General features: G+C 37.9%; 2 protein-coding genes and 1 long non-coding RNA gene across 5 annotated transcripts in view; all 3 read left to right on the top strand.

The window, feature by feature from the left end:
- Positions 1–2,261: 2,261 nt before the first annotated feature.
- On the top strand, positions 2,262–27,050 carry LOC126603213 (MADS-box protein SVP-like). 2 transcript variants are annotated; one of them, XM_050269982.1, is made up of 9 exons: positions 2,266–2,493; positions 2,794–2,996; positions 13,192–13,270; positions 13,927–13,988; positions 14,088–14,187; positions 19,097–19,138; positions 19,306–19,347; positions 19,504–19,679; positions 26,781–27,050. In XM_050269982.1, the coding sequence occupies exons 2-9, from the start codon at positions 2,815–2,817 to the stop codon at positions 26,788–26,790; spliced, it is 693 nt and encodes a 230-aa protein (XP_050125939.1). In that variant the 5' UTR covers positions 2,266–2,493; positions 2,794–2,814; the 3' UTR covers positions 26,791–27,050. The 2 variants fall into 2 exon arrangements, with proteins under 2 accessions (XP_050125940.1, XP_050125939.1); XM_050269983.1 differs by lacking the exon at positions 19,097–19,138 and having other exon boundaries at positions 2,262–2,493.
- On the top strand, positions 3,007–4,414 carry LOC126603214 (uncharacterized). The gene is made up of 2 exons (XR_007616195.1): positions 3,007–3,125; positions 3,949–4,414. It is a non-coding gene; the product is annotated as an uncharacterized LOC126603214 (long non-coding RNA).
- Positions 27,051–45,237: 18,187 nt separating the features above from the next.
- The window catches only part of LOC126603212 (MADS-box protein AGL24-like), a 16,478-nt gene continuing 767 nt past the window's right edge, over positions 45,238–60,948 (top strand). Inside the window, exons 1-9 of one of the 2 annotated variants that reach the window (XM_050269978.1) lie at positions 45,240–45,429; positions 45,725–45,919; positions 53,168–53,246; positions 53,721–53,782; positions 53,882–53,981; positions 55,012–55,053; positions 55,225–55,266; positions 55,390–55,565; positions 60,162–60,295. In XM_050269978.1, the coding sequence (XP_050125935.1) occupies positions 45,747–45,919; positions 53,168–53,246; positions 53,721–53,782; positions 53,882–53,981; positions 55,012–55,053; positions 55,225–55,266; positions 55,390–55,565; positions 60,162–60,213 (726 nt within the window). In that variant the 5' untranslated portion in view covers positions 45,240–45,429; positions 45,725–45,746 and the 3' untranslated portion in view covers positions 60,214–60,295. Of the gene's footprint in view, positions 45,430–45,724; positions 45,920–53,167; positions 53,247–53,720; positions 53,783–53,881; positions 53,982–55,011; positions 55,054–55,224; positions 55,267–55,389; positions 55,566–60,161; positions 60,296–60,948 lie in introns of both variants that reach the window. The other variant, XM_050269981.1, reaches the window with a different exon arrangement.

Below are 60,948 nucleotides of genomic sequence, written 5' to 3'. Positions count from 1 at the left end.
TTCTTTGAATTTGCCCCACCAGCCACTCACCCCATTCCTCTCGCCTCCCATCCTATGCTTAAACCCAGAAGGAAATTTAAACAAAGTTCAATAGCCAATTAAATATCTATACTTTTCCAGTTAATTACATGCTACCTATCTCTTTCTACCATCTCTCCCTTCCCTCCACAGCCGCATTTCCTTCCTTTTTGTCAGGTTGCCCGCTTCCCTCAACCGCTCATATTCGCAGCGATTGCTTGCTGCTACCGAGAGAGAGACGGAGTGGGTAAGGCGAATCAACGATTGGCAAATGGGTAATTACACTGAAAACGCATGGCAAAAGGGCATCTACGTCTTAGGTGTCAACTGCACAACTGAGGAAGAGGCTCTTATAGGGGAGATTTTTCAATGTGACCGGTACACGGGATGATACACCATATGTCACTATATAAATGATGGAATATGTGCGCGCGCTAAAAAGTTAATAATTTAAAAAATAAAATTTTTCACCACTTCTATTAAAACAAGTAATGTACCACTTGTGTTCATGTTATAACTAAATTTTTTTCCCCTTCTAGCAATGTGATGCTAGCATCCCTTAAAAAAGTGTCCATAAAAGAAGAATCCGGAGAGATCCGGATTCTCTTTGCTCCGAAATTTATAAATTGTGTCTGACATCGTGCATCATATCATACAATAAAAATTTGGGATACTTTGGATGCGGTCCTTAATCCTTAACATTTTTTTATTAAAATCTTAATAATATTTAAAGTTTGATCAATGCCCCTTGACTTTGTACACCTCATTATATTACTATTCATTTTTATAGTTTTATAGTTTTGACATTAATTGTTTGATATTTTATGAGATTTATAATCCTATAAATTTAAAATCCCTCATTATAATACTATTAGAAATGGTTACAATAAAAAAATTCAAACATTTTGATTGAATAAATGGATAAAAACTATGTAAAAATAATAAATAATAAATGGCAAAAGAATGTATCCATAGTGTTAAAAAAATTGGTACATTTTACAAACAAATTGGTACATTTCATTTCACATATAACAAAATGGTACATTAATAAAGAAGAATGGGTACATTAGAAATAAATTAGGGTACATATAAAAGATTAAAAATTATGAATACAAATGAATTTTAAAAATATAGGTGCTAAAAGAAATTAATACATGGGTACAAAATATAACTAAAAAGAAAATACTACAAATTAAAAAAAAATGTTGCAAATTAAAAGTGGGTACAAACTAAAAATATAAATATATGATACAAAGTTTAGGCATAAAACATAAATATACCATATGTAATTTTTCTATCATTGATTAAATGTCACGTGACAGTATACACGTGGGTACAAACACAAATAAAACTTTAAAAAATATGGGCTCAAAAAGAAACTAATAAATAGGTACAAATTAAAAATGAAAAGAAAATTGGTACAAATTAAAAAATATTTGCAAATTCAAAATAGTTACAAACTAAAAATAAAAATATTATACTAATTGTAACATTTTTAACATTAAAGGAGTATATTTAAAAATAAAAATATTTTATTATTCAAATAATTAATGATGTTATTAATACCCAATGACCTTGATCAAAAATTGAAAATGAATAGGATTTTAATCAATAGAATAACAAAAATAAGGATGTGAGCCTAATTTTTCCTAAAAAATTATTTTAAAATTAAATAAAAAAAATCCGGAAAAGAATGGATAAAACAATGGGCTAAACTGACAGTGCTCGGGTAGGACTTCTACTACCGTCTTCTTTTTGGACAAGGATTATCTGTCCTCCTTGTTTCTATCCTCTTTCATGTCGTCCTGTTTGTGTGGTTACGGCTAAGTCATGTTAACATTTTATATTACTTTTCATTTTTGTCTTATTATCTCTATAAAAAAATAATATAAAATGTTGATGTGACTTAACCATAACCACACAAAACAAGAGAGCATGAGAACAGGGAAGGCAGACAATCCTTGTCCCTCCTTTCTTTTTCTCTCCCTCTTTTTTTTTTTTCAGTTTTTCACACTTTTATTCTAGGTATTTTTTTTAATAAGATATTAACGTGATTTAATTTTATTTGTTTAAATACGGGTAGAGAAAATGAGAGGGAGATTAAAAGGGAAGAGTCTTATTCCGTAACTAAGAGATTCCACATTTTTACTATCGTCTCGTCCACATAGAAACGATGGCGATAGCATTCATCACACCAACTGCATCGGTTACCATTGATTTACGTTCCATGTTTCTTATCTTATTTCCTCCGAAAAATATCTATAAAGAAAAAAGAAACGAACAGCGGAAAGATACAACCAGGTTTTTCCATAAATGGGAAATTTCCTTTAGGAACCTTTCCTTTCCTGAACGACCAGCAGCACGAACGCGCTGTCTCTCCTCTGTCTTCTTCTCTTTCCAAAATTGCTGGCTTTCACTACTCTGGAAATTTCTAGGTCAGACCAAAAACTTCAGACCTGAAAGGCCCCAACGAAGGTAAACAAAAAAACAGAGGTAAACCCAGTAATTAATTTATGTATGGTTTTCCTTTTTATTCCCTTCTATTAATGGTAAATACTAAATATTCTAGGCTTGTTGGACAATTGATTGTGGTTGGTAGGTTGATCTGGCTTTTGTTTTACTTATTTAGATCTGAGATATGCTAGGGTTTGAGGTCAATAGTCCTTAAGAAACCCAGAAAAGATAAGGTAGTTTTGAGCTTCTGAACATTTATATATATATTGAAATTTAAAGTGATTGGTTAATTTTATTTTATTTCAATTATTGTTTCTGAAGGGGTAGGAAGAAATAGTGAAAATGATGAGGGAGAAGATACAGATCAAGAAGATCGACTACTTGCCGGCAAGGCAGGTGACCTTCTCAAAGAGGAGAAGGGGGATTTTCAAGAAAGCTGGAGAGCTGTCGGTTCTGTGCGACTCTGAAGTAGCTGTTATCATCTTTTCTCAAACTGGCAAGCTCTTTGATTTCTCAAGCTCCAGGTACTAATACAATATCCCACTTCATAAATTCTTTCAAATTTTCTAACTTGAACAAATATATATACCAAGTACATGACTTGACTTCTCTCTCTGTGTGTGAGAGAGAGATTCAGTCATTTGGGTCAAAAAGTTATATATAGGCTTAATCGGATAAATGGTCTCCGTGGTCATAAGGTATTCGGATGATAGCCCATGTGGTAAAAAAATTCGGATTTAAACCCCTGTGATCTAAGTTTGTTAGGATTTAAACCCCTGTGGTCTAAGTCTGTTAGGATTTATGCTCTTCTGTTAAATAATGTTGACGTGGCTGCCACATATATGCCACGTGGCTGCCAAATGTCTGCCACGTGGCAAAAATAGTAATTTTTAATTTTTTTTAAAACCTGAATTTTTACAAAAAAAAAAAAAAAAAAAAAAACCAGAAGCTCCCCCCGCCCCTCGCCGGACTTCTTCTTCTTCTTCTTCTTCCCGCCGGAGACCAGCTCCCCCCCCCCCCCGCCGGAGCCCTCTCCTCGCGCGACCCTCCTCCCTCTCCTTCTTCCCTCTTCTTCTTCTTCTCGCCGGTCTCCCCGCGCGACTCCTCCCTCTCCCTCTTCCTTCTTCTTCTTCTTCTTCTTCCTGCCGGAGACCAGCTCCCCCCCTCGCCGGAGCCCTCTCCCCGCGCGACCCTCCTCCCTCTCCCTTTTCCTTCTTCTTCTTGCAGATATGGGGTTTTTTTTTTTGTTTGTAAAAATTCAGGTTTTTTTAAAAAAAAATTAAAAATTATTATTTTTGCCACGTGGCAGACATTTAGCAGCCACGTGGCATATATGTGGCAGCCACGTCAGCATTATTTAACAGAAGGGCATAAATCCTAACAGATTTAGACCACAAGGGTTTAAATCCGAATTTTTTTACCATAGGGGCTATCATCCGAATACCTTATGACCACGGGGACCATTTATCCGATTAGGCCATATATATATATACACACACACATATTAAGAGGAGAGAGTGCTAACTAGCATAATCCATGCATGTACACAATGACACATTAGAAAAGACACAGAAGAAAGGCTATAGAATCCAAAAGCTTTAACACAGAGAGAGAGAGAGAGAGATGAGAGAGAGAGAGAGAGAGAGAGAGAAAGAGAGTCTTAACTAGAGGAATGCTATCCAAAAATCCGGTGCAGGAGAGTGAGGTGTACTTTTGATTGAGACAACTTCTTGCTAGGTGTCCAAGTTTGAGAAACATTTTATTAGTTTACATGCTTTCAATCTGTGAAGTATTATTTGTACGTGACTTGGTGATGCTGCTCTCTTTGCTTTTCATTCTACATGCAATTAGTCGTGTATGCCATGCAGAACTCTTTGCATATGAGAGCCCCTTGTCTAGTGAATTATGTAATCTTTTTGCAATTTTACAGTTTCATAGTTTATCTTGCCGCTTTGATCTGATCTTCTCCACCTATCACAAATTGATTGTAGATAATAATATATAAAATGAGGAATATATATCACAAATTGGTTGTACACCGTTTCACTTGTTAGATACACGGTATATTATTTTCTTAGACCATCATTCTTACCAAAATTTAGATAATGAATTCTAAATAAATAATCTAACAACATAAAGTGATAGATAAAATACTCTAGCTATAGGCAGGATGAAATTCTTTATAGTCTTTTTGGGTCCCGAAATGGTGAATAATTGTGGCTTGCTACTAGTTGTTTCCCTTTTAAAAAATAGAAAGAAAAAAAAAAAAAAAAAACTCTAGCTAGTAAAAGAGTGTATCACTCTCTGCAAACCCCATATATAATATATGCAATATGTGTATGTATATCCATGCCAACTTCAACTCATGATGTTGGGTTATGTTCCAAAAGTCGTCCTTTATTCTCCCACCTAAACTAAAATGCATGTAGATGAATACGGTGAACTTGTTAAGGACTTAAAATACGAACATTCAATTATATATGCGTTGCATTTTTCTTACAAGGAATAAAGTGATATGATGAGAACTTGGGAATTCATCATACAAGCCTTGAAGATCCTTTCAGAAGGAATACGCATGCATGCGTCAAGTAGGGCAATGAATGGTGCACCTATGGCATAACCTGTTTTTTCATAAGCATGCATGAAATTACGAACGAACTTAGGTATACTTGCGAAGATTAAGTGGAAATGTAACTGTGGAATAAGAACTTAGATAAATTTGTGCTTTGTTTTAGTTAAAAAAATAAAAGTCGATCCATATAGTGAGTGATGACCTCATTTTTATTAATAAAACTAGAAACACCACATTTAAAGTGGTTCTTTTAACCTGAAATGTGCTATAAGTACTAGTTTGGTACTGATGTGTTTTTATAAAAAACGGCTATTAAAAAAAGTTGAGCTCAAAAAGGTGTTTGGTAAACACTTAAAAACAGCTTATTTTCACAGTTTTGAGTGAAAAAAAGTTGAAAACGTGAAGTAGCAAAAATGAGTTTATTCTCACAGCACAACATAATCAATTTTTTTTTCAAAGCATAGTAATACCAAACCAGCCATAAGAATTAGTATATCATTATGTGATCCCAAATCAGTGTGCATAGAAAAGATGCTCTTATTGTATGGTGGTGTCCTTTAACTTGTCTATTGCGTAAGAAGAAAAGTTTTCTGAAGCTAGCTTCTTAGAGGTTAATACGTTTATGTGCTATAGAATGAATAAGCTTGTTGTCATCTAAAGCTTCCTATTTTTACTATTCGACATTCTTTACCTATATATTTCTGAATCGAATCATCACCTAGTTGCTCCTTTGAATTCACTAATAGCAGAAACACAATCTTCCTTTTGAGATTCTCCTTTATAGTGTCTATCAACCTACACATGTTTCTATCATGTTGTACTGAATTATAGACTATTTCCCTTGCAGACTTATTGCCACAATATAATTTCATATCATAGCTTATTTTGGTTTGAAACCCATACATCCTAACAGTTTACGTAATTAAAGAAGCTCGCCATATTCCTTGTGCCATACCTTTATATTCCGCTTAGAAGACTTTGACAACACTTTATTTTTTTGCGACGCCATGTAACCAAGTTACCTCCAACAAATATACAATACCCTGATGTAGAGCGTTTGTTAGTAATATTACTAGTCCAATTTACATCCGTAAAACCTTCAACCCCAACGTGCCCATGTTAGCTATATAATATCTTTATACCTATTGTAGACTTCAAATACGCCAAAATTACTAACTCAAAACTCACAACAAATGTATATCAGGACGAGTGTAAGCTAGATAAAGTAGTCTCCCCACAAGCCTTTGATACATACCCTTATCAACAAGAACCTGATTAGGATAAATACCCAAGTGATGCTTTTCTTCAATGAGAGTATCCACATATTTATGTCCTAACATGCTAGTTTATTTCAGCAAATTCAACACATATTTTTGCTGAGGCAAGAATATACCTTTAGTAGAGTTGGCAACCTCAACTTCGAGAAAGTACTTTAACTCATCCAAATCTTTCATCTCAAATTCAAATGCAAGATTTTTCTGTAACCTCTGAATCTCTTTCGAATCATCATCGGTAATAATTATATCCCTTCCACATAAATAATTAAAGCTGTCATTTTACCACCTGTATGCTTCAGGAACAAAGTGTGATATGGATGACTTTGGCATTCTTATATTTCTTCATTGGTTGAATAAACCTATTGAACCACGCCATGGATGATTGCTTAAGTCCAAAGACAAATGCAATCTGCACATTCCAATATTACCACTCACACCATAACCTGGTGGGAACACATAATACACTTCCTTTTTCAGGCTCCCATGAAGGAATGCATTTTTCACATCAAACTATTTAAGAGGCAAATCCATATTTGCAACTAAAGAAATCAAAGTACATGCCGTATTCATTTTCGCTACTGGAGAAAAAGTTTCTTAGTGTATCCACTTGAGGTCTTGTAAAGCTTCTTCCACCTGGATTGGAACCTTAATGGGACTCCATAGGATTTACCGGTACTTTCTGTTAAGGTGAAATGTGCTCACAAGATAGATAATTTGCAATTGAATACCTCACCTTTCCTTTTGGAGAGAACCTATCAAGTGGCACACCTCGATTCTGTCTTGGAGGCAATTTATATGTACTCACAACAATATTATGCTTAGTTGAATTATCATTTAAAACACTTACCTCTAGGATATTCAATGGAGATGGATCATGCACTAAAGGATTAGATAGAGAGAGGTTATTATTGAAGATGAGACGGGGCTTGCCTTTGCTGTACCTTGATTGTTATGTTAGAAAATGGTGGGCTATTTGGTATAGTCCTACTGAAATGGGCACGGTTGTTCGATATGGTCATGTCAAAATCAGCTGGTATTTTCAGTAGAGTTCTGTCGAACTATGCTGTTATTTTCGGTATAGTCCTGCTAAACTAGGCTGGTACTTTTTATAGAGTTCTATCGCATTGCGCTAGTATTCTTGGCACAGTCAAGCCGAAGTAGGGTAGTATTTTCGGTAGGATCCTACTGAACTAGGCATTGCTGTTTGGTATAGTCCTGCCAAACTGGACCGTCCTATTTGTTGAGCTGTTGGACTATTACATTCTCCATTTCTCTCCCTGAAGTACAATCTAACCAATGTAGATCATCCAAATCATCACTCTCCCTCGAAAAACGTTTGAACTCGAAAAACGTAACATCCATTGTAACATATGAATCCCTGCTGCTGACTTCCAAAACCCAAAAAAACACATTGAAGTGTACACAGATCAAGTTCTCTGTGATGAAGTTTTTGGATGTGAACATAAACCACACAACCAAACATCTGAGATGACAAAGTATGTGTAGAAACCACTGGAGCATGTTGAGTAAACTTTTGAAGTGGTGTTCGAAAATTCAAGACCCGAGAGGGCATACAGTTCATAACATAAACTGCATATATAACCGATGCAAGCCAAAAGCGTTTGGGAGCAGATGCACCAAAGAAAACAACATGTTGTCTCCAGGATATGATGATTCTTCTTTTCTGTCACCCCATTTTGTTGTGGGGTATGATGACAAATAGTTTTATGAACAATCTCATGATCTTGTAGGAATCAGGATAACTCAGAATTTATGTTATCTCTACCATTTTCAGAACCCAAAATTTTAATATTACAAGAATACTGAGTTTTAACCATCTGGTGAAACATACAAAACACATCACTAACATCACTTTTATTTTTCAATACATACGGGTGCAATCATCACGAAAGTAACAAGCTACTTGATTCCAAAAATTAGTACTAATAGGGGAAGGCCCCAAACATCAGAGTGTACTAGCGCAAACGGAAATAACTTTTTATTCATATTTTATGAGAATGAAGTACACAGACTTTTAGCTAAAACACATACTTTACACTTTAATTTGAAGTCTTTAATACCATTAAACAAACTAGGTAACATATGCTTCAACTAACCAAAAGATGCATGCCGCAAACAACGATGCAATAACCATAAATTCTATAGGTTACCATCACACGATGCACGAACCAAATTAGCTCTCTCAAGAATCACACCATCCACATAATATAGTCCCTCTCTTTTAGTGCCACGCCCAATGATCTTCTTTGTTTGAATATCCTGAAGCAAGCAAAATAAAGGATAAATTAATACATTGCAATCCAATTGTTTAGTGACTTGTGGTACATAGACAATAAAGATTAGGACAATTATAGATGCAATAAACAATGGTGCAAGGAAAGACAGGGTGTAAGGCACACGGTTCCCACTCCAACAACAAGAGCAGTAGTATCATTGGCAATTGCCACACACTTTCTATGAGGACATATCATAGATTAAAACAAGTGTTTATCATAGTGCATATGATTCGTTGCATCGAATTCTAAAATCCAACAAGTATTCGCTATTATACTAACACACAAGACAGTAGGGTATGACAACAACAAAGGATACGGTGATGGGAAAGGGATACAGCCGCAATAGAGGATACACATGCCTTATTCCATAAGTAAACGAATCACAAAAGATTAGAATTAATTATAAATTGTAATCCGACCGAATATAGGACTCTTAAAATACTTACAATAAAAACTCACGTCAACAAAAGCCCTCACACCCCAGCACCTTTTGAGATGGCAAAAGTGGATCAGATTTGGTGCCTAAAGGTTAGCAAAACTATGTGTAGTTTAGACGTGGTGTATCTGTACTCCATTGTCTGTGCCAACTGAGTGCAAAGCTATGTTTTACCCAACCACTTTTTTTTTTTCTCAAACACCTACTGGTCCCTTCTGCCTAACAAGAAACCCAAAACCAAAGCTCCCTTTTTAGTCGGCCCTAACTTTGGTTGGGGTTGACCGCAACCCCTTCAATCTGCCTTTTGAGCTCTTGTCTTAGTTTTCTGAGTTTTTGTCTCTATTGTTCTGTGAGTGTCTCAGATTTGAGTGCTATGACCATTTTGTGGTTTTTTTTCTTGTATATGTTCTTCCTCCACTTCTTTCTTTCATCCTTGCCATACCCACTCCATCACTTTGTTCTCTGACCCCACCACATATTTTCCCTCTTTCCCTTCTTTAACCCCTTAGATATCATGCCCTAGATTTTTCAGTTTATTATTCCTCTTTGCCCTGGATTGATGTTGGTGCACATCCCACCCTTATTTATGGACTTCATATCTACGCTGGTCGTTTAGGTGGATTGAAGGTCATTTTGACCCTTTTTTTGATCGATTGAGAATGACACAGATTGGCTCAAGTACGAAACTCCCAACACATCCTCTACATATTTCTTGTTGATGCTTGTTATTGGCCTCTGCCTTGGTTGTTGACGGCGATGGTGGCGGTTTGGTATAGAAGGAGTAGTTAGAGTTCTTAGGGTTTGTTCTTTTGTTTTGGGCTTGGACCCTTTATTTTGTTACTTGGTTGGTTCATATTTTGTATTTGTGCTTAACTTTGTATTAGGACCTTTTATGTACCTTTATTTATGATAATGAATTATCGTTTCCATAAAAATAAAATTAAAAAAAAGCTATGTGTTGACCCGTTGTGTTTTCACTCTCCATCACCTGTATTGAGCCACATGTTAACCATCTGTGCCCTCTCCCATGAGTACTTAAGACAGTCATCTCCAACAAACAGGTTAGACTCACTTCCACTGGAGTTACTCGCCATTTCTCTCACCTCTCCCATTCCTCTTGTAAGAGTCTCCTAAATCTAAGAGATTTTCATGTAAGCAATATACATATCAGATAATTAAATATAACTCGAAGTTGATGTAGCCCATCTAAGGTTAACACTCAAATCTCTTCGTCTTGTGCTGCCTGCTAAAGCTCACGTCAGCTCGGTCTGCTACCATTCTTTTCTTTAACTTTGACCCAAAGTTCTGTGTTAACCTCCCCAAGACACCCGTCTAGAAACATTATCTACATTACTGAAGGAACAAATTGAAAATCCTGTAAATTAAGAAACAAAAAACTACTTTGGAGGCTTTCCCATAATGGGTAATATTTCGTTCCCTTTTTTTTACCCATTGAAAGTAAGCCATTTGCAGTGTCTTTTTTCATCAATAAGATATAAAGATTCCAACATCCAAGCAAGTAGTTTCCAACACCTCTTTTTACACACCATAAATGAGAACTTCTAAACCTCCATATATGTTTGTTGTTTTTTTCTTTCTTTCTAGCGCCTCATTTTTACTCACCAGAAACAAGACAGCCTTTAAATCTATATACTTGGTGTCTATTAACAAAACAAGAGGAGAGGATTCTGGTGCTGCAAGCATAAGCATCAAGTGTTTTCTGTTAAGAGTGTCAAACAAAATAGACTAATAAACCAAAAAAATATGAAACTACTATATACTCGGTATGAATCACAACCAGATAAACTACAATAATAACTGTGTACACGTTAACTATAAACAACGAAGTAAAACTTACTTTGCCTTAAAAAAAATAAAGTAAGAAAGATGTGGTGATTGAGGCTTGGATGCATGCAATCTTCTTAAGAAGAATTTCACACCTACTATTATGCTTGTAGCTCTATAGGCATCCATCTCTCATGACACAACAATCAATATCAAAAATTAAAGCACACAGTGTGTCAAAACATTCTACATGTGTACTCTCACTACACTTGAAAGAACTGTGGCAATTAACAAGATGAGCTTTGTGGATAAACTCAATAATTTGTTATGGGAGTGAATTCTTTGTTCTATATAGACTTCAAGCCACCCCTTTAAACCAAATGTATCTTTTGCATGAAGTCTTTATGTAAGGATGCAACTCATGCATCATGATATCAGATGCGTCCTCGGCAAACCACACAACTTTTCATTGATAGCATGTCATTGGTCTTAAAACACATAGACATGATTTGAACAATCCAACTTCTTAAAACTCAATTGACTTAACCGACATTTTTCATTCAAATATATATTACCTTATGAAACAAATATCAATATTAAAATTTCAACACGAATGCTTTGTGCTGCATCCCTTTTAACGAATGTGAAAGAAGATTTCTCATTCGACAATCTTGTGTAGCAAGAGTTGAGCATGATACATCAATGAAGTATATCCGTGGTTAAGTGCATATTATGTAATACCCAAGTAATTGCGTGTTAAGTTATATATGCTATATAATGGATAGTTCATAAACACTAGTTTGGAGGGGAGTTAAGCATATGTGATGTCCGTACCTAATGAAATATTTTCTGAACAGGTGTAACGTTGTTCAACGTTTATAAGAGTGATGTCAAATGTTCAACGTTTACTTAGAATAGGGGAGTTAAAACTCTGCAAGACTGCAAGGTTGTTTTGGTCGTTTAGCAATTGTGATTCTTTAATCTTTTCTTAACAATTTGCTAGCATAAAAAAATATTTTTAAAACTTTGGCCATTTTTATAATTTAATTATTTTGTATATGTATAGAATATGTGAATTTTATATGTATTATTAAAAATATGTGCAAGTGATGCGTATTAAATGTGTAAAGTATGTCGTACGTGAGGTGTTTCAAGAAATTCATGAGACTTGTGGTCAGGAGGAGGTTAAAATGTTTCTGTGAGTTTTTTTGGCCTTCGCGTGGTTTGCCATCAGTTGTCTCCATTTAAAAAAAAAAATCTAGTTATGACGTGTACATAAAACAAAAATATTTTACAAAATACATATATAATACACGTATTAAGCGAATTTTGCTAACTTGTAAGCATTGACAAATTCAATGTAGTCAAGCCACCCAAAAAGTGGCCATGACAAATATAATAACTAAAGCATATTTGCAATGATGTCCGAGTTGATGTAAGAGGAAATTTTGGACTTTTTAGGCCAACTTTTGTGAGAATTTTGGGAATCTTTAAATTGTGTTTGTTTATTGTAAATCGTGCGATCAATTTTTATTAGGTACTGTTTATATTTAATTTTAAATAAAAATATTAAAAATTATTTTATACCGCATAATATACGATGAATGTACACGATTTGAGGATCCCTAAGATATTCACAAAGAGAATTCAAGGAAAATCCTCACAAAGAAAATCCAGAAATGATTCTCGGTTAACTTGGTAGTCCCCAACGTTGGTTTTGCCTTCTTGATGATCTCATAATATTCCGACGTGACATTTTGATCTGGGTAACCAGACCAAGCAATAAGGCATCCAAAAAGCTTTGCCCTAATGTTTTGGGCCTTTTGGCTGGTTGGTTTGCAACAGACTATCTCCACAGTGATAGTTGTTGTGGCTGGTTAATCTAGATGAATTATCTCCAAACCTGTATTAATTGGTATTTCTGAATTTTGTCTTCTGATTGGTAAATTAGATCTGCATTTCACTGTGGATGATTTTTCTGGGGGTATTTTATTTTAGAAGTTATTCTGTTTGCATGTATGTTTAAAGGTGGTTGATTTCAGTCTCAGTTTTTAAAGTTATATTTAAAAAGAAATTAAACCAGAAAAGAATAGAGTAAATGACAATCTCGTACAAAACGAAATACAGCATGCATGTACTAATTTATTGGGCTTATTGCAAAAGTATTCGCAAACCAGAAGTATGGAAATTGGGCTACATTGTCCTTCTATTGTTTTTTGTTATCTATGCTTAGTCACATGTATTAATTTAACTTTCTGCATCTTTTTTTTTTTGTTGGATTAAATTTTCTGTCTAAAAATTTATAAATAATAATGAAAATGCTAAGTATATTTATCCTTTTATGTTGTGAAGTACCAAGGATGTGATTGCAAGGTACAACTCACGTACTGGTAGGGAAAACTCGGATCAGCCCACGCTTGATCAGTTGCAGGTAATTAAGTTCAATATTGGTTTTCTTTTTCCCATCCTAGTTGCTCTTTAATTTCCATTTTAATGGTATGACAAGTAATTGTGTCAAGTGAATGTAACATATTCTGTGATCTGCACTAGAAACTTCAGAATGTATTTTTACACCATCTTAAAGGTTTAATTATTTAACATTAATAAAAATAAATAGATGTTAGACTTCTATATATGCATGCAGCAGGGTTGGCCTCTTGGGCTTAATATGTGCAAGTGCTTGGGGTTGAGTAATGACTCCAAGTTATAATTTTAACTTTTATTGAACGTTCTAAGCTGTATTATTAGTTGATATTAATTAGAATCATTGAGGTTTTCTCTCGGAAAGAAGTTTCATATTTCGGCTGAAGAATCAATCATCCCAAAATATGGTTGCTTGATAGTGACCTGGAGATTGCTACATGTTGTAAATCCGTGCATGCTCTAGTATGTTTCAGTAATCCATCTTTTGCCCTTTTTTCGCTCTTTCCTCCACTTTGAAGGAAATGTATGAAGGAAACATCTTTTGCCACAAGTTTTTGTTTCTTTCTTATTTATTTTTGGCCTGATGTTTATAAGCTTTTACATGTGACAAATTAGATTTATCTAAATGACAGTTCGGTATAAATATGTTTCTCATTTAATTAGTTGGAGAAAAAAAACAAGATCAGGCTGAGTAAGGAACTCGAGGATAAAAGCCACAAGCTGAGGTAATTATAATTTATTGATTTGCTTGTAAGATATATGGTGGTTATTTAAGCTGATATGATCGTTTACGAGAGTGCTGAAATTGGTTTGGCATTCAACAGGCAGATGAAGGGCGAGGACCTTGAAGACTTGGATCTCGATGAACTGCAGAAGTTAGAAAAATTGGTGAAAGTAAGCCTTGGCCGTGTGATTCAAACTAAGGTCAGTGCTAGCTAGCTAATTTATTCTGTTACAGGTGAATACAGGTGCCCATGGCTTCTAAAAACTAGGTACCCCTCAGATAGAGGAGCACATTGTGAGGCTTAATGTGTATTATTTTGCTATTGTTCGGAAGATCTATTGTTTAATTAGTCTGTGTTCAAATATCGCTCTGCAATGAATTTAAGACATGTCTTAATTCGGTTTAAATAGAAAATTTATTATTAGCACTCCATAAAAGTAATACCGCACTTCCTCTAATTTTTTTTTTCTTTCACTATGCATAAGTGAACTACCGGCCTGGCTTAATCAAATAAATAGATCGACACATTGTGCTCGTAGACACCGTACTTAACACCGTACAACAACAACAACAACAACAACAACAACAAAGCCTTTTCCCACTAAGTGGGGTCGGCTATATGAATCCTAGAACGCCATTGCGCTCGGTTTTGTGTCATGTCCTCCGTTAGATCCAAGTACTCAAGTATTTTCCTAGGGTCTATTCCAAAGTTTTCCTAGGTCTTCCTCTACCCCTTCGGCCCTGAACCTCTGTCCCGTAGTCACATTTTCGAACCGGAGCGTCAGTAGGCCTTCTTTGCACATGTCCAAACCACCGGAACCGATTTTCTCTCATATTTCCTTCAATTTTGGCTACTCCTACTTTACCTCGGGTATCCTCATTCTCAATCTTATCCTTTCTCGTGTGCCCATACCTCCCACGAAGCATCCTCATCTCCGCTACACCCATTTTGTGTACGTGTTGATGCTTCACCGCCCAACATTCTGTGCCATACAACATCGCGGCCTTATTGTCGTCCTATAAAATTTTCCCTTGAGCTTCAGTGGCCTACGACGGTCACACAAACACGCCGGATGCACTCTTACACTTCATCCATCCAGCTTGTATTCTATGGTTGAGATCTCCATCTAAGTCTCCGTTCTCTTGCAAGATAGATCCTAGTTAGCGAAAACGGTCACTTTTTGTGATCTTCGCTAGATTGCTCCGGTCATTAGTGTGGATAAGTATATAAATGGATAGAGATAGGAAAGCAAACACAAGATGTACATGGTTCACCCAGATTGGCTACGTCCACGGAATAGATGAGTTCTCATTAATTGTGAAGGGTTTACACAAGTACATAGGTTCAAGCTCTCCTTTAGTGAGTACAAGTGAATGATTTAGTACAAATGACATTAGGAAATATTGTGGGAGAATGATCTCGTAACCACGAAACTTCTAAGTACCGGAGTGTGGTATCGTCTTGACTTGCCTTATCTGTCTCATAGGTAGATGTGGCATCTTCTCTGGAAGTACTCTTCCTCCATCCAGGGGTGGTATCTGTAACTGGTGGAGATGCACAAGGTAATGTATCAATTTCACTTGAAGCTTACTTGTAGTTTCAGGCTTGGTCAAGCGCGATACAAACCATGTAGTAAGAGTCCCCCAAGTCGCCGAGCTAGAGGATCTGCTGGAAGAGGTGACAGACAAGGTAAGCAATCAGAGCTCCGGCTGATTGTTCACATTCTCCCTATCTTGCAGGCAGCATGAAGGATAAAGAGAAGAAAAATGAGAAGAGATGATATGGGATACTTTTGCTTTTGAAGAAGTAACTTTCCACAGGCTTATTCTTGAACTGGGCTGGAGGGTTTTCTGGTTTCCTCCAGAGTATAAGGCCGACTGAAGAATTTGAGGGTCAAAACAAGTCCATCAAATCTAGAGTACGTTCGACCCTGCTGATATGGGATACTTTTGATTTTGACAGAGTAGTGGATGTATCGGCACGTGTGCTGTTACGCTTGTCTCCACATGCTTCCTTGTATCCTTCTCACTTGCCCTATCTGTTCCTCAGGCAGATGCGGTATCTTCCTTGGAAGCATAAGATGTTGAAGATGAGTACTCGAGAGCAATGCCAGGTAAGTAATCAAGTAAGGGGTTCCAGGCAGTCAGTTCCTGGCTGGAAGCTTGATTCCAAGTGCTGACTGATTGCTCTCATTCTCCTTGTCTTGCAGGTAAGAACAAGGCCAAAGGAAAAGACAGGGAAAAAGCATGATATGGGATACTCTTGCTTTTAACCCTGATGATATGAGATATTCTTGCTCTAGTATAGCTTGTTTACAGAGGTGTTATCGGGGGGAAAGAAAGCTGAATATTTCGAAAGGCTTCGTTGGGAGTGCCCTCTCAGATAAAAGGAAGGGTTGAGCATGTTTGCAGGTCTGCCTGTCCGTTGGGGATGGAGGTCAACATATATAGGAGTCTCCCTAACATCAAGTAATAATGCTATTCCTTTACCCTGCTTGGTCATAGCACGGTAGTGGGAGCTGCCAGCTTCACATGTTTTAACTCTGTCAGAGCACTTTGAAAAAGTGGTCTGTGGTATCTGGAAAGCTGATGTTACGTGTGAAGATTACAGACAAGCTTTATCCAAGGAGATCCAGCTCTTAAAGTTGGGAAAGTGGTGCCTCTTCGGTTTTTGAACAAGCAATCCTGTCGGGGATCTGGCTCTCGAGATTCGGAGAACGATGCCTCTTCGATTTTTGAGAAAGCAATCTTGCTGGGGGTCTGGCTCTCGAGATTCAGAGAGCGGTGTCTCTTCGATTTTTGAGAAAGTAATCATGTTGGGAGTCTGGCTCTCGAGATTCGGAGGGCGGTGCCTCTTCGATTTTGGAGCAAGCAATCTTGTTGGGAGTGTTTTCTCGAATGTGAGTAAAGGTTGGGCATGTTTGCTAGTCTACCTTGCCACGAAGCACAGAGGTTGACACACAGGGACTTTCTAATTATCCAGCAGTGGTACTGTTCCTTTACCCTCTCTTCGATTTTTTTTAGAAAGTAATCATGTTGGGAGTCTGGCTCTCGAGATTCGGAGGGCTGTGCCTCTTCGATTTTGGAGCAAGCAATCTTGTTGGGAGTGTTTTCTCGAATGTGAGTAAAGGTTGGGCATGTTTGCTAGTCTACCTTGCCACGAAGCACAGAGGTTGACACACCGGAACTTTCCAATTATCCAGCAGTGGTACTGTTCCTTTACCCTTGTGGGTAATAATATGGTAGCTAGACCTTCAAAATTTATGTGTCTAAACTTTGTTAGTGTTGTTTCTTTACTATTCTTTTACCCTTCTTGGTCAGAGCGATGTAGTGAGAGCTGCAAGGTTCACGTGTCTCAACTTTGTCAGAGAATTTGGCAAAGTTATCTGTGGTACCCATGAGATACTGTTGCGTGTGGGAAGTGGGTGATTGAACAGTACAATTCATGTGCTTTCTACTTCGCCAGAAATCTTCGACATAATGCCCATAATTTCCGCAAAGCTGAGTGTGCGTGTGACAGGTGCTGACAAGGCTGGAAAAGTAGGTGCCTCTTCGATTTCTGAGATTGGCCCTCGTGGTCTCTGAGCAGCCCAGCTTTTGAGAAAGTAAGCCTCTTCGATTTCTGAGATCAGCCTTCGTGGTCTTTGAGCAGCCCAGCTTTTGAGAAAGCAAACGCCTCTTCGATTTCTGAGATCGACCCTCGTGGTATCTGAGCAGCCCAGCTTTTGAGAAAGCAAACGCCTCTTCGATTTCTGAGCAGGCGTCTCTTCGATTTCTGAAGCTTCGTCGAGTGCAGATTTTTATAGGGGCTGACATATGTACATATTTGTAACTTATCGGGGATATCAATAAATAAGCTTTCCTTCATTTCAACGTATTGTGTTAAATACACCAAAGCCTTCTTCGCTAAGTTCTTTGAATTTTCTTTTGTTGAAGCTTGTATGTTGAAGCTTTGTGAGTGGAGCATGTAGGTTGAGGTAGTGTTCCCTTAATTTCCCGAGTGAGGAAAACTTCTCGGTTGGAGACTTGGAAAATCCAAGTCACTGAGTGGGATCGGCTATATGAATCTTAGAACGCCATTGTGTTATGTCCTATGTCATGTCCTCCGTTAGATCCAAGTACTCTAAGTCTTTTCTTAGGGTCTCTTCCAAAGTTTTCCTAGGTCTTCCTCTACCCCTTCGGCCCTGAACCTCTGTCCCATAGTCGTATCTTCTAATCGGAGCGTCAGTAGGCCTTCTTTGCACATGTCCAAACCACCGTAACCGATTTTCTCTCATCTTTCCTTCAATTTCGGCTACTCCTACTTTACCCCGGATATCCTCATTCCTAATCTTATCCTTTCTCGTGTGCCCACACATCCAACGAAGCATCCTCATCTCCGCTACACCCATTTTGTGTACGTGTTGATGCTTCACCGCCCAACATTCTGTGCCATACAGCATCGCCGGCCTTATTGCCGTCCTATAAAATTTTCCCTTGAGCTTTAGTGGCATACGGCGGTCACACAACACGCCTGATGCACTCTTCCACTTCATCCATCCAGCTTGTATTCTATGGTTGAGATCTCCATCTAATTCTCCGTTCTTTTGCAAGATAGATCCTAGGTAACGAAAACGGTCACTCTTTGTTATTTCTTGATCTCCGATCCTCACCCCTAACTCGTTTTGGCCTCCATTTGCACTGAACTTGCACTCCATATATTATGTCTTTGATCGGCTTAGGCGAAGACCTTTAGATTCCAACACTTCTCTCCAAAGGTTAAGCTTTGCATTTACCCCTTCCTGAGTTTCATCTATCAACACTATATCGTCTGCGAAAAGCATACACCAAGGAATATCATCTTGAATATGTCCTATTAACTCATCCATTACCAACGCAAAAAGGTAAGGACTTAAGGATGAACCTTGATGTAATCCTACAGTTATGGGAAATAAAATTGGCTATTCTTTTGCAGGCATATCTTTGATTTTAGACTTTGTTCAATTTGAATGAAGGCTTGACCTTTTTTTTTTTTGGTTGTAAGGACTTGACGTAAGTATTTTCTGTACTTTAACTAGGTTATTTTACAATAGACATACAGCAACATCTAATTTTTTCCATTCATTTCAGAGAAACAAGATTATGAGTGAGATTATGGCACTTGAGAAAAAGGTTTGTAGTTAAATAGATGATTGTTGTCTGTGTCTATATATGAAATAACCACAAATATAAACAATAGTCAAGAATTTCCAAAAAAGAAAATAATAAACATTAAATTTAATTATCAATAATGAATTTTTGATTTATTGTCCTCTTCCTTGCACTGACTATACATGCAGGGAGCTGAGTTGATAGAAGCTAATAACCAGCAAAGGCAGAGGGTAAGCAGCTACCACCATCAACGAGTATTTTTCTTCTATTTTTTTAAATGAAAACCAAATAACTCTAAATTAGTAAATCACATCTCGGGTTTTTTTTTATTTTTTATTTTATCGCATCTCGGGTATTTTTATCTTTGTTGTGTTTGCATATGGCAGATGGTGATGTTATCCGGAGGAGATATCGGACCTGCGGCCATCATGGAGTTGGAAAACCTGAATAATATTGGAGAAGAAGGCGTGACATCTGAATCAGCCACAAATGCCACCACCTGCTCCACAAATGCTCTTTCTCTTGAAGATGACTGCTCCGACATCTTGTCTCTCAAACTCGGGTAAGGCGCTTTAACTTGCTAGCTAATATATATGCTATTTGCTTTTGGCTTCTGCTTCCGACTTTTGGCTTCTGCTTTTTTGGCTTTTTCTTTTTTCTTATTTGATGGTACGACTGCGAAGAATAAAGTTTAGGGAGGGATATTTTGTTGTCCCAATGCGAAGGTTTTGCTTACTTAAATCATGTGTTGTTCTCTCAAGCTAATTCATTTCAGCATGATCAGGTCGATTTTTACACATTACCAATTTTAAGAATAATTTTCGTTTCTTTTAAGAAAAAAAGCCATTTAGGGAAGGTCTTAATAAAATCTCTGATTGGGCATAGTTCTTATCCTTTGTGGTTTAAGCTTGTGTTCAATGATACTAAGGGTGCGTTTGGTACGCGGGATGGGATGAGGCGTTCCGTCTCACATTTGGTGTGCCTAAAATGAGTGGAACGCGCTGTTCCACGGAACAAGTTTTTGATGATTTTTCGTTCCGCCTCCCCCTGGAACGAACTCGTTCCCCATCCGTGGAACACAAAATTATAACGTTTTTGTCTCCTTCTTCCATCTCACTTCCATCTGAGGGCATGGGGAGCTAATAGAAACTGCGGCCGTGGCGGGGACCAAAGCGGCATCAGCAATGGCGGCGCCCCGGTGGACAAAGGCGTCGACTTTGCCAACTACTTATGCACCTACACCTTCCTCTACCACCAAAAGGAGAAGCTCTCCGATCAACTTTGCCAACTACTTCTGCACCTACGACTTCGCCAATTTACTGAAAAAATTTCGAAATCGAGAGGTACCCACTTGGCCGATCAGGGGTTGTGATAGGACGGATGAGAAGTCAAAGTCGACGATCTGGGTTTTGTTTATTGATCAATATTTGCGATAAGATATGTTGGTTTTTATTGAAATGGCCTGTGGATTCGTGGGTTTTAGGGGGTTTTCGTTTTTGATGAAAATGTTCGAGGATTTATGAACTGGGTTCTTGAATTTACATGCAGACACTTTAGATTCTTGAATCAGATGCAAGAAGATCCAATCTGAATTGGGTTTTGCAATTAAGTTTATTATGCTTCATTATCTGGTTTGTGGATTTATCAGTTCCAAGTGACTCGTTCTCACAGTCTCTGCACCTCTGGTTGTGGCTCTGCAGTCATTTGCGTTCCGTCCAACGCGTATCAAACGCAAAACGGAACAACCAACATGTTCCGTCCTGCGCGTACCAAACATACACGGAACCTTCATCTCATCCCGTTCTGTCCCATCCTGTCATGTCCTGTTTGCGTACCAAACGCACCCTAATGGATTGCCATGCTTTCTTTGACGTTGAATTTTGGTGTAGGTTTTTTGTTTTTATTCTAGCCCGTGATTACTTAAGAAGCGAAAATTAATGTTTAGAAAAAGAATAGTGCTACACTTACCATCTATTTGTACTATTTCTCTAATAGAGCTAGAATCTACCAACGCATGTGGGTCCCATCTTTATTACATAGATGTACAAATGATGGAATCTGGATCCTCACTAGATCCTCTTTATGAGGATCCCAGGAATCCATGAATTATATTCGTTCATCGTACATCGTGCGGTCAAAAATCATTTTAAATATTTTAATTTAAAATTAAACACAAATAGTAGCTGACAAAAACTGACCGCACATACAATGATCGGACAGGATTTACGAATCCTTTGGATCATCATCAAAAGGATCCGGAGAGGATTGTGTTGGCAAATGATGGTACAACTAGATGGTAAGATTTTTGTTAGAAAAATCGACTAGTTTGTATCAAGACAAAAAAAAAAAAAATCCCAACAACAACAACAACTGATTGCAAAACTGATGATTTAATTCCTATTTTTTCTATATTATATTATTACATGAATAAATGTCTTTTACCATGCACTTCAGTAAAAAAGCCCTTGCCAATTTAAAAATAGTTTCAATATAAAAATTTATTCTTCCTATCATTACTCTTTCAGTAATATAAGTATATGGTATTAAGTAATTTAATATGGGCCTAATCTGATAAATGGTATCCATGCTCATAAGGTATTCGGAAAATAGCTCATATGGTCAAAAAATTCAGATTTAAACCCATATGGTCTAGGTCTATTAGGATTTATGCCCGTAATTATAACTTATGTCATTCCTCCGCTAGTAGCTTGCAGGTGAGTCTTACGGGTAAGACTAAGATGGTCATTTCATCCTTTCCATTGTTGATCTCCTTTCAAAACAATGAAAGGATGACATGGTCATTCCATTTCATCCCTTCAAAAAAAAAAAGTACAACAAAAATTCAAGGGATCAATATATAACAACACTTACACTTGGCACGATGCTTGCTTCTGGTTGGTTTTCTAGCACCTGACAGCAAAATTTCTGGGTGAACCGAAATACTAATACCACTACCTTCTAGTTTAGCTACATTGATCAAAACCCACATTCATAATTAATGTAGTATTAATACCAAGATTTAAAATTCAAGTAATCAAACTAACAAAAGTTAAGTTTTTGCTATAAATTTGCACATACCAGGAGGATGCATTTTGAAGCCGACGAGCAGCAAGTAAATAAAAATAAATAAATAAATAAAAGGCTGCAAAGAGAAAAGCCCAGAACCATAATTTGTTCCTGGCGATTCGACCGAGCCTTTTTCCTTTGCGAACAAGGCGAGTGCCGTGCTCACTTAGATACTTCAATGACGCTCCGATTATACCTTCCCTCATCTCCTCCGGCAACATCGATTCGTCGTCATTGTTTATGTAATTGTTTTAATGGCGAGTTTGGAAAGGATGAAATGGAATGACCGTTTCATCGTTCTGAAAGGAGATCAATGGAAGGGATGAAATGGAAATAATGAAATGACCATCTTAGTCTTATCTGTGGGACCCACCTACAAGTTACTAATGGAAAGTTTTAATTTCAAGCATAAATTCTAACAAACTTTGACTATATGAGTTTAAATCCGAATTTTTTTTACTATATGGACTATCGTCCAAATATCTTATGACCACGGAGACCATTTATCCGATTTGATCTTAAATATGAGAGGAGGGATTGCTTTTGGTTCGGTAATCGAACAGAAACACATGTATCGACTACCGAACCGAAGTTTTTGGAATGGCCATTTTCAAAACAGATAACGATACCAACGAAGTAGATTACCGATTTTCGATAAACCAATTTCGTCGTTTCAGTTTGGTCGGTGGCGACAGAACCGATGGCATTTGAAGGCAATGGACAAGCAAATCATGGGGCTGTGGTGGCTTGGAGGTCGTGGTGTGAGAGAGATGGAGATGGAGGCCGGGGCGGTGGCTTGGACTCGACCTGCAAGTGGGTTGTTTGATGAGAATTGCAAGGTAGATGAGAATGCAATGAGATGTTTACATATTAAGATGGGCGGACGGAATAATTGTTGGTGACTGAAATGCAGTGGTGGTAGTGGCTAAATTGCGTGGTGATTGGGATAACGAGGAATCTTGGTCAAGGTGGCTGATTTGTGGTGGATGGGGTCGACAGAGAAGAGTAAAGACCTTAAGGGTGTGTTTGTTGCACCGGATTATTTCGGACTGGACTAGCTTCAGGGACTAAGTTGGACTGGCTTAGATTAGATTAAGCTGGACTGACTTGGTGAAGCGTTTAATACAATGTAGGACTAAAAAATAGAATAACTATTAAATTTAAATACTATATTATTTAATCTCTATTTATTAAATATAAATAATATATTATTTAATCTCTATTTTTCCAAGCATATCACTGTTACCCATTCCACTTTCCTCTGCTACTCTCTCCCTCCCCTCTCCCTCTTTTTATCTGGTTCACCATTTTTTAGATTTCTCTTCCACTCTCTATATACATCTCTCTATTTTACTCTGCCCATCTCCCTCCCATCTCCTCTTTTCCACCATCCACTCTCTCCCCAACCTCTCCCTTTTTTCCTTATGTAGAGGATTCACCAGAGTTCACCACCCAACGCCTCCTTTGATTCTCTCGAAAAATCTCGGGATTTTCTGGTGATTTTGCATTTTTGTTTTGAATTTGTCCGGGAGATTTGTTTGCATGTGCTTTTGGGGGAATTTTAGATGTTGGATTTTGAGGTTTTTGTTTTGAATTTGTTCTGGAGATTCGTTTGCATGTGTTTTTGGGGAAATTTTAGATGTTGAATTTTGAGATTTAAGCAGTGGTTGGTGGTGGGTTTCAGATCTGGACAATTGTAAGTGAGTAGGAGTTACAGACAACAATGTGCAAACGATGTTGGAGACGGGATTAGCAATCCCGTTGTTTTTGGGGGGTCTCACTAGGGCGACTTAGTGAAGCTCTCAGTCGGACCGAGTCTGACTTAATCCCATTAAAGTTTAGTCCAGCTTGCACCAAACACATGATTAGTAGTCTTAGCAAAGTAGTCCAATCCAGTGAACTTTAACGAGGGCAAACAAACACACCCTAAGAGAGAAAGACGATTTTAAATGGGGGTTAAGATTCAATCTCAACGAAATCTAACGGTTGATATTTAGTTTTTAATAAATAAGAAAGGCATTTTTGGTTCTACTTTACCCAACAAACCAACCCTTCATGGAAGCCAAATACCATATCGAAATTTACGTCAAGTTTTAGTTTCGGTTACAGAAGGCTTTAGGATTATGGACCTGGATTGTCTGCCCTCCCCATCCCATATCATTTCCATTCTTTTCTATGATCACGGTTAAACCACGTCAACATTTTATATTCCCATAACTTTTTGTCTTATTATTTCTATAAAAAAATCAATATAAAATGTTGACGTGACTTAATCGTGACCACATAACTATCTCATATCCTTCACATCCCCTCGTATTTCTGTGGTCACGGTTAAGCCACGTCAACATTTTATATTCCCATTGCTTTTTATCTTATTATTTCTATAAAAAAATCAATATAAAATGTTGATGTGGCTTAATCGTGACCACAGAAATACAAGGGGATGTGAAGGGAATGAGATGGGGGAGGGCAGACAATCCAGGTCCTTGGTTTATTGGGTCCGATATAGGTCTGGTTCAAATTTTTAGGGTTTAGGATTATTGGGTCCTATATAAGAGAGACTGAGGTTTTTTGGTGTGTATGATTAGCTCCAAGGCTGGCCTTGGCCTAGTGCGAGCAGGGTGATCGTTCAGAGCCTATGAGAATCGGGGACACCAAATATGTTAAGCTATTTAGATGAGTTAATGTTATATTCTTATAAATAGTAAATAGTTTGATTCATCGTTAAAGTGTATTTTTAGCAACAACTATTTGCTGCATTTAGTATATATGGGTTTTCGTGTTTGATCCTTTATAATGTCTCTCCTTTCTTTATTTTCTTAAATTATTTATCACACATGATCATTTTTCCTTTTTTTTTTAACAGGCACCAAATTATTTCTCAATTATTTTGTCCATATGTATATATTAAAACGAAAAACAAATATTAGCAAATGAACAGTCTTCCTTTTTTTTAAGAAAATCAGTAAATGAACAATACCTACTTTCTAAAAAAATTTGAATTTAAATTTTTCTTTCATCTAATTAGTAATTCAATGGCAAATTTTTTATTGTTTTATTTTTATTTTTTATGAATCATCAAATTGACATCCAAATTCAAAACTTTGTCATCTTGATTTTTGCAACCATGCTGCTGCCAAAAAGTTTGAGTGTTTTGTATTTGAATTAAGCTTTGATTTTATAAATTGAAAAGAGACGATAGAGTACATTTCTCCTCTTGGATTTGATTACTCAACAAATAAGAATGAGCAAGATGACTGTTACCACCCCACTTAGGCGTACAACATAACTCATGTACACAGCACATGTACAACTTAAGATATACAGTTGCCATAACAATTGTCATTCCTATGAGCTAGTTTTAATCTTAGCCATTCATTACAAACAATAACATATGAACAAATAAACTCATAAATTCAATATTTATGCAAAGTGTAATATGCACAAATGCTTACATCTTTTCTACAATTGTAGGGTTTTGATTGTTAGAAAATATTCATCTTGGTGTATTCAATTGAGAATTTCCGTGATTTTAATAGATTTATAAATCTATGGATTTTTATGGAGTTTAATTGATTTGTAGAGATTCCATATAAAATTTTGATTCAATTCCCTCGAAATCTCATGGGAAGATGTGAGATTTGTGGATATTTAAAATACACTACAAAATCTCTCCAATTCCCTCCAATTTCTCAACTTTCTCAAATTCTTTAAAATCAATTTCTAATTGAATACACCTGAAATGTTATAAATTTCTTTAAAATCCTAATTGAATACACTGAGATTTCTAAGGATTTTAATAAACTATCATAAAATTCTAATTGAATACAACTTGAATTTCAGATAGTCACTTAAAATCCTGATTGAATACCCCTAGATTCATTAAAAGAATTAAAATCCCTTAAAATCTCAATTGAATGCACCCCTCTCAATCTATAGTTGTCCAATTTATTTTATTTTGACTTTTAATATTAGCATCGTTATGTATTTAGTTGTGTGCTCTAGATCGCATAGGTATCCTCCCTGATTAGCACAAAGTGCTCATCTGGGCTTTGCTGTGTTTTCCTTTTTCTTGTGCCTCATGTTTCTTTGGCCCGTTTGGCTCCTTTCCTCACCAAAAGAAAATTTTGGAGAAAACCTAAGGGAAATAGTAGAGGATAGCACAGATTATGTGCTATTTATCATTGAAAGTTGAACTAAAATTGTTTATTTTTCTAAAAATATTGTTGTCTGAATGGTCCAACCTACTGGGTTAGCATGATGGTCTAAAAGGTTATCATATTGCAAAAGATTACCTGCATGTCTTTGTTTTATCTAACGTAAATCATCTGCATGACTTCATGTCAACTAGTGGTCTAGCAGAATTTTTACAGTGATAATCACCGTTATTCAATAAAAAATATGGGATAAAATCCACTCCACACTCTCGAATTCGCAATACTATGACATCATACGGCATAAAATCACTTGCATGATTTCGTACGAGATCGCAAATTCTTGATGTTCCGTAAGTATAATTGTACTGCTAGTATATATGCTTTTATTCTTCAACATCTTCAATGAAATTGCTAATCAGTTTTGTGTTCTGTATTTTCAGGCTTCCTTAGTTTCCCTGGTTACGAAGTGGAGACAGATGGAAAGTTGCACTTCCTTATAATTACTAAATAAAGTCGAGTTATTGTAAGATTCGAGTGATCCGTGTGTCCTTAATCTCGAAAACAAATTGGAACACATTTATGGTGAAGTGTGACTGTGTATTATATGTAAAACTCTATTTATATTCCTAGTAGCCTGACATTGCTCTAGAATAACTTGTAGGGTGCATTTGTTTGCACTTGCTAGTGTTTACTGGATTGGATTGGACTAAGTTGCAGTGCAGTCCTGTGTTTGTTCCACGCCAGGACAAGTTTTAACGAAACTCGCCCCGACTAAACAAGACTAAGGGCTTCACTAAAGGGTCTTAGCGAGGCCCCCCGAAATTGGCTAGATTGCTAAGACCAACTCCCTACTTTGCCCCTCTCGAAACTAAGATCCCCTCTAGTAACTCTGCCCTACTTCTCCACTCGCATCTACCATTTACAAACCTAAATCCCACAAAAATCGAAACAAAAATGGCAAAGAATTCTACAATCTTTCCATTTTCATAACCAGATCCAAACCCAAAATTTGAAACAAAAAAGCACAAAGAAAATTACAAAATCACTGTGTGTTTCATTACACACAGCAATTGTCCAATCACACATGCACAACAGTTGTTCTAATCACACATGTCCAGACTCTTTGATCGTAGACCTTCGTCGTTGATGTCGGAGAAGCAGGCCGATGAATACGCAGATGACCTAGACGTTGATCTGGGTTCTGATTTGCCAATTGTTTTCTAGAAAAATTAGAAAAAACAAAAAAAGGGATTAGGACGAAGAAAAATTAGGAAGAAACAGAGGGAGAGGAGAGTAAAAGAGGGCGAGGAAGGTTTCTCAAATGGAAAAAACAGGATAAAAGTAAGAATACAATAATAATAAATATGAATTAAATAATAAATAATAATAATAATAATAATTAATTAATTAAATAATATAATATTAGATTTTGTTATTGTTCTGTTCTTTAGTCCGACGCTACATCAAACGCTTTACTAAGTCAATCCAACTTAATCTAGTTTAAGTCAGTCTAACTTAGTTTCTAAAATTAGTATAGGCTGAGATAATCTTGTGCAAGAAAAACACCCGTATTGTATCTAAAGCTTTATATTAAATGCAAGCCTACTAATTTGGATTGTAGTTCAGTTTTGTGTTGGGTTCTACGTAATTGGAATTAACCAATTAGGTTTATGACATAATCTAGAAATTGATCATTGGTCCAATTTGAGTTGGGCTGGGGATGACAAGCCGAAGTTATGAAGCTTTCTAATTAGGTTTCGTTAACCCTCAAGATTACAGCCTACTAACAACTCGGCCGAAAATGAATTTAATCTTCTTTTAATTTAACGACTCCAAATATATGGGAACATAAAGCAAAATTCGGTATCTACAGGCTTAAATAATCATTTGTCCCCTAAAACAAACCTTGAGCTTCATTGTGCACCTAAAAAGTTGGTATTTAACCTCCAAAACTTACATTTGTGTTTCATTTTGCCTTTTACAATATATAGGTACATATGCGTTATTATATAAGGAATATAATTATAAAAAAACAAGGAAACTAAATTCCCATGATTACAAATCCTAATCCTACCTAAAATAGGACTCCAAGAATATTTACAATTAAGACTCAAATCAACTTCCCCTCAAGTTGGTGCATAGATATCATACATACCCAACTTGATAATTGAGTCTTGGAAAACTTTACTAGATACTGCATGAGTAAGAATATCAGCCAACTGCTCTTCTATACTTACAAACGGTATAGACACAATCTTCCTTTCAAGATTTTCCTTGACAAAATGTCGATCAACCTCCACATGCTTTGTTCAATCATGTTGTATTGGATTATTAGTTATCCCCCTTTCAAATTTATTGTCACAATATAACTCAATAGCCTTCTTTGGTTCAAAACCAAGAAATCTCAAAAGTTTACAAAACCAAGGAAGTTCACATATTATGTGTGTCATACCTCTATACTCAGCTTATGAATATGACATTGACACAACTTTCTGCTTCTTACTAGCCACATAACCAAATTACCTCCAACAAAAGTAAAATACTCAGATGTAGACTGTCTGTCAGTAACATTGCTAGCCCGATCTGCATATGTAAACCCGTCAACTTTTAGATGCCCATGTTTTCCATAAAGTATTCTTGTACCAGGTGTACACTTCAGATATACCAAAATTTGCATTACCGCCGCCATGTGATCTTCACTGGGTGAGTGCATAAACTGACTTACAACATTCACATCATGTGTAATGTCAGGACGAATATGAGGTAAATAAATTAATCTCCCTACAAGTCTTTGATATCTACCTCTATCAATAGGAACATGATATGGATAAATACCCAAGTCATGCTTTTCTACCATAGGAGTATCCACATGTTTACACCTCAACATACCAGTCTCTTGAAGCAAATCCAACACATATTTTCGCTGCAATAAGAAAATACCTTTAGTTGAATGGGCGACCTTAACTCCAAGGAAGTACTTCAATTCTCCCAAATCTTTCATCTCAAATTTAGATGCAAGATTTACTTGTAACTTTTAAATTTCTTTTGAATCATCTACTGTAATAATCACATCATCCACATAAATAATTAAAGCAGTCAATTTGCCATGACTACACTTTAGAAACAGAGTGTGAACTGAATGACTCCGGCGATACCCATATTTCTTCATTGCTTGAGTAAATCTATTAAACCAAGCACGGGGTGATTGCTTGAGCCCATAAAGAGATTTACGCAACCTGTACACTCTTGTATTATCACCCGCACCATATCCTGGTGGAAATACCATATACATTTCCTCTTCCAAGTTCCCATAAAGAAATGCATTCTTCACATCAAACTGTTTAAGAAGCCAATCTATATTTGTAGCTAAGGAAATCAAAACACGTATTGTATTCATCTTTGATACGGGTGAAAAGGTTTCTTGGTAATCTGCACCATACATCTAAGTACCCCTTAGCCACTAACCTTGCTTTGTGCCTATCTTGATCCATCAGCCTTGTACTTGATTGTAAACACCTAATGATAACCAACATGTTTCTCTTCTTTTGGTAACTAAATTGTCTCCCATGTTTTATTTTTTTGCAAAGTTGACATCTTTTCATCCATCGCGTATATCCACTTAGGGTCTCGTATGGCTTATTTTACCTGAGTTGGAATTTTGAGCGATTATGTATGATTTACCAACGTCTTACGTTCTGGAGAACATCGCTCACATGATACATAGTTAGCAATTGGATATTTGACCTTTCCTTCCTAAGAAAACTTGTTAGGTGGCACATCATGATTCTGTTTTGCTTGCAATTTATAAGTACTCATACCAATATTAGGATTAGTTGTATTATCATTTACAATACTTACCTCTTTGATATATTCAGAGGTGATGGAACGAGCACTATTGGAGAGAGAGGGTACTACAGACATACTAGGTAATTAGGTAGGTTCATGTTGAACTGAGCTGTACTGTTTGCTAGGGCATATCCCATCTATGTGGTACTCTTTGGTAAGACTCTATCGATCTGGGCTGGGATCTTTGGTAAGGCTATGCCGAACATCTTTATTTTCTTCGGCTGCAGGCTGCTAAAATAGGCTGTTTGGTTTAGTGAGAGTGTATTGAACTGAGTTACTAGGTTCGATAGGTTCCTGCAAAACAACTGGGCCTATTTCCACAACTTCAGTTTCTTCCCCCCTGAAGTATACTCCAACCAACTTAGATCACCAATATCACTAATCAACCCTTGGTGATCTAAATTGGATACTGATGAATAATAAAAATATTTAGACTCCAATAAGGTCACATCCATGGTTATAAATGTACGTTGACTAGCAGGATGATAACATTTGAATCTTTTTTTATATGAGGCAAATCCAAGAAAGGCACAACGGAGTGTACATGGATCAAGCTTACTACGATGAGCTTCTAAATGTGAACATAGACCACAAAACAAAAAATCCGAGGTGACAACGTCGTTTTGTAGAAACCACTGGAACATGTTAAGTAAGCTCCTGAAGTGGTGTTCGATAATTCAAGACTCGAGAAAGCATATGATTCATAACATAAATTTCATATACAACTACTTCAAGCCATAAACATTTGGGAGCAGATTCATCAATAAGCAAAGCACAAGCTGTCTTTAGGATATGACGATTCTTTCTTTTTACCACCTTATTTTGTTGTGGGGTATGCAAACAGGTAGTTTCATGAACAATCCTACAGTCTTGTAGAAACCGGGATAACTTAGAATTTTTGTACTCTTCACCATTGTTAGAACGCAAAACTTTAATATCAGAGGAATATTAAGTTTTAACCATCTGATGAAACAGACGAAATACATTACAAACCTCACTTTTATTTTTCAACACATACAACCACATTATACGAGTGCAATCATCCATGAAAGTAACAAACTACTTAATTCTTGAAGTAGTACTAACATGGGAAAGCCCTCACACATCAGAGTGTACTAGCGCAAACGGAAAAGACCTTTTATTCGTGGAATAAAGCATGATGACTTTTGGCTAAATACATACCTCACACTTCAATTCTGAGTCTTTAATACCACTAAACAAATCAGGTAACACATGTTTCAAATAACCAAATGACGATGCAACACAATACCTTATATAGACTACTATTATGTGATGCACGAACCAAATTAGCTCTTTCTGGAACCACGTCATCCATACAATATAGCCCATCTCTCTTAGTGGCACGCCAATGATCTCCTTTGTTTAAATATCTTGAAGTATGTAAAATGAAGGATATATTTCTACAACACAATCCAATTGTTTAATGACTAGTGGTACATACAATAAGTGATAGGACAATGACAGAACCAATAAACAATTATGTAAAGGGAGAGAGGGTGTAAGCACATTGTTCCCGCTCCAACAACAGGTGTAGTAATATCAGTGGCGGTTGCCACACTCTTTCTATGAGGATGTTTCATAGATTGAAACAAGTAGAAATACATTAAATTTACTTCATTACGTTATTCATCTTCTAGGGTTTACAATATATAGGTACATAGGCCTTATTCTTTAAGGAATATAATCATAAAAATAAGGAAACTAAATCCCCAAGATTACAAATCCTAATCCTACCTAAAATAGGACTCCAAGAATATTTACAATTAAGACTCAAATCAAAATTTTTCCTCAACATCTTTTTGGCCACACATGAAATAGTGGGTCCCCGTTATTCCTATTGCGAATAGAATTATTCTAAGAATGTGAATACATCAACCTAAAGTAGAATTCAATAGGATCGAGAAGTTCTTATCATATTATGATGGGGGTGAAGTAAAATTCTTCTTGTATTAATATGGATAAAGACACAAGGTCAAGGGAAAAATACGCATATCATAAACAGCCTAGGCCATTACCAAGTATATACCTTGTTAAGTCTAGAACTTACAATAGGTTTGGCTTTCCTTGTACAAGCATTAATCTTTATACTTCTATTATCACACCAAGCTCAATGTTAGGATTAATGTGGAGCCAAAAATAATCAAGAGGTGACACGTGAATTTTTGGGTTAAAAAGACAAAATTACCCTCAAGGCACACCGGAATTCCTATGTGCGAGCAGTGAACAATCATCCCTTAATCAAGTCAAAAGTGCCCGAATAGGTATTTATTTATAACCTATTTCATCCATCCTTCATCATATCTTTTGCACAAGGTAACCCCCCTAAATCATTCCTTTTTTTATTATATTAATTAGCTAATTAATTGATTAATTATTCAATTAACTTACTAATTAAACACAAACCATGAACTTAACCCACAAATCCATCCAAGTGGCCGGTCCATCTCCTCCCAAGGTGGCCGGCCACACCCTTATATAAACAACTTCATCCAATCCAAAATGGAATTCCAATTCTCTTGCTAAATTCTCTAAATTCTCCAAACATTTTCCCCTCAAAATTCTAACTTTGGCATCAGAGGTTCTTCGGCCAAAACCCCTCCGTTCATCGTGGGCGTGTGAGGCTCTTAGCCTTGACCTAAGGTGTTATTTGTTTTGTAGGTGCAATTTTGTCCAAGAACAAGGAGGAAGAAATTTGCATCCACAAATTAGTGATTTCATTGAGAGTTGAGTCACACGCTCGTAGAAGACTTTTGCATATAAGGTTTTTTTGTTCCTTTGCTTATTTGTAGATTTTTCGTATGTTCTTATTTTTTGAATTTTTATTTCTAAAAATTCTTTGATAAACCTCGACAAACAAAAATTCCAACGTTCAAGGATTAAGACCGCGACAATTTATAAGGCTCAACATAGAGGTGAGTGGAGCGGCACTTACCACCATGGCAACCACCACGGTGGCCACCATGGCAACCACCTTTGGCAAAACCCAAGGCTCCAACGCCACAACCTAAGTCATGCCATTTCAACCTTCAAGGGCCCAAGCCCTAGCCGAGCCGGCCCGTGCCATCCAAACCCAACAAAAGCCCAACGCGTTGCCAAGCCGAGCCCAAGCCTTGCACCAGCGACCACCACATGCCGAGCAGCCCACTTCCGCAGTCTAGCCTGCTCTCGTGGCTTTCCAAGCAGCCTAAATCGGTCCAAGATTAGTTCCATTGTCCCGGCTTCAAGTTTCTAGGCCTACAATTGAATCGAGGACATTTTCACCACACTTCTATACGGATTTGACATTGCCCAATTAGAATCTCGTGCCCGGAGTCTACCACACTTCCACTGCTCAAAGAGATGCATTCTAAGCTCTTCCAATCCGAATGGCGAACAACATTTGTCCCTACAAGTCATAGAGTTGACGAGCGTCATCGTACAACAGATGACCTTGGTGAATCAACTCTTGCAACGTGCCCCAAACGAGGTGTCTCGAAGTAGGACAAAGGCAGACGAATAGCCTTTCCAGCAGCATTCTGGCAAACAGCCCCTCAACCAACCACGTACCAAGCGTTTGGGTTGTGTAGACTCCCGATTGGGCCTTCGAGATAACATATAATCCCGTCTTAACACACGGATAAGCGTGCACTCTCGGCTAGGCCTACGGACTAGCATACACTCACGGTTGGGGCCACATTCCAATAATCAACATGAGCAGCTTAGTGTTCATTAGCGGCTAGGCCCATAAGGAGCATCTTCCACATCACATTGGAGTAAGCAGCATGATGGACGAAGAGAAACAGTCACTCAGTCTAGCTCAAACTCAACCAGCAACCTACGAAGAATTCCCTCACTTGTTAAAAACGAACCACATACACCGCAACCGCGACATAGACAAGTCGAGCACGTAAAAGAGTAACCTAGACCATTAGGTCACGATTGGGGGCAGCCGAAAGCTCCGCTACCCCCAACAAAGGCAGATTCAGGAAGAGGTAGAGAGGCTTTTAAACCAGCGATTGTGCGATTTCCAACGTAACGAAGTCACCGATGAAGCATTACAACGAGACATGACCAACATGAGCAGGTCACCCTTCATGGATGAGATCGAGCAGGCAGAGCCTCCACTTAAGTTTAGCATGCCACATTTCACATCTTTCAAAGAAGATGAAGATCTAGAGAGGCACTTGAAGCACTACCGAAGCACGATGGTCTTTTACCGGAACAACGATGCTCTTATGTGTAAGATATTCGCCACCACTTTGCAAAGCGAGACGCAAGATTGGTTCCATACCTTGCCGTCACGATCTATTCAGAGTTTTGATGGTCTTTCCTTGGTTTTCACCAAAGAACACTCATTCTACTGCTCGATCAAGAAAAAGTTTGACCATTTGTTCAATGTGAAGAAGAATCCAAAAGAGTCGCTATGCGACTACGTAAAGAGGTTCGAAGCAAAGAAGGCAAAGATAGTCGGATGTGACGACTCGATAGCAAACGCAGCCTTAAAAAAATGACTCATAGGAGACCATTCACTGTTCGGAGAATTGATCATGAAAGAAGATCTAACTCTGGCAGATTCTTTCGCTTTGGCAGAGAAGCATGCACTTTGGGATGAGGCTCATCGTTGCGCATTCAAGGACTTGAAGAAGTAGCCGACATCACCTCCCTACTATCCAAACTAGAAGCAGTAGAGGAATTATTTGCATGTTTGACGGTATCTGAAGCAGCAATAAACTTTACCATCATACGAGAAGAATTGGGGGCCCGACAACCTGTATTCCATAGTTCAAAAGCTCTCATCAATGCTACCAGAAAGTCAAAAGTTAACTTTGGTGATAGTTGTAACCCAAAAGCTCAAGTTATACCTTCAAACGCACATAGTCATCCTTATGATGCACTATTCTGCCCAATCCAGAAGCGCGATGATAAAGGCGTAGACACTGACGCATGCAAAGTTTTTTAACAAACGCAACAAATCGGCCTAAAAAGCACGCCAAGGGCAGACAAATACTAGAATGATACACTCAGAAGGAAATTTTATCCTTGTCGCCCCTAAAGATTCTACATAGAAGCAACATGTACCGGTAGTTGAACATTACATCCTGCTACGCGTCACACGACCCCAGCCGATCCTTGCTCCATAATTCAACTTTAGAATGGTCCAATACCGGGAGTTGAGCATTTTATGCTGCGTGTAACATGATCCCAGCTCCACGGCTCCCTACTGTGCCTTTACGCCTAGCTTAAGCAACATAATAGAGCAGCCCAATGATGCCCTGGAGGTAGCCGAGCACGTCCTAGCCAGCTTAAGCTTCGCCTTGACTACCAACTTAAGGTGTTTCAGACTTACACCCTCACTCAAGTTCAGCGGGCAAACAACGTTCACCCGGACGCACTAGTAGGCCTAAGCTTCGCCTTGACCACCAACTTAAACACCCTATTTCAGTGGAGTATCTAGACAAGCCAAGCATAGAGGCGGAGCCAACAGCCGAGGTGTCACAGGTTAGTACAACTCCAAACTGGCAAGATTCCATTATAAACTACCTGGTCAATGACACACTCCCCATAGAAAGAGTGGAGTCTAAAAAGCTCCAAATAAAGGCAGCACGCTACTACATGTGGAATGGCATTCTCATCTGAAGATTCTACATTGGACCACGTCTCCGTTGCTTAGTGCTTCCCAATGACCTAAAGGTTCTAAGCTCAATCCACTAAGACGTTTGTGGAAATCATTCCAGAGGCCAATCCTTAGCACATAAGGCTCTAAACACAGGCTACTACTGTCTACCATGCACCAAGACGTTAAGGAGTTAGTACAAAAGTACGACTGCTGCCAACGCTACAAGTCGTTACCAGTACTGCCTGCTAGCAAATTACACCTGCAGACGAGTCCTTGGCTGTTCATGTAGTGATCAATCGACTTGGTAGGGCCAATGTCACCAGCTACTCGGGGAAAAGGCATGACGATCGTGGTAACTGATTACTTCACCAAATGGTTAAAAGTAGAGCCCATGACTACCATGACACAGATGGACATAGAGCGCTTCATATGAAGGAACATCATTTGCTGATTTGGCATCCCTCAATCCATCGTCACAGACAACGCCTAACAATTTATGGGTAAAGATTTGGCGAAGTTCTTCTAAAAATATGACATCAAGCAGCACATGTCCACGCCAAGATATCCTCAAGGCAATGGGCGGGCCGAAGCATTCAACAAGATGATTCTCGACTGCCTCAAGAAATCCTTAACTAACAAGAAGGGAAAATGGCCAGACGAACTCCCCGGATGTCTATGGGCATATCGCACCACCAAAAGACGAGCAACCGATGAGACTCATTTCTCTTCGGCATTTGGCTTAGAAGCAATCATTTATCCTAATGTCATCGTGCCAAGTATCAGCACTTTACTGCCAATCATTGAGCAGAACAGTAAGGAGATGGCCATAATCTCAGATCTGGTAGAGGATAAGCGTGAGCAGACCATTACCCGCATCGCAGCCTACCACTAGCAGCTCATTTCCAGCTATAACAAAAGGGCCAAAATCCGATAATTCCAACCCGGAGATCTAATCCTAAGAAAAGCCTTCATCACTGCCCGCAGAGAAGGCTCCAAAAAGATGGATCTCATTTGGGAAGGTCCGTACAATATCAGCAGAGTAGGCGGCAAGAGTAGCTATACCCCTGCTACCATGAATGACAAAGAGATAAAAAACAATGTAACTCTTACAATCTGAGGAAGTACTATGTGTTACCTCTCACTACATCAAAGCTTGAAGACTTAAGCAGCTCGATGGGCACTACCTCGTAAGCCGAAGACTATCTAGTTGTTTTGTAGTTCCTACCTTACAACTAAGTTCTTGTTCGTTTCATTTGTTTTTCAATAAGAAATTCAAAAGTAGTTTACAACTTGGCTCAGCTGCATGCTTACAACAAGTAATCATTCCTGCACTTCAAAAGAAGACTGTGCCCTTCTTAGGGACTTATCGTAGGAATTGCGCCTCTCGAGGGGCCAACTATGCTCTTCAGTGTGAGAGGGTAAACCAATTCCCCGACACCCATCTGGGTCTGCTCTCAAATGCGAAAGGATAAACTAATTGCTCTTCAGTGCAATAGGGTAAAACAATTTCCCGACCCACATGGGTCTGTTCTCCAAGGCAGGATGATAAACTTACACTCCAAATATCCAAACGTGGATGAGCTAGGTTGCCCTGGTATAACTAGGGGCACGATGGCTTGCGCCGGGATTCCTAGAAGTAGCCACAATGCTATTTTTCAAGGCTTATCTAATTGAAGGATTTTGGGTCTCTTGGCTTAATCTGTGGGGAACCGAGCCTCAAAGATGGAGGAGGCACATTACGCAGTACGCCCTACAGACGGTTGCCCTGGAACCCTAAAGTTACTATCGAGTGCATTAAGGTAGCCTACAGATTCTGGAAGACTGCCTACGGCTTGCCCTTCAAGCAATAAAGTCGTTAAACTTATACAACTGCACATTCTTATGAAAGGTTAAACAAGCTAGCGTGCATATACGAAGCTTTATCCACTGCCAACATGCTATGTAGTCGATAAGCTTCACCTCTGCCAACTGCGGAACGATCTACACCAAGTTCTAAAGTGTTGTGATACTTGTTACGTAACCTACAGAATTGGAGAAAGCCAAGGTTAACAACCTAGTGGTCATGTGGACTTGTCTGTTTCTGTAAGTAAGGTGTCCGGCTGCCGACCTTATGGCTAACAACTTTGCAAAAGTTCTACACCAACACATACAGTTGCATAGGCTACGCAGCCTGTCTACTTATAGAAAAGTAGCACGCCTGCCACTAGTCTATAAAGTCTAAGGTTAAGGCATGAACTAAAGAAACGAAGATGGACAAAAGCGAATGAAGCAAGTTTATTAAATTTTCTAGCAAAATTGATAAACGACTAGCAAAGGCCAAATAAGTTCAAGCAAAACAAGAGCAACAAGGAAAATAAAGAAAATCCTAAATGCTACTTAAAAGACTACGCTTTAGTAGCTTGGACATCCCACGACTACTTGGCCGCTACACCTTCAGCAGCCGGAACGCTCCCAGCAGTGGCATCATCCGGCGCTTCACCCCCGGCTGCTTAAACTTGGGCATTAACCTCTCTGACTACTTCACTAATGGAAGCCTCAAAAGTAAAGGCAAACAAGTCTTCCTGAGAAATAGAGAAGGTCTCGAAACCTGGAGCTCAGCCTTCTCACTCTTCAGCTGCTTGTTCTCCTCAAGCAGACCAACAAGGATGTGTTGCAGCTCACCCAGTTCTTTCTTCAAACTTTCGTTGATATTAAGTACACCTTGAGTTCCAACACTTGGGGTTCAAGCCTATCAACGATTCTCTTGAAGTGGATCACTTGATTATAAGTAGCAATCAACTCTTCATCCCTTGCATAAGCAGCAAAACGAAGCTCAGAAACTGCAAACTCAAGATCTTGAATATAAGGTATATAACATTCAATCTCCTTCTTTGCATTTTCATACTTAACTTGAATCACGTCAAGCCTAGTCTTCAAGTCAACAATCTCTTGGCGAGTGGTCTCAAGCTACAGAGAAGTGGAAGCAGAAATATTAAACCCCTTCAAAGTAGCGAGCTCAGATTCCAACCTCTCGATCTTCTCGGTGGAAGAATAAGCTTCGATTGTCATAGCCTTTGCCACCTCCTTGGCAGCTTTGGTATCCTCTTGGTCAAAGAGCATAGACTCGGCTATCAGAATAGCCATTTTCTGCATCATTGCAAGTAAAGCAGTATTCCTATACTCGGCCGTATGATTCGTAAATAAACTTAGGCAAACAATCCCTCTAACGTCATCGACAAACTTGGCACAAACGTACATGTCTTCAAGAAGATTTGGTTTCAAAAACGCATAAATCTCAGTAGCCTCCCCAGAAACAGGCTTAGTGGATTTCTCACAGCTGCCCAAGTGAGCAGTCTCTTCCTTCCCAGCAGGAGAATCAGTCTCAGCAGCAAAGGGAGTGGGTCTTGGCATCACTTTAGCAACAGAGTCTACCTTATCGCTCTTCATAATAGTAAGCCTCTCCAAAAGTGAACCAGACTTAGTTCCTAACGGACATCTTAGTACAAACTTCGGCATTGAGGGCATAACAGAACTTCTACGCTGAGCAATCTTATCAGTAATTATACTAGCCATTCTCGACATGGCAGACACCACATGCTTAGATCTAGTAGCCTTATTTTTCTTCCCATTGGAAAAAGTCATGTCAATCATAAGTTTCTTGGCAGCAGGCGAACCCTCACGAGCAGCGGAGGAAATCTTCAGTTTTTTGTCAACCAACATTTCTTGAGCAGTAGGGAAGATATCTTCTTTCCACCTTCATTCATAGTAGGCTTCATGACATTAATCAGACGAGCCAAGGCATTCGCCTTGATCCTCTTTACCTTCTCTCTCGGGAGCAGCCCACATTTGTCTCGGCGAAGAGAACTAAGTAACCAACACCATTCACAGTACTCAGCAGGGGAGCTCAACCCATACTAGATTTGTCCTCATTTTTTCTCTCAGACTAGCAGGCAAGAGGCTTGCATGCCCAACATTCTAGTAGCCCATGAGGCCTGCGACCTCTTCATTTCTTTCAATCGCCGCCCTGGCCCGCGTTAGGTCCAAGAGCCCAAAGGACATTAGCCATGTGGCTCGCCTAGCACTGCGCCCCAAGGCCACAAACTGAGCCAACTTCTAGCCTCTGCCAGTTGATGTGACGACTCGTCCCTAATTTTACGTTTTTATTAATTTTAAAAGCATGAATTTACGAAAATGCCCTAGAGGCAAGAACTTTTACTTCCGTTGACCATCACCTAGAGAAATGTATGACTTATTCTTTTAGCTTATCCTTATAGTGCTCATCACTACGAACGTGTTGGCGTGAGCGGAATTGAAATCAAAGCTACGGTTAAGTTTTTACGAAACATCGAATCCTGAAAGTAATCGAGTAACATGTGGGGACCGCGCCCCATACCTCCACCACTCCCCGTGCCCATTTTCTTCCTATTTTCCCAGGCCTAACATCTCCCATTTTCTTTCTTGTCAACTTTTTCAACTCTCTCACTTTCTAATATTTTATTTTTCTAAAAAACACTATTTTCTCTCTTTTCCTTATTTCTTTCTCCCTCTTGAAACTCTCTTTTCTCTGCAACAAGGAAAACCAACCCCAAATCTTCACTGTTCGAGCTTAAAAACCTTACCATTGTGTTCACCTTACCTCCACAAACACAACTATACCAATCAAACGAAGAATGGACGAGTTTTGACTCGCCAACTCGAAAGGTCCGAACTCGGACGAGTTGAGTTCGACTTGTTTTCAACCGAGTCACGATGTTTTAGGACTTGAGAAAGCCTCTATGCAACTCCCTAGGGTCCCTAGTCAAGGTTTGAGGAAGCTTTGATGTGAAACAACTCGGTTTCGAGAAGTTCAAGTTTGACCCGTGCCTTTCGAGCCAATTTCTGTCCAAACCACGATGAGTTGACTGGCATGCAAGGTATCAATCTCTTCGTCTCCTTAAGTACTATAACTTTCCTTTTTGTTTCACCCAATTTCGTTGAGTAGTGAAGAAGTTATACTCATTTGAATCTTACCCAGTTTTCGGCGAGTCTGACGACTTTCGAGGTGTTTTTCGGCCAAACCACGGCTAGTTAGACATCGTCCAAGTTACCATTCTCTTTGTATCTTCGAGAACTATAACTTTCGTTTTTATTTCACTCGATTTCGTTGAGTAACGAGGAAGTTGTAAACGTTTAAAGGTTGTGTAGCCCTTCCTCTCCCTTTGGGTCTGGCGACCCATATGTTGGACTCGGGCCAGGCTTTTAAGCCCTACCCTTTCAAACCCAGGCCCTTGGGGCCAAGTAAAAGAAGGCCTTTGGCCCGTGACTCTAAACCCAAACCCATAACCCTTTTAACTCTTTTGTTTTTATGTTATTTGTTAAATTGAAGGCCTAAACCCCAAACCCAATTCCTAAAGCCCTAAACCCATTTAGTTTAGGCTGTTAGGCTTCGAACCCTTAAGTCCAACCTATTAAACTAACCCAACCTAATAACCCTTAACCCAAATGAAATATTCCATTAAGGAATATTCCATCTGTTAGAGAATATTCCGTCCTTTAGGGAATATTCATCCTGTTGACTTTTCGAAAATTTAAGCGGGACCCTTCTTAGGGTAATTTGACGTCCTAAATCCATTTTTGACGTCTTTTTTTTTGCCCAAATTCAATTGTTATAGTATAGTTTTATTAATTGTACATTTATATGCTTAGGGGCAATTATTAGTGGCGTTTCCATCTTCGCTAAGTTACATGGCTCGTTAGCGGCGAAGTATCTGTGAGTGGGCAGTTTATTTATACCTATACATATTGATAGTTTCCCTAAATGCGTAGTTACTTCATTTTACGCCTATATTGCCTAGTATCATTATTGTGATATGAATTGTGATAAATGTTGTTATATGGTTAAGATATTACTGTCATGACAATCATACATACTTGTATACATGCTCATCTTGCTCACCTTGGATCCAAGTTAGGTGTCAGTCGTGTCGGGTAGATTGCATTAGGCAATCCGACTTGTATGTGACCGTGCTTCTACAAAAATCTTCGCGTGATTGTAGTACTAGAGCGCATTGATTACACCCAGTCCTGTCAGGTAGAATTGCCTTAGGCAGTTCCGACTCGTGTGCTAGCTTAGATGATGAGCAAACTACTTATAATTGATTATCACATGTTTATATTACTTTGGCATTTGATATATCATGACTTGGCATATTTATGGTTATATTGTTGTTATATTAGATTACATACTTACGTAGTATGTTTTGAGGAAACTATACTTATTTTATGGCGAGGGGTTAGTATATTCAAAAATAAAGGTTTTCGTATAAGCATTGTTTTGCTGACCCACTCAACTTGTTTTTCGCCTCTTCAGGTTTAGTAGCGGTGTTTACGTGTATACGAGGATTTTAGCAAATCTCAGGAGATGGTTACCTTCAGTGGTATAACCCTCATCCTATTTGCTATACTGTCTTATACTCTAACATTACGTGTGAAAAGGGTTCAATCCCGCTCACCCGCTCACTTTTTTGATGAGGCACTTTTAGGTTTAATTTATTCACTTTTTTTCCACATCACTACACTTTATGGCTTCATCACCTTTCAGGTATCGGCCAGCACAACTCGATTTGGAGTTCAAGTAGACATTCTGGGTCGGGGTGTGTCAGTCGACGTGCCGCACCACCCCGACGGCTGCCCAGTGACAACACTATCTAAGAAGAAGAGAAGGAAAATTAAAGTTTTCTTACCTTGGTGCGGCGCGAAGAAGACGAAGCAAGCAACGAAAGACGATCCTTTGCACGGGCAAGATGTAGAAGATTGCTAGAGGAGAGGGAACAAATATCCTCTAAGCTCTCTCTCTCTCTTGTAGGGTAGAATAAATCTCTCTCTAAAGTTGATTTAATAATCCACTTAAGGTGAACTTAAATAGACTTTGGGAGAAATTTATTTCCCTTTCCTAGAATGATTTAATTTCTAATTAAAGATGGAATTTACGTCAAAACATGAAACAACCCTAAGTTTGCCAAAACAAGAAGATCTTTACACCTGCTGCCATTTTCTGCGAGTAGCCCAACAGGTGTGGGAGCATTTGTGGAGCCAAAAATAATCAAGAGGTGACACGTGGATTTTTGGGTGAAAATGATAAAATTACCCTTGAGGCACACTGGAATTCTTACGGGTTAGCGGTGGACAATCATCCCTCAATCAAGTCAAAAGTGCCTAAATAGGTATTTATTTATAACCTATTTCATCAATCCCTCATCATATATTATCCACAACGTAACCCATAAATAATTAATTTTTTATTATATTAATCAGCTAATTAATTGATTAATTATTCAATTAATTTGCTAATTAAACACAAATCATGAACTTGACCCACAAATCCATCCAAGTGGCCGGTCCATCTCCTCCCAAGGTGGCCGGTCACACCCCTATATAAATACCATCATTCTCTCCAAAACGGAATTCCAATTCTCTTGCTAAATTCTTTAAATTCTCCAAACACTTTTCCCTTAAAATTCTAACTTTGACATTGGAGATTCTTCGGCCAAAGCCCCTCCCATTCATTGTGGGCGCGTGAGGCTCTTCGTCTTGATCTAATGTGTTATTTGTTTTGTATGTGCAATTTTATCCAAGAATAAGGATGAAGAAATTTACATCCACAATTAAGTCATAATGATGCAAGTGACGCTACAAAGAATATTTTTGTCTAGTGTTTTTCTGCTAGGTCAAGCATGTGCTCGTGCATGTTTAAAATCACACGTGATCACCACACATTGTTTTATTCATATCCTATCACCTGTTGACATGTGCAATCACTATGAGATGGCTACAGCTTAACGACTTTCATCAAAATATGCACACTCTGAGTTGAAATTTTTGTGTGGTTCTGATGAAGCTTTCAAAAGACCCTAGGTCAGACACTACACATTTTCATGGTTTAGAGAAATTATCTGGGGATATCTCAGAAATCATGCTCATATAAACATTGGAGCAAGTTGATCCCATCTTTAGAACCTTAGGTATAGATTTATTCCAAACTCCCTTATTCTGTTAATGTTCGATTAAGAGAGATTTGTGCTGTTATTGAATTTTCATTTGCATATCATTTAAGTTGCATTCATTCTTTCGTTGGTGTTACAAGTGAAGAAGCTCAAACTTGAATCGTACTCTGTATCTGGCAACTATGCCAGCAACAAACAGTCCCAAAGTAATAGACATATTGTATATACACATAAACTGATCATACATATAAGTGACTAACATAACATAATATTTTGCATATATAACATACACCAACACTGATACGCATATTTCTTCAATGACTACTTGGTCATATTGCAATGAATACCAGAACTCACTACATTTTTTGACATCTATGTCATTAAGAGTAATAATACATACACCCACAGTTCTCCCATGCCTCACAAACCAATTTCACACACACACACACACACAGTACATACACACATCCACAGTACATAAACACAGTACATACATACATACACACACCCACAGTATACATACATACACCCACAGTTCCCATGCCTCACAAACCAATTTCACACACACACACACACACACAAAGAGTACATACACGCACCCACAGTACATACATACATACACACACCCACAGTATACATACATACATACATACACCCAGAGTTCCCATGCCTCACAAACCAACTTCACACACACACACTCACATACACTCACAGGACAGTTTGTTTGTCCGTCCGACATTCGAGAGTGAAAGACTGAGAAAGAAATTGGGAAATTGGGCAATTGGAAATATGGGGGACTGGTTGTTTGTTGTTGGTTGATGGTTGATGGTGGAGGAACGACGATCAAGAGAGATTGGAGAGGAGATGGACGGCAGCGAGAGATCGAGTCTGAGAGAGATTGGAGACGGTTTGAGAGACCGAGAATAGTGAGAGTCTGAGAGAGATCGAGTGGTTGAAGGGAGAGAGGGGGTGGGTGGGGGGGGGGGTGGGGGGCAGTGGAAGTCAAATCCATCAGGTGTGGCCGACTCCATGTGAACTCGGATAAACACCGTACCGTATAACTGGAAAACCGGTTCGGTTTTGCACCGTACCAAAGTAAACTGAAAAAACAAAAAAAATACCAAACCGATCAGTTATTTTCCGGTTCGATACTGTAACTCCTTTCCGTCCACCGCCCCATTTCCTTTCCTTGTACCAAACACCTGTTACGTGTCAACTGCACAAGCATCGACTGAGGAAGAAGCTGATTTAGCAACTAGCAAGTGATGCTAGCATCTCTCAAAAAAGTGGGACACGTATAAAGAAATAGGCTAAACCGACAATAAACGGTAGGATAGCATTCAGCACACCAACTGCATCGATAACCGTTGATTGAAGTTCCATGTTTCTTACCATATTTGCCCAACAAAATATCCAAAATATCTAAAAATAGAAAAAGAAACAAATAGCGGATATTAATAAAAGATATTTCCAAGTTCTTCCATAAATGGGAAAATTCATTTAGCGACCTTTCCTTTCTGGAACAGCCTGCAGCGCCAACTCTCTCTCTCTCTCTCCCTCCTTCCTCAGTCTTCTCCTCTTTCCAAAATTGCTCGGAAAATTTCCAATTCAGACCTAAACTTCAGACGTAAAACCCCCCAACGAAGGTGAACAAAAGAACCAGAGGTGAACCCAGTAATTAGTTTATCTATGTTTTTCATTTCTTTTTTTTTCCTTCTATTAATGGTGAATACTAAATACTCTAGGCTTGTCTGGCAGTTGATTGTGGTTGGTGGGTTGATCTGTGTATTATTTTACTTATTTAGATCTGAGAAATGTTAGGGTTTGAGGTCAATAATCTTAAAATTATCAGAAACCCAGAAAATATATTGTAGTTTGTGAGTTTGTGAAACATTTATATATATGTGGAAATTTAAAGTGATTGGTTTATTTTATTTTATTTGAATTATTGTTTCTGAAGGGGGTAGCAAGAAATAGAGAAAATGAAGATCAAGATAAAAAAGATCGACTACTTGCCGGCAAGGCAGGTGACCTTCTCAAAGAGGAGAAGGGGGATTTTCAAGAAAGCTGGAGAGCTGTCGATTCTGTGTGAATCTGAAGTTGCTGTTATCATCTTTTCTCAAACTGGCAAGCTCTTTGATTTCTCAAGCTCCAGGTACCAATACAACACCCCACCGCGTTTTCAGTTCTTTCGAATTTTCCTAACTTGAACAAATATAACTAAGTACATAACTTGACTTCTCTCTCTTTTTATGTGAGAGAGAGAGAGGGAGAGAGAGAGAGAGAGAGAGATTCAGTCATCTGGGTCAAAATTATATATATATATATATATATATGTATGTATGTATGTAGATAAGCCATGCATGTAATGATCATTTACAGAAAGATACACTAGATGAGGTACAGAAGAAAGGCTAGAGAAACCAAAAGCTTTCACAGAGTGAGAGAGGGAGAGGAAAAAGGAAAGCTATCTAGAATATTCCAGTTCAGGAAACTGGGGCGTACTTTTAATTTTGACAACTTCTAACTAGGTGTCCAAGTTTGAGAAACAATTTATTAGTTTTACGTGCTTTCAATATGTGAAATTACTTGGTGATGCTGACTTCTCTGCTTTTCATGCTAATAAACAATTAATCGTGTCTGGCGTGCAGAACTCTGTAAACTAAGAGTAACTTGTCTAGGGAATTATGTAATCTTATTACAATTTTACAGTTTCATAGTTTATCTAGTGAACTCTGTATATATAAGAGTCACCTATCACAAATTGGTTGTAGATAATAATATCTAAAATATTATTGGGCTTTATGAAAAGAAGGATATAGTCTTTTAATTGGATACACGGTGTATCTATGCCAACTTCAACACCTGATGTTGGGTTATGTTCCAATAGTTGTCCATTCTCCCCACTAAATTAAAATACCTATAAATGAATACGGTGAATTTGCGAAGGACTTAAACCACGAACATCAATTATATATGCTTTGGATTTTTCTTACTAGGAATAAAGTGATATGATGAAAACTTTGGGAATTCATCATATAGAAGCCTTGAAGATCCTTTCAGAAGGAATCTGTATGCATGAGTCAAGTAGGGAATGAGTGGTGCAGCTATGGCCATAACCTGTTTATTCATATGCATGCATGAAATAATGGACGAACTTGACTATACTTGCAAGATTAATATGTAGATATGTAATTGTGGAATAAGAATTTAGATAAAGTTGTGCTTTGTTTTAATTACAAAAAAGTAAAAGTCTCTACACATAGTAAGTGATGATGTAATTTTTATTAATAAAACTAGAAATACCATTTTAAAGTAGCTCCTTTAACCTAGAATGTGTTAAATAGGATTTAGTATATCAATATGTGAGCGTGCATAGAAAAGAGGCTCTTGTTGTAGGGAATCTGTGAGCTTGCACAGAAAATATGCTCTTATTGTAGGGTGGTGTGTATTAACTTGTCTATTGCGTCAAAAGAAAATTCTTTTGAAGCTAGCTTCTAAGCAGTTGATACATCTATTTGCTAGAGTGTGAATAAGCTTTTTGTCATCTAGATCTTCCTATTTTTACTATTTGGCATTCTTTACCTATAACTTTCTGAGTTGAATACATCAATAAGGAGTCGTCACGTATTAGGGCCAACATACTCCCACGTATAGAAAGGCCTTTTTAGGCCATCAAAGGGTCCACCATCGGCAATTCGAGCTGACCTCATTGCCTTGGTTGACTGTGATGAATGACTGGAAAAAGGGACATCATCGAAATCAATCAACTTGACTAGGCTGTGGTCATCACCACCTAAGAACCAAGATGAGTTGGTCTCATTCCCTTTTGTTGATAGCCATGCCATAGAGAGTGATAAGCTGATCATGCATGTCAACCGCCGGTAAACCTGAGCTGAGTTACTGTTGTTCTCATTGTTGATTACTTGTGTAATGGGATAGCAAAGCTTTTGCTCCACCCAACCCCTCTGATTTGCAACCTTATGAGCTCTTGTATCAGTTTTCTAAGATTTTGTCTCAGTTGTTTTGAGCTAGTGTCTCAGATTTGGGTGCTATGCCCATTTTGTGGTTTGTTCTTGTTTCTGTTCTTCCTCCACTTGTTTCTTTCATCCTTGCAACACCCACTCCATCTTCTTCTCTAACCCCCCCCCCCCCCCCGACACCATATATTTTCCCTCTTTCTGTTCTTTCACTCTTCATCTGTAGATTTTTCAATTTATGCTTCCTCTTTGCCTCAAATTGCTGTTGGTGCTCATCCGCACCCTTACCACATTTGTGGACTTCATGCCTACGGTGGTCTGTCGCGTGGATTGAAGGTCAATTTTAACTCTTTCTTTGATCGAATGAGAAATGACACAGGTTGGCTTGAGTACGAAGCTTTGACCCCATCCTCTAAGATCTCTTGTCGAGGCTTGTTCGTTGCATCTTCCTTGTTTAACTTTTAGGGGTATTAGGGTGCCCATTAGCCTCATTTTTAAAGAATTGTATTCAACAATGTGATCTTGAAGTTCTCTATGCGCTTGGAGATCTTATATGCTAAAAAGGTTGTAAGAAGCCTAGTCTTCTTTGTGAAGAAGTGTTTGAGATCAATAAGTGACTATGACATATCATTGTGACTAGGCAACTTTGTTGTTAGTAGACAATTTTTTTCATGTCTCCTTATTGTTACTTGATATGAATGATCTAAAATATCACAATTATTTCATTTCTCCTTATGATTGCTTGAAACTAATTAATATGAAGTTCCAAGTCATTGAGTAGATCTATGGAAGAGATTTAGTACAAGATTGTATGTAGTATGATTAAAATAATTAGTAAAACTTATCAAATATAACTTGTAAGGATTGTAAAGTTATACCGGGATAGAGCTCGGCTAATCAACATCGCTTGTTGGTGATGGATGTACATATCCAAAGAGAGAAAAAAAAACAAGACCTTGAAGTGCCAAAGGACTAGATGGTGGAATCTAAAAGGAGAAAAACAAGTCATTTTCAAAGAGAAGGTAATCACCCAATATGTTTGGAATAGAGGGGCAATCTAGCCAAATGTGGGATTCCATGGCTAGTAGTATCCGAAAAGTAAAAAAATGGGTATTAGGAGAGTCCAAGGGTTTTTCTCCACACCAAAAGGAATCTTGGTGGTGGAAGGAGGATGTACAGACAAAAGGTTAAGGCTAAGAAGGAATGTTGTAAAACCTTATACAAGGATATGACCGAAAAAAACGGTGAAAGGTATAGAATAGCGAAGAAGGAGGCGAAGAAAGATGTGAGAGAAGCTAAACTAACAACTTTTGACGATATGTATAAGCGACTAGATACCAAAGAAGGAGAGTTGGATATCTATAAACTAGCTAGAGCAAGGGAAAAGAAGACAAGGGATCTAAACCAAGTGAGGTGAATCAAGGATGAGAATGAAAAGGTTCTTGCTATAGAGAACGCGGTCAAAGACAGACGGAGAGGTTATTTTCATAATCTTTTCAATGAAGGACGGGAAAAGATTACTTCTTTGGGGGACCTTTTCAATAGGATTTTGAAAACGAAGATGCCAAATGAGTGGCGAAAGAGTATTTTGGTGCCTATCCACAAGAATAAAGGCAACGTACAAAGTTTCTTGAACTATATGAGTATTAAGTTAATGAGTCATACAATAAAGCTTTGGGAGAGTAATTGAGCATAGACTGAGGCAAGAGACACGAGTCTCGAACAACCAATTCGGGTTCATGCCAAGACTCTCAACCATGAAGGCAATCTATCTCTTACGAAGATTGATGGAATGATATAGGAATATGAAAAATGATATGCACATGGTCTTTATAGATTTGGAAAAAGCGTATGATAGGGTTCTAAGAGACATTCTTTGGAGGATTTTAGAGAAGAAAAAAGTACGAGTAGCATATATCTAAGCTCTAAAGGATATGTATGATGGAGCAAGGACTACCGTAAGAATTCATGAAGGACAAACCGAAAGCTTCCCCATAACTGTAGGGTTACATCAAGGCTCATCTTTAAGTCCTTACCTTTTTGCATTGGTAATGGATGAGTTAACAGGACATATTCAAGATAATATTCCTTGGTGTATGCTTTTCACAGACGATATAGTGTTGATATTCCTTGTGACCTATAGCCTAAAATCCTCCCTTAGTGTTGTTGGTTACTTGTCAACTCTCCACCATTTTTGTATCCACTCTTGTAACTCATGTTATGTTAGAGCAAAATAAAAAAAGTAATGAAACTACCAAATACTCCAAATAAGAAGCACACTTGATAAAAAAAACAATAATAAGCGTAAATTTACTTCACCTAAAAATAAAAGAAATACTAAGCGACTGAGGCTTGCATTCTTTTTCATTTAAATACGAAATACTACAATATTAAAGGTTTATAAGTGTAGGTTTTAAACATTGTGCAAAGGTTCCTAAGTTTTGATGTCGAATGTGTTTCTTCGTTAATCTTTTCCTAACAATTTGCAAGCATAAAAAATATTTTGAAAACTTTGGGCCATTTTTCTAAATCTTTAAATTTAGTTATTTTTTAATATTAACTATTCTGTATATGTATAGGATATGTGAATGTTATATGTATTATTAAAAATGTGTAGATAATGAGTACTAAATATTAAAAGTACGCACGTAAGTGTATTGTATCTCAAAATTTCAAAAAATTCATGTAATTTAAGACATACAGAAAACAAAAGTATTTTTAAAAAAGATGTACATTTCATTGACAAATTCAGGATAGGTAAACTTCACCAAAAAAAATAAATAAATAAATAAATAAAATTCAGGATAGGTAATTAAGCAACCCACCAAAAAGTGGCCATAGCAAATTTGATTATTAAAGCATATTTGCAATGATGTCCGAGTTGATGTTAGGTACATTTTGATATGGGCATCCAGACCAAGCAATAAGGCCTCCAAAAAACTTTTGGTAAAAGAGTTAGTCCCCCTGTTTTAGGAAGGCAACGGTCAAGTAAGGGCAATGAAATTGCCTTAATTATCCACTATAAACAGTAATTGACTTTACGTAATTTTGTATTTTTTCTTTATGTTTTATTGGCCTTATCCTCTATATCTCATTATTTATCAAATAAAGTCTACAACAACAACAACAACAACAACAACAAAGCCTTTTCCCACTAAGTGGGGTCGGCTATATGAATCCTAGAACGCCATTGCGCTCGGTTTTGTGTCATGTCCTCCGTTAGATCCAAGTACTCTAAGTCTTTTCTTAGAGTCTCTTCCAAAGTTGTCCTAGGTCTTCCTCTACCCCTTCGGCCCTGAACCTCTGTCCCGTAGTCACATCTTCGAACCGGAGCGTCAGTCGGCCTTCTTTGCACATGTTCAAAATCACCGGAGCCGATTTTCTCTCATCTTTCCTACAATTTCGGCTACTCCTACTTTACCTCGGATATCCTCATTCCCAATCTTATCCTTTCTCGTGTGCCCACACATCCCACGAAGCATCCTCATCTCCGCTACACCCATTTTGTGTACGTGTTGATGCTTCACCACCCAACATTCTGTGCCATACAACATCGCTAGCCTTATTGCCGTCCTATAAAATTTTTCCTTGAGCTTCAGTGGCCTACGACGGTCACACAACACGCCGGATGCACTCTTTCCATCTAATTCCAATAATTTATTTCAAATACAAGGAAAAAGCATAGCATTTTAACGAACATAATTAATTTTAATCTGTGTTTTAAAAACGTGCCTTAGGCAGCCTCGAGGGCAGGGTGGTAGCTATTTCGCCTCTTTTGTAGGAGTTGGCAAAAAACACGTCCACGCTTATTTAGGATGCGCCTTGGACAGTTCTAAGCAATCTAACGAAGACAACGCCTCGGTCTAATTGCCCTCCCCTTTGGGGACCCGTGGAATTGAATTTCTTGGGTTACGACAATTCAACCTAAATGCCTAGGCATCCCATGCCTTGTTGGACTTGCTCTAAGAGCAACTCCACCGTTGTTTATTACCTTGGGGATAGACAACCCAATCCCCTCTCCTCGCCTCCCTAAAACACTCCAGGCACTTGAGCAATTGGACCCAAGGCAAGCCCGATGGAGAAGTCAGGCAATAATCACCTACCCCAGCACCCTGCCTATGTGTCATAAAGTTGTCGTCAGCCACAATTTAAATTATTAAAAATTATTGAAAATTGTAAAAAAAAAACTATTTAAAAATATAAAAAAATTATATATTTTCTTTTTTTATAAAATTACAATACACATAACCATGTTCTTCCAGTTTACACTACATTTCAATATTTTTGAATACATTCAACTAATCTTTTATTATTATTTGAAATTAAAAATAAAGTTATTTGTATTATTGTATAAAATAAAAATACTAATATTTTAATATGAATTGTTTGGGCTATTTAATTTAGGAATGGAGATGCACTTGTGCAATTGTGGTTTATTGCAGGTAATTACTGTTCATTTAAGGGGATTGAGTTGCCTATTGCCCAAGGAAGCCTTCCTATACTGAAAGTGCTCTAATATTTTGGGCCTTTTGGCTGGTTGGTTTGCAACAGACTAGAACCAAATATCTCCAAAGTGATAGTTGTTGAGGCTGGTTAATCTTGATACTCCTAATTTGGATTAATTGGTGAAGAAAGTTGTTTCACTATAAAACCAATTGGTTATATGGAAAGTAGCCAAACTTACTTATAAGCCCATGCAAGGTTCCTTCTTCTATTAATGTGAGACTCATTCTCAACACACCCCTCATGTGCGACGAATTTTCAAGCCTAACACGTGGACAACATAACGGGGTGGCATAGAGCGCGTGTGGCCGTTTGGCTTCACAAGTGGAACAACCTGCTTTGATACCATGAAGAAAATTGAGGTTCCACCATAAAACCAATTGGCTATATGGGGAGTAGCCCAACTTACTTATAAGCCTAAACAAGGTCCCTCATCTCATTATTGTGGGACTCATTGTCAACAATTGGTTCTTCTGATTTTTTTTGTTTTTTGCGTGATAAATTAGTTCTGCATGTCACTGTGCATGATGTTTTGGCTATTTTATTTTACAAGTTATTTTTGGCGTATTTTATTTTAGAAGTTATTATGTTTGCATGCATGTTCAAAGTGGTTGATTTCAGTATCAGTTTTTAAATTACTTTTTGTAAAAAAAAAAAAAAAAAAAAAAAAAAAAGAAAAGATTAAACCAGAAAAGAACAGAGTAAGTAACAATTTCGTACAAAGCCAAATATAGCATGCATGTACTAATTTATTGGGCTTGTTGGAAACCAGAAAATATGGAAATTGTGTTACATTTTTTTTCTTCTATTGTTATTTTATCTATATGCTTAGTCACATGTATTAATTTATCTTTCTGTCTATTTTCTTTTGTTGAATTTAGTTTTCTGTGTCTAAAAATTTATCCTTTTATGTTGTGAAGCACCAAGGATGTGATTGCAAGGTACAATTCACATATCGGTGGGGAAAAATCGGATCAACCCACGATTCATCAGCTACAGGTAATTGAGTTCAAATTGGTTTTCTTTTTCCCATCTTAATTGCTCTTTAATTTCCATTTTTAATGGTATAACAAGTAATCATTGCTTTAACATAATAAAAATAAATAGGCGTTAGGCTTGTATAGTTGTGTCATTAGTTGGTATTAATTTGAATCATTGAGGTTTTCTCACGGAAAAAAGTTTCATATATTGGCTGAAGAATCAATTGTCCCAAAATATGGTTGCTTGGTAATGACCTGGAGATTGCTACATATTGTAAATCCATGCTCTAGTATGTTTCAGTAATCCATCTTTTGCCGTTTTTTCTTTCTTTCCTATGTATGAAGGAAACATCTTTTGCCATAAGAAACTGGAAACATCCGATTTTTTCCTATTCTCTTGTTTATTTTTGGGCCTGATGTTTATAAGCTTTTCATGTGACAGATTAGATTATGTAATGACGGTTCGGTATAAACATGTTTCCCATTTAATTAGTTGGAGAAAGAAAACAATATCAGGCTGAGGAAGGAACTTGAGGATAAGAGTTGCAAGTTGAGGTAATTATAATTTATTGATTTGCTTGTAAGATATATGGTGGTTAATTAAGCTGGTACGATCGTGTGATGAGAGTGCTGAAATGGTTTGGCATGCAACAGGCAGATGAAGGGTGTGGACCTTGAAGACTTGGATCTGGATGAACTACAGAAGTTAGAAAAATTGGTGGAAGCAAGCCTTGGCCGTGTGATTCAAACTAAGGTATGTGCTAACTACAAATTTATTTTGTTACAAGTGAATACAGGTCATGGCTTCTAAAAACTAGGTATTCCTCAGATAGAGGAGCAAATTGTGAGGTTTAATGTGTATTATTATGCAATAATTCGGAAGATCTTTTTTTTTTTTTAAATTAGTCTTTGTTCAAATATCGTTGTTGCAATGAATTTAAGACAAATGTCTTAATTCTGTTTAAGTAGGAAGTTTGTTATTAGTACTCTATAAAAGTAACATTACACTTCTTCCTCTATTTTTTTTTTCACAATGATGAGTGAACTCCTGTTTTAAATAGATCAACACATTTTGCTTGTAAATATCTGTTTTAATCACCGTGTTTAATCAAAGGGTTAACAAATTTCCAATCTGGCTATTCTTTTGCCCACTATTCTAAAAATCTCCGCCTAGGCGCTAGCGGTTGGCCACTGCTTGATTAATTCTTAAGCGTTAGCAAATTAAGAAAGGGCGTCTAGATGTCCTTAGGCGTCCCCCCTAAGCCGCCTAAGCGCCCTCTTAGCCCTCCTAGGTCGCAACTCTTAGTTAGATAGAAAATTAATAACTTTTATTTTGGATTTTTTTTTGTTTAATAAATTGTGAGGAAGTTGTTGAATATTTGGATGAATACTCATTATATGCTTGTTCTTTATATTTTCAATATGTTACAATATTTTAATCTGTCTTTTTATTGTGTAATTTATAATTATGTTTTTTTGTAAGTATAAATAGGTACTTATTTATACGATATATAATACATATCCTTAAATCTACCAAAACCTTGCCTAGCCGCCCCCCAACATAGCCTAACTAGCGCGTTTTTTAGAACTTTACTTTTGTGTGCATATCTTTAACTTTAGACTTTGGTCAATTTGAATAAAGACTTGACCTTTTCTCTTTTTTGGTTGTAAGGACTCAATGTAATTATTTTTCGTACTTTAATTAGGTTATTTTACTAGAGACATTTTGAATATATGTCTATCCAGAAACATCGATCTAATTCCAAATTTTCCATTCATTTCAGGAAGAAAAGATTATGAGTGAGGTTATGGCACTTGAGAAAAAGGTTTATAGTTAAATAGATGATTGTGGTTTGTGTCTATATATGGAATAACCACAAATATATACAATAGTCAAGAATTTCCAGAAAAGAAAATAATAAACATATATTAAATTTAATTATTATCAATGAATTTTTAATTTGTTGTCCTCTTCCATGTACTGACTATACATGCAGGGAGCTGAGCTGATAGAAGCTAACAACCAGCTAAGCCACAGGGTAAGCAACTACCACCAAGAAGTATATTTCTCCTATATATTTTTTTATTTAACGAAAAATGATATCTGAAGTAGTAAATTAAATCCGGGCGATTGTTTTCTTTGTTGTTTTCGCATATGGCAGATGGTGATGTATCCCAGAGGAGATATCGGACCGGAGGCCATCCTGGAGTTGGAAAACCTGAATAATATTGGAGAAGAAAGCATGACATCTGAATCAACCACAAATGTCACCACCTGCTCCAACAGCTCTCTTTCCCTTGAAGATGATTGCTCCGACATCTTGTCTCTCAAACTGGGGTGAGGTCCTTTTACTTGCTAATATATATGCTATTTGATTTTGGCTTCTGCTTTTGGCTTTTGCGTTTTGAGTATTTGGTGGTACGATTGCGAAGAATAAAGTTAGTAAAATACTAGTGTAGACATTATTTCGGTGAAATAAATACTCATAAACACATTACGATTTCGACATGTCAAGGATTACGTGACTTGCGCCATATGTCTCACAAATAATACACATGACATGTGACTCATCAAAACCTAAAGTCATCAAAAGTGTCACGCATCGATCTTTGGTGGAGTGTGATTACAAAATTATCTTTATTAATTCTTTAATTAGTTTTAATTTAAATCAAACAAATTAATTGATTAAATTTTAAACAAAGAAAAATACCAAAATAAGAATGTCCAAATTAAGGATGAAATGTGATTGATTTATATGATTTAAATCAAAGATTGTTGATTAAATCAAAAGACTATTTGATGAAGTCAAATCACAAGCCTGAATCAAGTCTCAGTTCTTTCGTCAATTAATCAAGTTCAAAATCAACACCAAATCAAAGACTTAGGGAGCCTATAAATACGGGGCTACAAGATAAAAAATTCTTTCTCACACATACATCCTCACCCTTAGACTCTTTAACTCTCAAACACTTTGCACATTTAAAAGATTCAGAAAGCTCTCTGCAGTCTTCGCCGCACTTGTGAAGAATCATCAAGCATTACCATAAGTGCAAGTTCCTTCATCGCTACAAGCCAAATTCTTATGACATTCGTAGTTTGTGATCAAGCCATTATGACCCTTGGATCAACAACCCTACACGCACTACTTATGTTAGAGAATCAGAGGATTGAATCAGAGCACTAGTGTGTCATCAGCCTAGCCTCGGTACCGAAGCATGCTTCTCCTGCACGCGGGGTTCTTCGGGGTCAAAGAATTCAAGTGAGCGTTCGTTATCGATTTTAGATGCGGACTAAAGCACGAGATTGTACTGCAGATCACCAAGCAATGATGATCGCCAGGAGACTTCGCTGACACTTTCGACGTCAGCATGAGAGTCTTACTTTGGTTATGCAAGTTATGACTACCATAACTGCCTCTATGAAGAGAAGCTTGCACAGATGAACGAGACAATTACAAAGTTGACAAGGACCATCGAGGAGAATGATATGCAGATTGCCAACCTCACGAACAAGTTGGAGTTGCAGCATGATAAAGAAGTTAACCTTAACCCAAAGAAGAATCAACATGACGAGGAAACCAGCGAGAATGAGGCACTTTGTGATGACAAGGCTTTATCGATGAGCTCTATCTTCATCCAACAATTTTAGGACATGATGGTAAACACCATCGGAGCACAATACGGAGGTGCTTCTTTGGGATACACTAATATATTCCAAACCATACACCAAGCGAATTGATAGCTTGTGAATGCTGATATGCTACCAACCTTCTAAGACCATGCAATTTGACGAAAAGAAAACTTGAAGCAGTTCGTCGAAACTTGCAACAATGTTGGGACGGAAGGTGACTACCACATGAAACAGGTGTTTGTTCCTTGAAGGGCAATGCATTCGAATGGTACACAAACCTAGAGCCCGAGCCATAAAAAGTTGGGATCAGATGCTTGAATTGTTTCGACAACATTCTTCACCAGCATGATGGAGCTTATAAATATGAAGCAGTGGAATGAAGAGCCAGTTGACTACATCATTCGATGACGCTCACCAAGTCTCAACTGCAACGACATGTTTTCAGAGATACCTGCGATCGAGATGTGCGTATAGGTTTAGCATTAGGGATTGTGCTACATTGTCCAAGGCATCAAGCCCAAGACATTTAAGAGCTTTAAGAGCTAGCTTCCTGTGCCTATGACATGGAGTTAAGCATCACTAATCATGGAAGGAAAGACTCGATCGCTGATTACAGTAAAGATAAATTCGTCGGGCAGAAAATAGACAAATCTCGAAAAATGGCTACCAAAGAAGCAATGGCGGTCAACACAACTTCCTTAAAAATCTCTACTTGAGACAAGAAGAAAGAGGTAAAGCAGAGCGAAACTTTTTGTGACCAAGAGAGACATAACCGCACTTTAAATGAGCTAAAAGGAGAAGACATACTTGTTCCTGGCTTTGGGCGGTCGCCATGCTGGATGATCTGCTCGACAAGAAGGTGATTGAATTGCCTAAGTGTAAATGACCAGAAGATATGAATCGAGAGTGAATGATCCGAAGTACTCCAAGTACCATCATATCGTCTGGAGTACCATCATATCGTCAGTCATTTGGTGGACAAGTGCGTTATCCTTAAGGAATTCATCCTTGAAGCTCACTTAAGAATAAGGGATTGAGCCAGACATTAAGGAAGCGGCAACGAAAGACACTACAAGCATCATGTTCGAATTCTTTGATTATATGCTTTTCTACATATTGCCAAGCAAGCCATGGCCGCAGTCGTTAAAGGTAAGTCTTAAAGTGGTAAATGCATGCAAAACGAGCACCATGGACAAAGTAACTTATCTCAATGACATGGACCTCACCAACGGCGAGGAAGGTGCGTAAAACTCAATTGCAAGCTGTTTAACCAAAGAAAGAAAGGCAAAAGGGAAGTTCTCATCGAAACACTGAGAATACCTGCACCAGTGCAGCAACAAGGACGAGAAAACTAGCTCGTAAAGAAGAGCCAAAGGTTCGTTTGCCTCGAACTCTTGTAGTCTTAGACGAATATTTTTCCAAAAGTTCCTTCAACAAAGCTCAACCACAGCCACTCGTTACATGATCGAGGGAGAAAAGTATTCAAATGGCGTTCTACCAAAAAGCAAGAGGAGATTTATGCACAAATAGAAGACTTATCTCTGCACTTTAGTGTGGAAAAGGTGTTGTAGCTCCCTGAAGCAGAACGAAGGGAATTAGTGGAAGTTTTGATGAATCTCAACACTTAGTCTTTGAAGATAGGCAAGGTTAGATATCTAGGGCTTCGATCTCATGAGTGCGGTATGTGTTACGCTATATGTGCTGCCATCAACTTAACCGAATAATATCTATTGCTGGGGTTGAAACCACACAACCGTTCACTCTTCTACGTAAGAGAACAAAACATAGGCCATATGCTCGTCAACGAAGGTTCATTTATAATCATTCTGCCAAAATCATCGATAACAAATCAGGGAATCACAATGGACAAACTATCTTGAAGGCGCCTTCGAATCTAAGGTTTTAATCAAGGCATGCAATAGGCATGATTAGGATCGAGATAGTAATATGAGAACTAAAGTTGAATACGCTGTTTCACGTGATCGATCTTCCATCTACTCTTAGGGAGACCTTGGATTTATGATAATGGAGTTGTACCTCAACCCTGCATCAGTGTCTAAAGTTCAATAGAAATGGAGCGATGAAGATACATGCTGATAGTAAGTCATTCACCGAAGCAGTCACATTTTGCCGACGCCAAGGTTTACATAGATGAGGAAATGGTATATGAGGCTTTCCTCATGAAGATTCAATCAACAGGCAAAGCCATGCCTGAGTAGGAAAAATAAGCAATGTCTCATCTCAAGAAAACTAGCAACAAGTAGCCAGAGCGCTCAATGTCTGAGAAGAGCTAATGATTCTCAAAGGGATCATTAGTGTGGAAGTGACGAAAGAAAAGAAAGAGCTGAAGTCCATTGCACAAACTTCGGTATTTGATAGCTTGATCGGTTCAAGATCTCGAGCTTTTGTGTTGGACCGCATTGAGCTTCTATGCTTAAGAGGTTGACTAGCCCTCATTGACATGAAAGCGTGGTTAATTATCTTCCACGAAGGTCAGCCTTGGATAGACTTGAAGTCGTAAAAGAACCTTCTAGGAAAGAGCAGCCCCAGTATCATAAAGAAGAAGACATGTCAAGCTAGCCAGGGATGACGAAATTCGTCGTGCAATCCCTTCACACATGAAACGTCATTTGACATTATATTTGAGTTCAGAGTAAAAAAGGATGACGAAGAAATGGTCTAGGACGTCTACCATGTCACGGTCGAAGACATTGACAAGGAAGAAGTCTTCGAATAAGACATTAAAGAAGCTCCATCACAATTCAAGGATGAGGGGCAAACAACTATTGATGACTTGAAGGAACTCAACTTAGGCATTAGTGAAGAACCAAAGCTCATCTTTGTTGGTGCATTTTTGAGTTCGAACAAAGCTGAGATTGATAAATTGATCGAAGCAGGTTTCATTCGGGAGGTCAAATGCCTTGTATGGATCTCAGATATTATCCTTAAAAATTCAAGGTAACTCTATATTTGCGTAAACTATCAAGCAACACTACATATGTCAATTTGTCCATCTCCACAAGGCAACTCCTTACAACATTCCTGGATTCGAGACCAAGTCTCTACGATCCTCGGATCAACAACCCTACACATATACTTTGCAATTGGGAGATCGAATTAGAGGATCAAAATTTTGTATCACAGATTGTAACCTAAACTTACATTAATACAAATTAATACTTTGTAGACATTTTTTTTTTTCATTAATCGCAAGAAATTCATGTTCACATCTAGGAAGAGATATTATATTTTGCTATCCTAGTGCGAAGGGTTTGTTAACTTACCATGGTTTGTTCTCTCAAGCTTGATTCATATCAGCATGATCAGGTCGAATTTTATATACATCACCATTTAGGGAAGGTCTTAATAAATGTCGAATCGAGCATAGTCCATCTCCTTTGTGGCGCGGCGGAAGCTTGTGTTCAAATATACTAATGGTATTGCCACGCCTTTTGTTTTTTTTGTTTTTTTTTGTTTTTTAAACAAACGATATTATCTTTACTAAAAGGATGGGGGAATGGGCTAATCTTCATAATGAGTGAGCCATGGTAATATGATTCAAATTCGCCATTGGCAAAAATCGAACCTAAAACATCTCACTTACAAGTGAAGAAGAATACTACTAGACTAGTAGATTTAATATTGTAGGTTTTTTGTTTTGTTTTATCCCGTGATTACTTAATAAGAGAAAATAAATATTTGGAAAGATTGACTAGTTTGTACCAAAATAAATAAAAACCGACTAGTTGCAAACTGATTATTGAATTCCAATTTTTTCTATATATTATATTTTTACATGAATATGTTTTTTTACCACTTCAGTAACAAAGCCCTTGCCAAATTAAGAATAGTTTCAATATATTTCAGTAATATAGGTGGATGGTAAAAATTAGTCTAATATAACAGAGTGATCCTCGGGAAAATCCTTTTTTCTTAATATCCATTACTGTCCTTTCATCCGGAGCTGCCGTAGATGGGGGCTCATCATGCTATACTCCCGATGAAGGGAAAATGAGCACGGTGTTTTGGTGTGTAAATACATAGATTAGCTCTAGTGCTCATCTGGGCTTTTCCTTTTTTCTGCACCTCA

Source organism: Malus sylvestris, chromosome 15, assembly GCF_916048215.2.
Source record: "Malus sylvestris chromosome 15, drMalSylv7.2, whole genome shotgun sequence".
Taxonomy (NCBI): Eukaryota; Viridiplantae; Streptophyta; class Magnoliopsida; order Rosales; family Rosaceae; genus Malus; species Malus sylvestris.
The sequence above is the reverse complement of the archived record's forward strand: the minus strand, read 5'-3'. Positions and strand labels throughout refer to the sequence as shown.

Coding starts and splice junctions, on each gene's coding strand:
- LOC126603213 (XM_050269982.1), top strand. CDS start 2,815: ATGATGAGGGAGAAGATACAGATCAAGAAGATCGACTACTTGCCGGCA. Junction 2,997..13,191: donor TTTGATTTCTCAAGCTCCAG/GTACTAATACAA, acceptor TATGTTGTGAAG/TACCAAGGATGTGATTGCAA. Junction 19,139..19,305: donor TTATGGCACTTGAGAAAAAG/GTTTGTAGTTAA, acceptor CTATACATGCAG/GGAGCTGAGTTGATAGAAGC.